Below are 72,089 nucleotides of genomic sequence, written 5' to 3'. Positions count from 1 at the left end.
TATACGTGCAACTAAGTTTAGTCAAATCTAGAACCGACTCGAATTTTGACGGTTGTCACAGTTACGTCCCGGAATCATCAACGAAACAGGGTTGTATAATGACTCGGTACGTTATCTCTTTATCCTAGGTAATAATCGTAACTTCTATGTTCCTTCGAATGAGTATCTAATTCTTGGACTTCTCGACTGGAGGCGATGCTCGATCTTGCACTTGCTCCCTATCTCACGTTAGACTCCAAATTATGACCTTCAAGTCACAATCTCGATCCTCACTGGATACGAACTTAAGATAAGTGTTTTTTATTACTACAATGGAACGATGTGTCATATTCTAATGACCTATCATCGTATGTTGCAACGCTTAGACTCAGGTCTCTTAGAGTCTTCCAGAATAGACTATACTTTCGTTCATATCTAATCTCATCTTAAAAGGAAGCATTTCTAGATACAAGCAACTTTTCGCGATACCTCTACTGATCGCCTTTTATTTCAATCTTCCGTCTTAAGTCAGATGTGTTGGATTAGGTGTCTAAGCTCATAACTATAATTGGTATGTACTTGAACTGATAGTAGCACAATCCTTTTGGGTTGCCCTCAAACCTAGCAACTGGACAAGGAGATTGTGAAAGGAGAGAAATTGATTTATTATAAGATTAATAAATTAATATAAATGATTTATTAATATGTTAAAAGATTTAATATATAAATTAGAAATCATAAGGTTTAATTAATAATTAGCCAGAAATTAATTAGAATTAATTTTGGGGTTAATTGTATTAATTATAAAGTGCAGGGACTAGTTTGTAATTATCTAAAAGTTGAGTGGAAGGCTCCAGAACCTCCTTGGAAGGGGGTGGACGAAATCTATAGGGGAAACCCTAATGATTTCGTCCAAGGGTGCTTGGATAAGGCCTTGGGTTAACTTAGGCCCCAAGCAAAGGAGTGTTAGGGTTTTCCCTAAACCCTAGATCCCTCAGCTATATAAGGAGCCTCCCGACTCCCAAAATTTGCGACTCTTACTTTGGTGAAACCCTAGGGCCGAAAATTACATACCCTACTCTCTCTCTCCTCACAAGTTTCCTTCTTGCTAGCTCTTGGGTGTGATTCCATTAGAGGCATTACAATTGTGGTGCTAGGCTTCCAAGAAGATCAAGATCAAAGGATTGTCAATTGTTTGCTATAACAATTGAAAGGTATGTAACTGTTAAACCTTAATTGGTATTTTCGAAAAATAGCCTCTCTCCTTAGGGTTCTTGTTTTGCAATTCAAAGTTATATGTTCAATAGTTAAAACATAGAGCCAAAGTAGGTTGCATGTGAACTTAGGAATTGTTTTCTAGTTTATTTGTTTTACCCAAAACCCATCAGTGGTATCAGAGTCATTGGTTTTGTTTTAAATTGAATAGCTATAATAGTTGAATTGCAAATTAGGATTTATAGCTATTAAACCCTAAAAGGCCAATTTTTGTTTTTAGGGTTTTTGGTTCAAAGGATTTTTCGAAAAACCCTAGCCTCCATGAACCCTAATCGAAATTAGGGTTAGGGTTTTGAAAACCCTAGCCTCCTCCCTTGATTTTCGAAATATGCATGGCATTTTTAGGGTTTCTTGTTTTGGATAATTATTGCCTAATTGAATAATAGAAAAATAAGGAAACTATCATATACCCTTAATTTCGAAATCTAGAAGGGATATGGATTAGGATTAAATTAATTGTTTAATTTAATTAGATAATCCTTACAAGATTTAATAAATTAATTAAAAGTTAATTAATAGATAATTATTAAATCTAGTTATTTGGTTTATTTTAAATTTAAAAGTTTAATTTTTCGAAATTTTTATAAACCTTAAAGTTTTAAAAAGTTTAAAACACACCTTATATATGTATTATAACTAAAAGTTAAATATTATATATGTATAAGAATATGGTCAGTCAAATCGCTAGTATGCCTCATTCACGAAGCTAGTCTATAAGGGGGGTATAAGGAAACTACCTATAAAATGGTAGTTGAATGGGTGTCCACTCTCACCCACCGCTTCCTTGATTAGTGGAGGGTCGTTAGCAGAACTGATTTGATAGGACAACTACATCTCATTAAAAGTATAATGTTATTAAAGAAAGTACTAGAACATTATTTTACAAAAATCCCAACTCTAGTTACTTTAGGAAAAATGTGAAATGTATGCTAATCCATGAAATTGCACATTATGCTTTATTGGTTGTTAGTGGAGCGTGTGTGGATTACCAGAACACTAATAGGCACTAATAAAGAGTAGTAATGGGTATCTCATAATTATCATTTTGGTGGAGCGTGTGTGGTTTACCGGCACATCAATAGTTAATGATAAAGACAATGAGGTTACCAAGCACATTTGCATGGTTATTCACATCTTGTTTCTGATCCTCGTTATCCCAGTCACAAATAGAAGAGCACAATCCGAGATTAAAACGTGCCATTGAATAGTTTCAATGTATCTCAAAAGGAATTAGGAATTTCACTTCGTTTATTTCGTCTAATGGTGGAATTGGTGAATCGTCATTCACATACCTTTATGAAATTTACACTTGGATCTCGGCATCCCATTTCTAAGTTGTGAATCTTCATAGTTGGATCCTAACCTTGATATTATATCTTTGGGTTATTATATTGAGGTATCTTGAAATCTAACAAAAACTATCTTTCTTTTCAGATGTCTACTCCTACAAACAATTCTGATTCATCATCCTCCAACCACAACTTCTCTTTGCTCAACATTTGCTCCAAAATCGTTATGGATGGCTCTAACTATAACGATTGGATGCGAAACATCAAGATGGCGCTTCGTTTTGAGGACAAAGAATATGTCCTTGAAAAGGAGCTCAAAGAAATTGATCATTCTAAAGCTACTCCTGAAGAATATGCTGCCTACAAGAAGCACTATGATGATGCCACCAAAGTGGCATGCATCATGGTCGCAACCATGTCCCCAGAACTGTAGAGGTACTATGAGGGCTACTAGCCCTTTGAGATGAACAAGGACCTTATGGATAAATACCATAAGCGAGCTCGTTAAGAAAAGTTTGAGGTAGTCAAGTCACTCATGGCTTGCAAGATGAAGGAAGGGGAGTCGGTTGTTAGTCATGTGCAAAGAATGCAACGCTACATAGAGCGTTTGGTCAACCTCAACATTCAATTTGATAAGGAATTGGCCATTGACATGGTTTTGAACTCATTACCCGATTGTTATGGTCAGTTTATCCTAACTTACCATTTGAACAACACTGAGCAGACATTGGCCCAATTGCACAACTTGTTGCAGACAGCTGAAGTAGGGATGAAGGGTAAAAGTATAGCCTCCACTCCTGCAAGTGCTCATGTCTTGGTTATTGGACAAGGAAAGGGGAAAAAGAGGAAAGGTCCTCCTAAGCAAAATTGGAAGGGCAAGGCCCAAGCTGGGTCATCTAGTAATGGCCCAAAGGCTAAGCCCAATGCTACCATTCCCCATGTTTCTGATCCAAAGGATGCTGATTGCTTTTATTGCAATGACAAAGGGCACTGGAATAGAAGCTGCCCAATATATCTGCAAGATATCAAAGATGGCAAAGTGATACCATCTTCAGCAGGTATTTACACTATTTCTTCTAATAACTCATTATCTTCTCGTTCATGGGTCCTTAATATAGGATGTGGTTTTCACATCTGTTCTGATTTGCAGGGGCTAAAAGAAAGTGAGGAGGTAGAGCGAGGGAGGATAAACTTGATCATGGGGAACAGAAAGTCTTCACCGGTAACCAAGATCGAAGTTTATCAACTTTTGCTTAATAATGATGTTAGATTAGACTTACTCAATTGTTGCTATTCATCTGAGATGACGAGAAACATTATTTCATTTCATGCATTGTTCAGACAAGGTTTTAAGTATTCTTTTAATGATTTGAATGGTTCAACTTCTATTTATAAGAATGGTGTCTTTGTGTTTGAAGCTTTACCTTGTGACGGTGTGTATGAAACAGTGACTTGTGTTGATAGCTTAGGTAATAGTGTGTTTAATATTGACTTGTCTAATAGTGTAGACAAGGCATGCTTGTGGCATTGTCGTCTTGGACACATTAACAAGAAACACATAGCCCAACTCCAAAAGGATGGAGTATTGGAATCATTTGACCTAAAATCGGATGATATGTGTGAATCTTGTCTTTTGGGAAAGATGACGAAATCACCATTCACAGGGTCTTGTGAAAGAGGTGAAGGTCTGTTGGACCTCATACATACAGATGTATGTGGGCCCTTGAGATCAACTACAAGGGATGCTAATCGATTCTATGTGACTTTCACTGATGATTATAGCAGATATGGCTATATCTACTTAATCAAACATAAGTCAGAAACCTTTGAAAAGTTCAAAGAGTTTAAGCATGAGGTCGAAAATCAATTGGGCAGGAAAATAAAGGTACTTAGATCCGATAGAGGTAGAGAGTATCTTAGTATCGAGTTCAACGACTATCTAAAAGAATGTGGGATAGTCTCACAATTTACTCCTCCTAGGACACCACAGTTAAATGGTGTAGCTGAGAGGCGTAATCGAACCTTGTTAGACATGGTTCGTTCTATGATGAGTCGTGCTTCACTTCCTATTCACTTCTGGGGGTATGCCTTAGACACAGCCGCCCACATCCTCAATCTTGTCCCTACAAAGAAGGTTGCCAAAACACCTCACGAAAAGTGGACGGGGAAAGTTCCCTCGTTAGCACATATTAAGTTTTGGGGTTGTAAAGCTTTCATAAGACGAGAGACTCACGAAAAGCTAGCAGCTAGAAGTGAGAAATGTGTTTTCCTTGGTTACCCAAAACAGTCTTTTGGATATTTGTTCTACAGACCTAGTGAAAACGTGGTCTTTGTAGCACGAAGAGGAGTCTTTCTAGAAAGAGAGCTCATATTCAAAGAGGACAGTGGGAGCACCATTGACCTTGAAGAAATTCAAGAGTTAGCCAATGAAGGAACCTTAGATGACACTAGCACTCAACCAGAGGAAACAGTTCCTATTGAACCAGTTGATTACTCATTACCTCTTCGAAGATCCACTAGGGTGAGTGTGCCACCTGAGTTGTATGGTTTTCATATTACTTCGGATGGTGACGCCTTCATCAGTGATAGGACACTGGTAAATTTAGATGAACCAGTTACTTACAAGGAAGCAATGGCAGGCCCAGAGGCTTGCAAGTGGAAAGAGGCAATGGACAGCGAGATTAAGTCCATGTATGACAACCAAGTTTGGAATTTGGTTGATAGTGCCCCAGGTCGTAAGACAGTTGGGTGCAAATGGATCTTCAAAAAGAAGACAGATATGGATGGAAACGTGAACACATTTAAGGCTCGACTGGTAGCAAAAGGTTTCACTCAAACCCCAGGGGTTGATTATGATGAGACCTTCTCGCCAGTAGCTAAGATTAAATCTATTAGGATATTGCTCGCCATAGCTGCCTTTCATGACTATGAAATCTGGCAGATGGATGTCAAGACTGCCTTCCTTAACGGGAAGTTAGCTGAGGATGTTTACATGAATCAGCCAGAGGGTTTTGTTGATGAAAAGTTTCCCAATATAGTGTGCAAGCTTGAGAAATCCATTTATGGATTGAAACAAGCATCTCGCAGCTAGAATCTTTGCTTCCATGAGAAAGTCAAAGAGTTTGGTTTCTCTAGAAGTGAAGATGAGTTTAGTGTGTATATCAAGGCTAGTGGGAGTATAGTAACTTTTATGGTATTATATGTCGATGACATATTACTCATTGGTAATGACGTTCCAACCTTGAAAGATGTTAAGTCTTGGCTTGGAAAGTGTTTTGCCCTGAAAGACCTTGGAGAAGCTGCCTATATTCTTGGGATTAGAATATTGAGAGATAGAAAGAAGAGACTAACTGGACTTAGTCAGAGCACATACATGGATAAGGTAATAAAGAGGTTTAGTATGGAAAATTCCAAGAAAGGAGAGCTACCTATCCAGAGCAATACCAAATTGAGTAAGACTCAATGCCTGAGTACAAATGAGGAAATAGCTGACATGAGTCGTGTACCTTATGCTTCCGCTGTCGGATCGATCATGTACGTTATGACATTTACTCGCCTTGATGTGGCATTTGCTTTGAGCATGGTCAGTCGCTATCAGGGAAACCCGGGTAGAGCTCATTGGATAGCGGTTAAGAATATACTCAAGTATTTGCGAAGGACAAAGGACTGGGCCCTTCTACTTGGTGGCAAAGATACTTTGAGAATAAATGGTTACAGTAATGCCAGCTTTCAAACGGATAGAGATAACTTTCGTTCTCAATCAGGCTGGGTATTTTTATTGAATGGAGGAGCAGTTACTTGGAAAAGTTCCAAGCAAGATACGGTGGCTGATTCTACTTGTGAATCAGAGTACATATCAGCGAGTGAAGTGTCGAAAGAAGCAGCTTGGTTGAGGAATTTCATCGGAGATCTCGGAGTTGTTCCAACCATCCAGGAGCCTATGGAACTGTTCTGCGATAATGAAGGAGCGGTTGCCTTAACAAAGGAACCCAGAGATCATGGTAAAACCAGACATATCGACAGAAAGTACCATTTCATAAGACATAGAGTAGAAGAAGGCCATCTTGTGGTACAGAGGGTATCATCTGAAGACAACCCAACAGACCCCCTCATAAAGGGTATGAGTAGGGTTAACCATATTCAGCATGCTCGGAGTATTGGACTGAGAGATGATATTAGTTTTAGTAGTTAGATTAGTTTTTGTTCTGAAACTTGTAACAAAGTAAATGTAATTGACTTTTGGTGATTAAATAATAAAGTATTATTTATGAGTTTGGTTACTGCCTTTTGTCAATTGTTTATTATTGTGTTTCATATTTTGCATGTTTTACTTCCTGAATAATATGATTATTCAAACTCCACAGTCGCTCGTACTTTTGGAAGTAAGTAGTGAATTAAGAGTGTCATGAATTGGATTGCAGATTGTCTATCTGGTGAACACTTAGTTCTAAAATACCTAGTGAACATACTCAGTTCAAAATATCTAGTGAACACACTCAGTTCAAAAACGCCTAGTGAACACACTCAGTTCAAAATACCTGGTGAACACTTAGTTCAAAAATACCTAGTGAACACACTCAGTTCAAAATACCTGGTGAACACTTAGTTCAAAAATACCTAGTGAACACACTCAGTTCAAAATACCTGGTGAACACACTCAGTTCAAAAATACCTAATGAGCACCTAATTCAAGAACACCTACAGGTTACGAGCCTGCTAGCGTTCCACTGAACTGTCTAGTATTGTCCGTGGTCGTCATCTATACTCCACTAGATGACTGGATCACTGTCAACCTTGAGGTCTTTCATCGTGTTGTCACACAACAACTATTTCATCTACCCATATTTTACCCAACACATTTTGTATATATAAAATACATATACAGTTTAAAATATTTAAAACATGTATAAAAAAATATGTCACCCAGCATAGACAACAAATATTCAGACAATATGCACATATAACACGTAATTTATATTAAATACTTCATATCTATATGTAAGATGAAAGGGACTATGCACTCACTTGATAAGGTGGTGACTCGGTACTCGGACAACGCTTCGTTTACTTTAAAATAATTTCCTTCGATGAAACCTAGTATTATTACCACTAGATTTTAGTCTAATATTTGCCGTGACTAATTATTAGTCTTATTATTACTATTATTATATAAGCGTTTAAACAATACTTTCCAACCACTATGTACAGACAGGGGCCACACATAAAACACCGGAGGGCAGGACCATTTTGGCATATAGCACTTCTGAAATCCAACAACCCTATGCGGCCCATTAAACCAGATTCCCCGTACCGCGAGTAGTTAAAAAGATATTACAACGACACTTATATAAGTCATAATAATAGCTCAAATATTTATTATAAGTTCATAATAACAGTACCAATTTTAAATATAAGCTATATTAAAAGAGGGTACACATAACTTACATACAAGGGGGTTTTAGCTAGGAGTCAGGCTCTGCAGGGGCAGAACTTCGTCTCTGAATCTTTCTAAGAAAGATCCGTGCAGCGCTTCAGCGCTCACCTTACTATATTAAAACTACAGAAAGAGAAGTCGAATCACGGGGGACCGAAATGCCCGGGGGTTAAGAAGAGAAAGACTATTGAATCAAGAGAATGGTGCAAGAAATATGAGAGCCCAAGCCTCTTATTTATAGTAATTGAATTTACAAAAACTACCCTCCATAATTACTTAATGACCTTATAGTTATATAACCGACTAAACACCCCTTCATAATACTATTTTAAATAGATTTAACGATATTTGTACTAAACTAATGTCGAAAGTACTCAACACTAGTCTTATAATAACCGCATCGTCGATACCTTTCTAATGATATATACATTTGTATATATATGTGTACGTATACGTGATTTATACTTTATTTTAATAAGTAAATATGCTATTATAATTTGTAACTCGTTCATACGAACTCCATTTTTGACGTTCTTTATATCCACGCGTTCGTATTTACGAGTACTACAACTTTCATTTAGATGCCGTCAACTAATTCTCATTCTATCTCAGATTTACAAAATTGTATCGAATTTATCGCGCTCGAAGAGTAGGGACCAAGTTTCGTCGATATCTTTAACATACGAGCGCTAATATCGACATTCTTTATAACCACACGTAGGTAAAAACAAGATCTAAAGCTTTCATTTAGACTCCGCCGGCTAATTCTCGACTGATCTTAAATTTAATAGTAGGAGGAGATTATACTGTTAAATGTCCGCGTAAAATTCATAACTTATACATACGGACTCCGTTTTCATCTGTCTTTTTATCGTTGAGTTCCCATTAATGAGATCTTTAACTCTCATTTAGGTCGCGTAGGCCAAAAACCGCTCGAACTAAAATTCGAGTTTCGGGCCGTGCACTGCTATGCTAAATCTTAGAAAATTCATAACTTCCTCATACGAAGTCAGATTTGGGCGTTCGTTTTTTGTATGTTCTCGGTTTAACGTATACTACAAATTTTGTTTAGATTAATAAGGCTAAAAAGTCTTCTACCGTAAATTCACTATTTACGTCTCCCGGTGCCGTGCTGGTTTTGCCGTAAAACTTCGATGGGCCATAACTTCTTCGTTATAGCTCGGATTTCGGCGTTCTTTATATGTACGGATCCCTTGTAACATATACTACAACTTGGTTAAGATGAATCCTTCTAAATAATCTTCCATCAAAAAACTCATTTTTGATGCTCATCGTTTCTAAATTGACTAGCCCGGATCTGCGGGCGTTACACTTCACCACGTCTAACCACCTCCTCTGCCGCATATTCAAGTTCGACTGATCCATAAAATACTTCAGACTCTTATGATCGGTGAAGATGGTACATCGGATCCCATGTAAATAATGCCTCCAAATCTTGAGGGTAAATACCACTGCCCCTAATTCTAAGTCATGAGTGGGGTAATTCACCTCGTGAGGCTTCAGCTGCCTCGAGACGTAAGTAATCACGTGTCCCCTCTGCATAAGGATAACCTCCAAACCCGAAATAGAAGCGTCACAATATTCCACAAAATCATCCAATCTCTCTGGTAACGCCAGAAACGGGCCTCACACAATTTATGTCTCAAAGTCTCGAAGGCCAGCTGTGTTGGATAAGGTGTCTAAGTCCATAACTATTTCTGGTATGTACCTGACCCGGTTGGCATGGTCCATTTGGGTTGCATGACATCATGGTAATTGGATAGACAAAATGAGAAGAAGGACACTTATGATTTGTTAATATATTATAAGTTATAATATTTTAATATGAAATCATATTATCTAATTAGTATTGATCAAGAATTAATTTGGAATTAATTTTGTGATAAAAAAGAGACTAATTAAATATGTGGGGATTGATTGTGTAAATCATCCATTCTTATATAGTGGGCTAATGATCCATGGTTTATTGGATTGGGCTAAAACCCATTGGGTGCTCCATGGATGCTCCATGGAGGTTAAAACCCATGGATCATGGAGGAAATGAAAAGCCATGTCAATTAGGGTTTACATGGTGTAACCCTACTGGTGACACACTATATAAAGACCCCATAGGCTAGCAAAATCGGCACATAGATAAGAACAAGGAGGGCTAGCCGATTTTGAGTGATAATGTGCTTCTCTCAAGTTATTTCAAGAGTTGTGGTGTTGTGTGAAACTTTTGAGGCATCACATTTGTGGTTCTAGGCTCAAAAAGTTCTTAAGGAATCCAAGGAACAAGAAAGGTATGTTATTCATCTAGCTTTATATTACAAGGCCCCCCATGCCATCCTAGTTAGGATAAGAACCTTGGAAAAATCAAATTTTCATGTATCTTAGTAAAACATAGAACCAAGGTTTCTAGGGTTGCTTGTACACCATAGGAGTGTTAGAATGCTCAAAACCCATCAGTGGTATCAAAGCCTAGGCTTGTTTTCTTGATACTTGATGCAAATGCTTGAAAAATTCGATTTTTCTGTTCACTGTACAGTGGACTCACCAAGCCCATGGGGGGACTCGACGAGTCCAAGTGTAAAAGCATCCTACCCGTCGAGTAGGTTCTTGCACTCGACGAGTAGAAGGCCCTGTGTGCAGATTTTGGAGTTTTGCTGCTGGAAATGGACTAGAATCATTACCCTAAACTGTTTAGGACTTGTAAAACCTGTTTTTGGTGTGATAATGATTATGTTAATCCATTTTCAGTGGTTATTATCAAAATTTCAAGTTTTATATGTGCTTATATGATTCTTGAAATTGTTGATATGAATGTTCATACACTTATGAGTTTGGTAGATCATAGAAATTATTTGCAAATTGTTTGTTAGTTTTATTCTTGATCTAAATGTGTTAATGGAGTCCATAATTTTTCCTCAAGTTATGGATTACCAAAAGTCTTTTCTTTTAAAGTCCATTAAAGAACACATAGGTTACATAAAATGAAGAGTCTTCATTTTAATAAACCATTAACTCATAAGTTATGAAGTTGAAAAGTTTTGAATAGTTACAAAACTTGCCCTCAAGTTTTGGAACATGTAAAGTCACTTTAGAAAACTTTAGTTCCAACCCCTAGTCCAACCCTTATACTTTATAGTATTATAAGTTAATAATATATATACGTATAAGAACAAGTTGTTTTACCGTTAGTAGGCCTCATTCACGAAGCCGGACTATAAGGGGGTATAAGGTTGTTGCCTATAAAATGACAGTTTAATGGGTGTCCACTCTCACCCACCGCTTCCTTGACTGGTGGAGGGTCGTTAGCCGAACGGGTAGGATAATGAATTTATTTCTCATTAAAAGTATAATGATTATTATAAAGTAAATAAATGTTTTATAAATTCCCAATCTTAGTTACTTTAGGAAAATGTGAATTTGGTGCTAACCCATGAAATTACACTTTGCACCTTGCTTATGTCGTTAGTGGAGCGTGTGTGGTTAACCGGAACACTAACTGGGATTAACAAGGTTGGCAAGGGGTCGCTTAAAGTTTATCATAGATCGGTGGAGCGTGTGTGGTTAACCGGCACATCGATTAGGTGATAAACATTAAGAGTACCAAGTTAATTTGCATGGTTATTCACACCTTGTTTTGTGATCCTTGGCATCCCAGTCACAAAACTTGAAGGGCATAATCGAGATTGAAACATACCATTGAAAAGTTCAATGAATCTCAAAAGAATCTAGGAGTTTCAAAAAACCAATTAAAACCTAATAATACATTTCGTTTTCATGGTGGAAATTGGTGAATCGTCATTCACCTACCTTCAAATATTTTATAGCTTGGATTATGGCATCCCTCTTCTAAGTTATAAAATATTGTGTTGGATCCTAGCCTTAATATTACATTTGGGTGTCTTATTAAGGACTAAATATATATCTAATCTAAACTTGTCTTTCTTCTTTTTCAGATGTCTTCCAACATTGCTGCTTCTGGCTTAAACCCTACCGGCTCCTTCTCTCTCATGAACCTTTGTGGGAGAGTCATCTTTGATGGGACGAATTCAATGATTGGAATAGGAACATAATAATGGTCAGTCACTATGAGGACAAGGAATATGTCCTCGACAAGGAGCTGAACGAACTTGATGAGTCTTCTGCTACTCTAGAGGAGATCGCTGACTTCAGAACTCATGAGAGAGATGCCACTAAAGTGGCATGTATCATGATGGCCACGATGACAGCCGAGCTCCAAAAGTCCTATGATGACTTTTATCCTTTTGAGATGCACCAGGATTTGATGGAAAGATACCATCAGAGTGCTCGTCAAGAGCGATATGAAATAATCTGCTCCATGATAACAACCCGAATGAAGGATGGTGAACCCATCACGGGCCACATGCAGAAAATGCAAAGGTTTGTGGACCGTCTGATGAAGTTGAATGTGAACTTCCCCAAGGAGTTGGCAATTGACATCATATTGCACTCCTTACCTTCTTCTTATGATCAGTTCTGAATGACCAATCATATGAACAAGGAGGAGGTCACACTCAGCAAACTTCAAGGACTTTTGAAGACCGCCGCAAGTGGTCTTAAAGGTAAATCAGTTGTTACCACTCCTACTCCTACCACCGCCCTGTTCTGGCCATCAGGCAAGGTAAAGGGAATAAGAGGAAAACCCCTTCGAAGGGTACCAAGGGAAAGTCTCTTGATGGCTCCTCTTCAAGTAGAACCAAAGGTGGTTCTGTCACTCCTTCTGCCAACCCTAAAGATGCTGAATGCTTCTATTGCCATGACAAGATGTTAAGGATGGGAAAGTGAAACCCAACCATGCAGGTATTTACACTATATTGTCTAATAACTCACCATATTCTAATTCTTGGGTCCTTGATACAGGTTGTGGTATTCACATATGTTCTGATTTGCAGGGACTAAGAAGAAATGAGAATGTGGAGCACGGGATGATAAACTTGATCATGGGGAATATGAAAGCTTCACCTGTCACCAAGATTGGAGTTTATTCTTTTTTGCTAAGTAGTGGGTTAAGATTAGATTTGAATAAATGTTGTTACTCGTCTGAAATGGCGAGAAATATTATTTCCTATCACGGTTTGTACAAACAAGGATTTACCTTTTCATTTGATAATGAATGTGGTGGTATTAATGCTTTTTATAACAATGTTCTTTATTTTAAAGCATTACCTTGTGATGGTGTATATGAAACTGTGTCGGTTGTAGATAACCTAGGAAATAATGTGTTGTGTATTGATTCTTCCACTAACTTGGATAAAGCATCATTATGGCATTGTCGTCTTGGACATGTTAGCAAGAAACGCATATGCCAACTCCAAAGGATGGAGTCTTGGAGTCATTTGACCTAAATTCGAATGATAGTTATGAATCTTGTTTACTTGGAAAAATGACAAAGTCACCCTTCACTGGTACTTGTGCTAGGGGTGAAGGTTTTTTTGATCTCATACACACAAATGTGTGTGGACCCTTTAGAACCGCCACAAGGGGTGCTAACCGCTTCTATGTGACTTTTACTAATGATTATAGTAGATATGGGTATGTCTACTTAATCAAGCATAAGTCAGAAACCTTTGAAAAGTTCAAAGAGTTTAAACAGGAAGTGGAGAATCAGCTGGGCAGGAACATTAAGATGCTTCGATCCGATCGAGGTGGTGAGTATCTTAGTACAGATTTCCTTGACTATCTTAAGGAATGTAGGATTGTCTCACAATTGACACCTCCCAGAACACCACATCTTAATGGTGTGGCTGAGAGGCGTAATCAAACCTTGTTGGACATGGTTCGTTCCATGATGAGTCGAGCTTCGCTACCAATCTCATTTTGGGGTATGCCTTAGAGACTGCCGCCCATATCCTTAATCTAGTCCTTACCAAAAAGGTTGCCAAAACACCTCACGAGATGTGGACTGGGAAAGTTCCCAATTTGGACCACATCAAGATTTGGGGTTGCAAGGCTTTCGTGAGGCGCGAGACTCAGGATAAGCTCGAACCTCGAAGTGAGAGGTGTATTTTCATCGGCTACCCACAAAAATCCTTTGGTTACCTCTTCTGTAGACCTAGTGATAATGTGGTCTTTGTGGCAAGGAGAGGAGTCTTTCGCGAGAGAGAGGTCATAATCCAAGGAAAAAGTAGGAGGCAAATTGACCTTGAAGAAATTCAAGAGTCAAGTGGTGAAGGAACCTCAAACCCTAGCAATCAACCTTAGGAGGAAACTCTCGTTGATCCAACTGACGATTCTGTACCTCTGAGGCGTTCCACTAGAGTTAGGAATGCACCTGTGCATTACTATGGTTTCCATATTACTGTGGAAGGTGATACACGTATCAGTGATAGTACCCTGGTAAGTTTGGATGAACCTAACAGCTACACGGAAGCCATGGTAGGCCTCGAGTCTGCTAAATGGAAAGAGGCAATGGACAGCGAGATACAGTCCATGTATGACAATCAAGTTTGGAACTTGGTTGACAATGTACCAGGTCGTAAGACAGTCGGGTGCAAATGGATCTTCAAGAAGAAGATCGACATGGATGGGAATGTACACACTTATAAGGCGCGACTGGTTGTAAAGGGCTTTTCTCAAACTCTGGGAGTTGACTATGATGAGACCTTTTCACTAGTGGCGAAGATTAAGTCTATTAGGCATATGCCTACCATTGCTGCATTTCATGATTATGAAATATGGGAAATGGATGTCAAAACCGCTTTCTTTAATGGAAAGTTGGATGAGGATGTTTACATGACTCAGCCAGAGGGTTTCGTCAGTACAGAGTACCCTAATAGAGTGTGTAAGCTTGAGAAATCCATTTATGGATTAAAACAAGCACCTCGCAGATGAAATCTTTGTTTCAATGAGAAAGTCAAAGAGTTTGGTTTTTCGAGGCGCGAAAATGAGTCTTGTGTATATGTCAAGGCTAATGGGAGTATAGTTAGCTTTTTGGTATTGTATCTGGATGATATACTACTCATAGGAAATGACATCCAAACTCTGCAGGAGGTGAAGTCCTGGCTTGGGAAGTGTTTCGCTATGAAGGACCTTGGAGAAGCTATCTATATCCTAGGAATAAGGATTTTGAGAGACGGGAGTAAGAGACTAATTGGACTTAGCCAAAGTAGCTACTTGGATAAGGTGTTGAATAGGTTCAGCATGCAGGATTCCAAGAAAGGGGAGTTACCGATCCAGAGTAACGCCAGACTAAGTAAGACTCAGAGCCACAGTACCGATGCTGATATAGCTGAGAGGAGTCGAGTACCGTATGCTTCCGTTGTAGGCTCGATCATGTACTCTATGACTTGTACTCGTCCTGATGTGGCCTTTTCCTTGAGCATGGTCATCAGATATCAGGGGAACCCTGGCAAGGCTCACTGGACAATGGTAAAGAACATTCTCAAGTACCTGCGGAGGACTAAGGACTGGGTCCTTACCCTCGGTGGGAGTGATGACTTGAGAGTAGTGGGGTATAGTGATGCTAGCTTCCAGACTGATAGGGATAATTTCCGCTCTCAGTCAGGCTGGGTATTTACCTTAAATGGAGGAGCAATTGCTTGGAAAAGTTCCAAGCAGGAGACAGTGGCTGATTCAACTTGCAAATCAGAGTACATAGCAGCCAAGCGAGGCAGCGAAGGAGGCGATATGGCTGAAGAAATTCATTGGAGACCTTGGAGTTGTACCATCTATTAAGGAGCCAATGGAGATTTTCTATGATAGTGAAAGTGCAGTTGCCTTAGCCAAGGAACCAAGGGATCACGGGAGGTGCAGACACATCGACACAATAAACCATTTCATTAGACATTGAATAGAAGAAGGACTCCTCGTGGCAAAGAGGGTATCATCAGATGAGAACCTAGCAGATCCTCTCACGAAGGGACTGAGTAGGGCTAAGCATCTTCAGCATGCGAGGCACATTGGGCTAAAGGATGATATTAGTTTTGGAAATTAGATAGCTTTTGAAATTTGTAAAGTGTAATTGACATTTGATGATTAAATAAAAGTTGTTATTTATTTATAAGTAAAGTGTTATTATTTTCTTTTAATCGTTTACTATCATTTCAATTTTTGCATGTTTTGACTTCCAGAATAATTATGTTATGGTATATCATTTTATTCAAACCATCCACAGTGAATCATACTTTGGAAGTAGATAATGAGGCAAGACTGTCATGAATGGGTCTGTAGTTTGTCTGGGACAAAGGGGCTGCAGTGTTCATGAGAACTCCCGGAATAGTGATTCGAATATTGGATTCAACCCACACTCACTTGTATCACTTCATGGAATTTATCTTGAGTGATCGTGAGACGGTAATATCATATAAGTGTTCAAACCTAGAGATATGAGTTGTTGACTATAAGTTGGTTATACATTGATTGTACGAAAACGCATTGGTAACTCGATGTTATAAAACGTGCTTTTATGTATAATTCAACAAGTCGTTAGTACAAGCATATGAGTCGAAGTTTATCTGTTCCTTCTAGTCCTTGGAGGATTAGAAGCAATATCTGGGCCCCTCGATGATTTTTTTTGACCTATGTACCGGGCCCGGTCAAAACCAAATTGATGTGTTCAGTTTAGTTCTATGTCAAACAAATCGGAAATTGGGAAACAAACTGCTGGACAATAAGTACGACATTGTTCCATGTATTTGTTCGGCTGATATCTTGAGAGCAGAGGATTATATGATAACTTATCTTAAATGGAAGGTCATCTTAGTTCCGCAAGACTTTGAAAGAGCTACTGATGTGTATAAAAATGCATTAGTTTTATCCTACTTTTAATTATGAATTTGATACACAAAAGGCAGTGGACCTGTCAATTGGTGGTATAAATTAGCAAGCAGGGTATCAAACTCGGGGAACGAAAATTAATCTAACTACTAGAATTATCTAAAACAATTAGTAAAATGGAAGGGTTTTCTCTAGTTTTGCAAGACTAGAAACTTAACTGAAACTTAACTAACACTTAACTAACAGCTAAAAGCAAGTAAAAATCAACTAAATTCAATAATCAAAAGGGTTTCTGTTTAGGTTCGATTCATTTTCTCCTATGGTTAATTTTATGGTAATGCAATGGATTAATTGTTATTGGTTACCGACTAAAGTGATTAGATTCACATCCGCTATTACCAATCCTTAGGAAACGAATTAATTTAAGCATTGATCAAGTGACTAAACTAATGAATTTCCTAGTTTAATTAATTCGGGTTAAGTAAGACTTGTAATGTTTAATTAAATTAATAATTCACTTAACCTCTTGTTGATGGTTTATCACACAAGCTCACACATTAATTTACCTATTTTCTAATTAATTCTAGTTTCACATTCGCTATTCCTAGGCACATAACAATGTGCTCACATAAATCACATGAGTTAAGCAATTAAGAGATGTTCATGCAGCTTAATTACTTAGTAATTAACAGAAAATAGTTGGGGTTAATGCAAAAGGGTCTTTAACAAGCTTAATTTAACAAAACTTCACCAAATAACAATCAATCCAAACATAAATTAATCCATAGGAGCAAACTTATCTACCCTAAACAGAAACTAATGAAATTAGTTCATAATTACATCAGATAAAAACCTAAAAACGAATTCAATCAATCCCAACATGGTTCTATTCAAAGATAAAGTGGAAAAGTAAACTTATGTTGCCTTAATATTCTTAGAATTGAGTATTAGGGTTCTTCTCACGTTTCTCAGATCTCCAGCAATCTCCTTAGTCGCCAAGTAATCTTCCCAAAAGCCAAAGAGAGTTTTGGACTCGGAATTCACCTCTATTTATAGTTTTCAGAAAACAGAGGCTTCTCATCGAGTAGCAAACCGACTCGCCGAGTCCCTTCGTAGAATCCGTATGCGGCAAGGACTTTGCGTGTTGCTTCGCGAACATTCGTGCCTACTCGTCGAGTAGACGTCCCTACTCACCGAGTACTTTAGGATTTTGGCTCTTTTTCTTCTTTCTTCAATTCCCGAGCTTCCAAATGCATCTCTTGCGTCCTTTTGCTTCCGAGCATATCTTTTGGACTGAAAATACAATTTAAACACAGTTAAGCACCATTTGTCCATAAATTGCAAATAATTAGCCAATAAATAATAAATATCTATATAAATATATAGCTAAATATGCACATATCAAAATACCCCACACTTGACTTTTGGTTGCCACCAAGAAAAACAGAATTTTAACATACTAATACTACATAAGACAATCCAAATTAAACCCCGCCATTATGCCAAGACCGCAACGCATGCATTTGTGTCTAAAGTTTTTCCTAAGGACCCCCCTCAATTCTAAATACTCACAATCCTCATAAATACTCGCCCACTTCTTTTGAACAATGCTTATTTTATGCATCCCTCCGAATCCATCCTCAGAAAACCTCCTAGCCTCAAGGTATTTTTGGTTGAGCAACCCAAGCATACATAATCTAGACAATTACAACTTTTTTGATACCACTATGGAGCTCTTTTTGGAATTCTTTACTTCTTGGATATTTGATCTTGATTTCTTTGAATTCACCACTTTTTGATTTTTGGTATTTCAACTTTTGAACTTTGGAATTTTTAATCTTCAAATTTACATTTTAATAGCTCCAAAACTCTTTCAACTTTTCCTTGTAATTCTCTCTCTTTTTTAATTTTTTTACATGTATCTCACTTTTTTCTCTCAAAACCTACATGCTTAAGCAAGGGCGCTCGACTTCAACCTTTATTGGTTAAAGTATTAGTCTAAGTGCAATCACTACCTAAGCCTTCCTGGATACATTTCTGGTACACGATGCTAAACATGTTGCGATCCTCAAACTAAGTGAGGTTGTGTTTTTGTCCCATGATTTCCTAATTGCTTTTACCAATATTTTCTAAATTAGTCCTAGCAATTTTCATTTATGCAAAAATTTCAAAAATTTAACTAAAATTATGTAACCAACCCCCTACCCCACACTTAATGTATGCAATGTCCCTATTGCATACTATGCATGATAAAGAACAATAAAATTTCGAGGGAATTGGAACAAACTCCCCTGGGATAGTAGTGGCGAGGTTGATCTTCTTCATGTTAAGCTCCATCTTCAATTGACTTTAGACATGGGAACAGCTCATCCATGCCTTGGGTGTCAAATCTCGTGTAGCTAAGCTCAAAAATGTAGGAAAAGCTTACGGAAATCTTCAGGAATTAATTTTCAAGAGAATATCATGAAATCATCAACTTTAGAGGTGAAATGGAAGTCAGCTGTAGTGCAAAACTGGCAAAAGTCATGAGATTGTGTTGCGACTCGTCGAGTCCGTGATGTGCACTCGACGAGTACGTCGCTGTATGGAAAAATTGCCTTATGCTTTGAGTCCGTTTTTTGGTGTACTGAAGTAACATCAAAATGACACTTATGCTCATTTTTCTTAAATAATTAGACACTCTTTAACCATCTTCATACCCGGACTCGATATTTGATCTCAAAACTTGATTTCCTCTCTTGCCTAGACTCGATTATTCCCACTGCTCTTTCACTCTCTCGACCCTTTGCATGCATACCCTTATCCTAATTCTGAAAGGAATCAGCAAACACACGTAATAAAAAGGAAAAACAAATAATAAATATCCTACTTAATATTTTGAACAAACCAAACAAATAAAAATTGTTTTGACACAACCCAACAAATAAAAATGATAGATCTCAATCCTCATCTTCTTCCTCAATTCCTCCCGCTCCACTTGCACTAGCTTGATTTCTTCTTTGAGTTTCCTGCTCTTCCCAACTCGCAACATAGAGATATCCGGGCCCAGGTCTATTGGTAACTCTTCTTCCACCGGAATGACTGGTGGGTCTTCACGGACGTGTTCCCTTCTTGGCCTTACCCTCCTTTCCGGTTCCTCGGGCATCAACACTTCATCCGCATTTGGGATCCCACAATGTCCCCCACCATAGTCTTCAACGATCCTTGCCCTCCTATATAAAGTGGTGCTAAACGGAGGAGAAGGGATCATTGTCAATGCATGTGCTGCCCCTTGGTCTAAAATCCCATATGATCTAGCCAGCTTCGTGACAAACATACCACCATTGATTTTTGAATTGATCCGCTCCTTGACCGCTCCATCTGCTAAATATTTTGCCAAGCAATATAGCAAATTGCAGAAAACATTGGGAGTGATAATGTTCCACATATAGAAAATATCAAGAGTGGGCACCTTATCATCATCCTTTCGCAAATGAATAGTGCTTGCGATAAGACGATGAACCAGGCGATGAATTGGGGAACGGATACTCCCCTCTTGAGCTGACGATGGAATGTAAACCCGGTTGGCAATTGTGTTCCACCAAGTGGATGCAACCACCTCTTCGGGCAAGTCCTTATGGCACTGCTCCAGGAATGCTTCAAAGTTTTCGGACATGATCACATTTTGATCATAAATTCCTAATCTCCATGCGAGCTCCGCGATGCTGCATTGGTGCAGCTCCCCTCCAAGATAGAAATTGATGATGCTCGGACTATAATAATCACTACCACCTCGGAAGGAGATGGTAGAAAAGAACTCCCAGCATAGTTCTTGGTAAACTGGCTCTTGAATCTTGAATAATCGACTCCAGCCGTCACAAACAATTGTCACCCCATCATTTTGGAAAGACTTGACCAAATAAGGAGTCAACTCTTCCTCCAACCCGGTTTGACCCATCCAATACCATTCGATTGCGTTGGGGACATATATTTCCTTTTTTCTGAGTGTTTCCAGCTTGTTTTTCGCGCGAGCAAGTGAAGATTTGGAGGTTATTCGTGGAAAATTTAACCATGGGAGGTCCCCATAGCCACCTCCCCTTGAACTCTGTCCCCTCCTAGACATATTTCATGCAAAACCAAACCAAGAAAACCACAACAAAACACATAAAAATTAAAAATGTCAAAATACTGGGAATCTGCAATATGGACTCGCCGAGTAGAAGTCCTGCTCGACGAGCAGGATGAACTATGCGAGTCGGTCCGTGTTTTAATTCTGATTCGAGCAAAATCAACTATCCAAACACGCAAATTAGTTCATGGGTTTTTCTTGGTATATCTATTAAGCATAAATTTGCAATAAATTTCGTCTAAAACAACCTAATTCGTCCTAAAAATCAAAACCCTAGGATTAGAGTAAACCCCAAAATCGGATTTTTCATGGATTACAGCCACAAATCTACCCAAGACATGACCTTTAACAAGATTAAGCGGGAAAAACGTTACCTTTTTTGTTGAAGATGCAAGAACTAGCAAGAATTGAAGATGAAAGCTTGAGAGAAAAAGAATGCTCGACGAGCGGCTGGTGGCTGCAAATGATCTTGTGTTTACCAATTAGGGTTAAAACCCCTTTTTTACAGAATGTGAATAATAATTTTTTTTCTTTCGGGTAAATACGTGGACTCGCCGAGTAGGAGCGCCTACTCGCCGAGTAGATACGCAAATCCGCGAATTTTTGTGATTTTCAAAATAGACTCGTCGAGCAGATATATAGACTCGACGAGTTTTTCGATCTGTTTGACAAAAATTTGAGTTCTTAATTTTTATGTCACCAACCCCACACTTGAGCATTGCTTGCCCTTAAGTAATCATTTTAAGCACAGAAGAAGATTGATAAAAACAGATTCTAACAAAAATGAAAATAAAAAAGAAAAGTAAAAGAAATCAAAATCTAAACTCGGGTTTCCTCCCAGAAGCGCTTCTTTTTAAGGAGTCATTAGCTGGACTCCGTCCCGCTTTAAGTTTCTATAGTTCCTCCCAGAAGCAGCCCTTCTTCAAGTCCTTCATCTTTTGGGATTCCTTCTTCGTATCTCTTCACTTGATGACCATTAACCTTAAAAGGGATTCCATCTTTTGATATAAGCTCAATAGCTCCATGTGGAAAAACTTGCTTCACTACAAATGGACCATCCCATCGTGTCATTAGCTTTCCCGAAAAAAGTTTTAACCTTGAATTGAAAAGTAACACCTTTTTTCCTTCATGAAAGTCCTTATTACTCTTTAATATTTTGTCATGTCAATTCCTGGTCTTCTCTTTGTATATCAAGGAACTAGTGTAGGCCTCATTTCTAAGCTCTTCAAGGGAATTAATTTGCATTAACCGGTTGGTTCGAAGTTCAGCCAACTCAAAATTGCACATCTTTAAGGCCCAAAAAGCTTTATGCTCTATTTCAACCGGTAAGTGACAATTCTTTCCATAAACTAGCCTATATGGTGTAGTACCAATAGGTGTTTTGAAATCCGTTCGAAAGGCCCAAAGTGCATCATCAAGTTTATCTGACCACTCCTTCCGATTTCCTCCAACCGATCTCTCCAAAATCCTTTTCAACGCTCGATTCGTCACTTCAGTTTGGCCACTCGTTTGTGGATGTTAAGATGTCGATAACCTATGATGTACCCCATATCTTTTCAACACTTTGGCTAATTGATCATTTGCAAAGTGAGTTCCTCGGTCACTAATGAGAGCTTTAGGGACTCTAAACCTTGAAAATAACTTCTTAAGAAACCGCACCACCACTCGAGCATCATTAGTTGGTAATGCTTGTGCCTCCGCCCATTTCGATACGTAGTCGACTGCCACCAATATGTATTTGTTCCCTGTGACATCCCTATTTTCACAGCCAGAAAAAACCGATTTTGTTTATGCTTTATAGAAATCAGAGTACTTCTTTTAATAAAAATGTTGCGGAATTTGTTCCCAGAAAAACATGATAAATACGTTATCAACGCATTTCCTAAGAAATGTATTTTATTCATTTTAAAACATTTGGGATGTCATCGTCAATACAGAAACATAAGCATAAACAGAACTTATATTTATTTACACTAGTGATCTACATCCCTTTAATCTCTCAGTGTAAAGTAGCTTCATATCGACACCTGTGATACAAATAAGCTTGAGTGGGTCAGGTTAGGAAACCTGGTGAGTGCATAGGGTTTTCAACCCACAATAATATAGTTAATTTGTTTCTTCACATAATACATGTCAAACAATTAACCCGATTGCCCATCCCCATTTTCTTCATTTAATATTCCCTAAAGAATTATGTTAAGGGTCATCTCCTATATCGTATTTACCTCTCATCTCTTTACATCACATTTCCTTATATGTTCGTTCGTAAGGACTTTTCCTAAGGATCATTGCCTACATCACATAATCAGTAATGATTCGGGGATTACCCCCTCAATACGTGCCTAGTAAGGGTTGGAGTATCATCACATGAATACGTAGTTACAACATCGCCTGAACTCGTAATTCATAGTAAGGGTTAGAGTATCATCACATGAATACGTAGTTACAACATCGCCTGAACTCGTAATTCATCACCTATAGGTTATGAGCCTGCTGGTGTTTCCACGGGGTTGTCTAGAATAGTCCGTGGTCGCCATCTATACTCTGGTAGATGACTACATCTCCACATTGTCGGACAAGGTTATGGTATCTTTCATCCTACATCCCCAATTCATCATCACCTATCTATCCTCAACTAATTATCATCACCTTCCTATCATCACCTATCTCTCCTCATTTTATTTCATTACATACCAACTATTTCATCTACCCATGTCATACCCAACATATTTGTAGATATTACATACATATACAGTTTAAATCATTTTAAAACATGTATAAAATCATTGATCCAGCATAGACAGCAAGTATTCAGATAGTATGCACACATAGCACGTAATTTATATAAAATACTTCATATCTATGTGTAAGATGAAAGAAACTATGCGCTCACTTGTTAAGGTGGTGATTCCGAACTCAGACAGCGCTTCGCTTCTTAAAAATAATTTCGTTCGACGAAACCTAGTATTATTACCACTAGATTTTAGTCTAATATTTACCGTGACTAATTATTAGTCTTATTATTATTGATATTATTATTATTATTATATAAGCGTTTAAACAATATTTTCCAACCACTATATACAGACAGGGGCCAGACATAAAACACCGAAGGGCAGGACCATTTTGGCATATAGCACTTCTGAAATCCAACAACCCTATGCAGCCCTTTAAACCAGATTCCCCGTACCGTGAGTAGTTAAAAAGATATTATAATGACACTTATATAAGTCATAATAATAGCCCAAATATTTATTATAAGTTCATAATAACAATACTAATTTTAAATATAAGCTATATTAAAATAGGGTAAGCATAACTTAATTACAAGGGTGTTTTAGCTAGGAGTCGGACTCTACAGGGGCAGAACTTCGTCGCTGAATCTTTCTAAAAAAGATTCGTGCAGCGCTTCAGCGCTCACCTTACTATACTAAAACTACAGAAAGAGAAGTCGAATCACGAGGGACCAAAATGCTCGGGGGATAAAAAGAGAAAGACTCTTGAATCAAGAGAATGGTGCAAGAAATATGAGAGCCCAAAGCTCTTATTTATAGTAATTGAATTTACAAAAACTACCCTCCATAATTACTTAATGACCTTATAGTTATATAAACGACTAAACACCCCTTTATAATACTATTTTAAATAGATTTAATAATATTTGTACTAAACTAATGTCGAAAGTACTCAAAACTAGTCTTATAATGACCACATCGTCGATACCTTTCTAATGATATATACATATGTATATATATGTGTACGTATATATGATTTATACTTTATTTTAATACGTAAATATGCTATTATAATTTGTAATTTGTTCATACGAACTCCGTTTTTGACGCTCTTTATATCCACGCGTAGGTGGGGACGTACTCTACAACTTTCATTAGACTCCGTCGGCTAATTTTGAATTTATTTTAAAGTTATATTTTTAACCGGCCGGGACAGGAAAACTCCGTTAAAAATTCATAACTTCTTCATCCGACGTCCGTTTTCGTCTGTCTTTTTACCATTGTGCTACTATTAATGAGATCCTCAATTCTCATTTAGGTTGCGTTGGCCAAAAATCGATCGATCTAAAATTCGAATTTCGGGCTGTACACTGCTATGCCAAATCTTAGAAAAATCATAACTTCCTCATACGAAGTCAGATTTTGACGTTCTTTTTATGCCCACTCTTGGTTTAAAGTATATTACAACTTTCATTTAGATATCTAAGGCTAAAATTAGTTTATCAAAAATTCACTTTTTACGTTACACGGTGTCGTATCGGTTTCGCCGTAAAACTTCGACAGACCATAACTTCTTCGTTATAACTTGGATTTCAGCGTTCTTTATATGTACGGATCCCTTGTGACATATACTATAACTTGGTTAAAATTAATCCTTCTAAATAATCTTCCATCAAAAACTCATTTTTTAACACTCATTGTCTCTAAATCGACTAGCCCAAATCTGCGGGCGTTACATTCCCTTTTGACATTTGGAAAGGTCCCATAAAGTCAATCCCCCACACATCAAATACCTCACATACTTGAATACTATGTTGGAGCATTTCATTTCGGGATGATATGTTCCCCGCTCGTTGGCAGGAATCGCATTCTTTGACATGTTGAGCCGCATCTTTGAAAATTGTAGGCCAATAAAACCCAATATCAAAAATCTTCTTAGCCGTGTAATGCGCTCCATGATGTCCCCTAGCGGGCCCGCTATGGCAGTGTTCCAAGATTTCACGACTTTCTTTCCCGAATACACATCTTCGTATCATTCCGTCCGCGCAGCTTCGGAAAAGGTGTGGCTCGTCCCAAAAGTAGTATTTGATTTCTAAAAATAATTTATTCTTTTGTTGGCGAGTTAAATCTTTTGGAATATATTCAGTAGCTAAGTAATTAGCTATATCCGCAAACCATGGCACCTCCCCTGCTATTACTAAAATATACTCATCGGGAAAATCATCTCCAATTTTGTCTTCTTCCAACTCCTCCAAAAGCGGGTTCTCTAGTCTTGACAAATGGTCGGCAGCTACGTTTTCCATTCCCTTTTTATCTTTTATTTCAATATAAAACTCTTGTAAAAGTAAGACCCAATGTATCAATCGGGGTTTAGCATCTTGTTTAGCAAAAAGATACTTTAGGGCAGAATGGTCGGTAAAAACTATCGTCTTGGATAAGATTAAGTATGGCCGGAACTTGTCAAATACATATACCACTGCTAGCAACTCCTTCTCGGTAGTAGTGTAGTTCTCTTAAGTTGGGTTCAAAGTCTTGCTTGCATAGTAGATAGGTTGAAACTGTTTATCAACCCTTTGCCCTAAAACAGCTCCCACAGCATAATCACTAGCATCACACATTAGCTCGAAAGAAAGGTCCCAATTTGGTGCTATCATGATAGGAGTAGTGTTCAATCTTTCCTTCAACAAACGAAATGCTTCATGAGATTCTCTAGAGAAATTGAATGGAGCATCCTTCAAAAGTAGTTGAGTCAAGGGCCTAGTGATCTTTGAGAAGTCTTTAATGAAGCGACGATAAAATCCCACATGGCCAAGAAAACTCCTTACCCCTTTTACGTTTGTTGGAGGGGGTAACTTAGCTATTGTGTCCACTTTTGCTCTATCCACTTCTATCCCATTCTTTGAAACTTTGTGACCCAATACAATTCCTACCTTCACCATGAAACGACACTTTTCCCAATTAAGGACAAGGTTTGTCTTCTCACATGTAGCTAGCATCAAGTCCAAATTAGATAAGAAATCGTCAAAAGATGACCCAAACACCAAGAAATCATCCATAAAAACCTCCATAAACTTCTCAATCATATCGTGGAAAATGGCCATCATGCACCTTTGGAAAGTAGCCGGTGCATTGCATAACCCAAAAGGCATGCGTCTATATGCGAATGTTCCACTCGGGCACATAAAACTGGTCTTCACTTCTTGGATATTTGATCTTGATTTCTTTGAATTCACCACTTTTTGATTTTTGGTATTTCAACTTTTGAACTTTGGAATTTTTGATCTTGAAATTTACACTTTGATAGCTCCAAAACTCTTTCAACTTTTTCTTGTAATTCTCTCTCTTTTGTAATTTTTTTTACATGTACCTCACTTTTTTCTCTCAAAACCTACATGCTTAAGCAAGGGCGCTCAACTTCAACCTTTATTGGTTAAAGTATTAGTCTAAGTGTAATGACTACCTAAGCTTTCCTGGATACATTTTTGGTACACGATGCTAAATATGTTGCGATCCTCAAACTAAGCGAGGTTGTGTTTTTGTCCAATGATTTCACTAGAATAAAGGGGGCCACAAATTCATTATAACATTTATTGGCTCAACTAAACATTTGGGTCTTCATGCAATCATCAAACATAACACTTAGCATGATTTCCTAATTGCTTTTACCAATATTTTCTAAATTACTCCTAGCAATTTTCATTTATGCAAAATTTTCAAAAAGTTACCTAAAATTATGTAACCAACCCCTTACCCCACACTTAATTTATGCAATGTCCGCATTGCATACTATGCATGATAAAGAACAATAAAATAAAGAGGGAATTGGAACAAACTCCCCTGGGATAGTAGTGGCGAGGTTGATCTTCTTCATGTTAAGCTCCATCTTCAATTGACTTTAGACATGGGAACAGCTCATCCATGCCTTGGGTGTCAAATCTCGTGTAGCTAAGCTAAAAAATGTAGGAAAAGCTTACGGAAATCTCCAGGAATTAATTTTCAAGAGAATATCAGCAAATCATCAACTTTAGAGGTGAAATGGAAGTAAATTGTAGCGCAAAACTGGAAAAAGTCGTGAGATTGTGTTGCGACTCGTCGAGTCCGAGATGTGCACTCGGCGAGTACGTCGCTGTATGGAAAAATTGCCTTCTGCTTTGAGTCTATTTTTTGGTGTACTGAAGTAACATCAAAATGACACTTATGCTCATTTTTCTTCAATAATTAGACACTCTTTAACCATCTTCATACCCGGACTCGATATTTGAACTCAAAACTTTATTTCCTCTCTTGCCTAGAGTCGATTCTTCCCACTACTCTTTCACTCTCTAGACCCTTTGCATGCATACCCTTATCCTAATTCTGAAAGGAATTAGCAAACACAAGTAATAAAAAGGAAAAACAAATAATAAACATCCTACTTAAAAGTTTGAACAAACCAAACAAAAACAACCAAACAAATAAAAATTATTTTAACACAACCCAACAAATAAAAAGGATAGATCTCAATCCTCATCTTCTTCCTCAATTCCTCCCGCTCCACTTGCACTAGCTTGATCTCTTCTTTGAGTTTCCCGCTCTTCCCAACTCGCAACATAGGGATATCCGGGCTCGGGTCTAGGCGCAATGTTCATTTGTTCAAATAAATAAAAAATGATTCGTTGTGGTAGTTCATGCTTCGTCCAAGGTCGTCTGCGTACCTTCTCATTTCCATGTTGTACCAGTCCATTGGTAACTCTTCTTCCACCGGAATGACCGGTGGGTCTTCACGGACGTGTTCCCTTCTTGGCCTTACCCTCCTTCCTGGTTCCTCGGGCATCAACACTTCATCCGCATTTGCGATCCTAAAATGTCCCCCACCATAGTCTTCAACGATCCTTGCCCTCCTATATAAAGTGGTGCTAAACGGAGGAGAAGGGATCATTATCAATGCATGTGCTGCCCTTTGGTCTAAAATCCCATATGATCTAGCCAACTTCTTGACAAACATACCACCATTGATTTTTGAAGTGATCCACTCCTTGACCGCTCCATCTGCTAAATATTTTGCCAAGCAATATGGGAAATTGCAGAAAACATTGGGAGTGATAATGCTCCACATATAGAAAATCTCAAGAGTGGGCACCTTATCATCATCCTTTCACATATTAATAGTGCTTGCGATAAAATGATGAACCAGGCGATGAATTGGGGATCGGATACTCCCCTCTTGAGCAGACAATGGAATGTAAACCCGATTGGCAATTGTGTTCCACCAAGTGGATGCAACCACCTCTTCGGGCAAGTCCTTATGGCACTGCTCCAGGAATGCTTCAAAGTTTTCGGACATGATCACATTTTGATTATAAATTCCCAATCTCCTTGCGAGCTCCGCGATGCTGCATTGGTGCAGCTCCCCTCCAAGATAGAAAGTGATGATGCTCGGACTATAATAATCACTACCACCTCGGAAGGAGATGGTAGAAAAGAACTCCCAGCACAGTTCTTGGTAAACTGGCTCCTTAATCTTGAACAATCGACTCCAGCCGTCACAAACAATTGTCACCCCATCATTTTGGAAAGACTTGACCAAATAATGAGTCAACTCTTACTCCAACCCGGTTTGACCCATCCAACACCAGTCGATTGCGTTGGGGACATATATTTCTTTTTTTCTGAGTGTTTCCAGCTTGTTTTTCGCTTGAGCAAATGAAGAACATTAATTTACCTATTTTTTAATTAATCCTAGTTTCACATTCGCTATTCCTAAGGATTGGTAATAGCGGATTTGAATCTAATCACTTTAGTCGGTAAGCAATAACAATTAATCCATTGCATTGCCATAAAATTAACCATAGGAGTAAATGAATCGAACCTAAACAAAAACCCTTTTTATTATTGAATTTAGTTGATTTTTACTTGCTTTTAGTTGTTAGTTAAGTGTTTGTTAAGTTTTAGTTAAGTTTCTAGTCTTGCAAAACTAGAGAAAACCCTTCCATTTTACTAATTGTTTTAGATAATTCTAGTAGTCAGATTAATTTCCGTTCCCTGAGTTCGATACCCTTCTTGCTAATTTATACCACCAATTGACAGGTCCACTGACTTTTGTGTATCAAATTCCATTATGGATCGCGCTTCAGTCGTTCTAGTAGTTAGATTAATTTCCGTTGCCTGAGTTTGATACCCTGTTGCTAATTTATACCACCAATTGACAGGTCCACTGCATTTTGTGTATCAAATTCATAATGAAAAGTAGGATAAAACCAGTTCATTTTTATACACATCAAGTTTTTGGCACCATTGCCGGGGAACGGTTCTAAATAGTTAATTTTATTTGCTAATTGTTATCGTTTTTATTTTATTGATTAATTTTTTTTTATTTATTTATTATGTATTTTCCAAATCTCGATGCTCTTGATGCTTTTCTTGAGGAAGTAGTACAGGAAATTGAGCAAGAAGATGAGGAGTATGACTTAGATGAGGATTTGAAGAAATTTGGAAGATAGTTAGATAATATCTTACCTAACGAACAAGAACAATCTGAGTTACAAGAGCTAGAGTTAAAAGATGAAGAATTTAATCCAGAAAGAGATTTGGAGGAGCTGGAAAGGTTGCTAGCAGAGAGGTCAGACGAAGAACAAGAACAAGCTGAGTTGCAGGAACCAAGTCGTGGATTGACCATTACCACGACGTGGCCCCCTGTATTTCCGGTTTGTGTTTCGAAGAATGGGGTGACGATTCCAACTTTGGAGAAAGTTCTGAAGCGTGATCCATTTCAGATTAGTATCCGACCGGTTCCAACCCTTGTCAAGATTCTTGGGTTACATGAATTAAAGCTCGTTTGGCTAATTTTTGAAGCAAAGAGCCAAATTTTACAAATTGATCCAAAGAAGATATTCAATGCAACAGATGGATTGGCATTGAGTTTATTGGAAGTTTATTAAGTTGAGAGTCCAGCTCAAGACTCGCACAAAAAGAAGCGCTTGCGGGAGGCAACCCGTCATTAGAGTTTTCTTTTCTTTTTCTTTCTAAACTTCTAGTATTTAGGGATAATTTAGGATTTTTATGTTTTTTTTATTACTTGGTATTTGTTTTTGATCTTTTCAGAATATAGGGTGAGGGATAGAATGAACGAATAAAGCGTGAGGAATAAAACGTGAGATCGAGTCTAAAACGAGAAGAATTGGAGAATTGAGTCTAATTACGAGTCTGATAATTAAACTTCTTCAACCAAAAAGGTAACCTTTTGTGCATTTTGATATGTGCATATTTAGCTATATATTTAGTATAGATTTTTATTATTTATTGGCTAATTATTTGCAATTTGAGGACAAAAGGTGCTTAATTGTGTTTAAATTGTATTTTCAGTCCAAAAGATATGCTTGGAAGCAAAAGGACGCATGAGATGCATTCGGAAGCTCGGGAATTGAAGAAAGAAGAAAAAGAGCCAAAATCTTGAACTACTCGGCGAGTAGGGACGTCTACTCGACGAGTAGGCACGAATGTTCGCGAAGCAATATGCAAAGTCCTTGCCGCATACGGATTCTACGAAGGGACTCGGCGAGTCGGTTTGCTACTCGACGAGTAGCCTCTGTTTTCTGAAAACTATAAATAGAGGTGAATTCCGAGTCCAAAACTCTCTTTGGCTTTTGGGGAAGATTACTTGGCGACTAAGGAGACTGCTGGAGACCTGAGAAACGTGAGAAGAACCCTAATCCTCAATTCTAAGAAGATCAAGGCAACATACGTTATTTTTCCACTTTATCTTTGAATAGAACCATGTTTGGATTGATTGAATTTGTTTTTAGGTTTTTATCTTCTGTAATTATGAACTAATTTCGTTAGTTTCTGTTTAGGGTAGATAAGTTTGCTCCTATGGATTAATTTACGTTTGTATTGATTTTTATTTGGTGAATTTTTGTTAAATTAAGATTGTTAAAGACCCTTATGCATTAACCACAACTATTTTCTGTTAATTGCTAAGTAATTAAGCTGGATGAACATCTCTTAATTGCTTAACTCATGTGATTTATGTGAACACATTGTTATGTGCCTAGGAATAGAGAATGTGAAACTACGATTAATTATAAAATAGGTAAATTAATGTGTGAGCTTGTGTGATAAACCATCAACAAGAGGTTAAGTGAATTATTAATTTAATTAACCATTACAAGTCTTACTTAACCCGAATTAATTAAACTAGGAAATTCATTAGATTAGTCACTTGATCACTGCTTAAATTAATTCGTTTCCTAAGGATTGGTAATAGCGGATGTGAATCTAATCACTTTAGGTGGTAACCAAAAGCAGTTAATCCATTGCATTGCCATAAAATTAACCATTAGAGTAAATGAATCGAACCTAAACAGAAACCCTTTTGATTATTGAATTTATTTGATTTTTACTTGCTTTTAGTTGTTAGTTAAGTGTTAGTTAAGTTTCAGTTAAGTTTCTAGTCTTTCCAAACTAGAGATAACCCTTCCATTTTACTAATTGTTTTAGATAATTCTAGTAGTTAGATTAATTTCCGTTCCCTGAGTTCGATACCCTGCTTGCTAATTTATAACACCAATTGACAGGTGCACTGCCTTTTGTGTATCAAATTCATAATTAAAAGTAGTATAAAACTAGTGCATTTTTATACACATCAAGTTTTTGGCGTCGTTGCCGGGGATATGTGCATATTCAGCTATATATTTAGTATAGATTTTTATTATTTATTGGCTAATTATTTGCAATTTATGGACAAAAGGTGCTTAATTGTGTTTAAATTGTATTTTCAGTCCAAAAGATATGCTCGGAAGAAAAAGGACGCAGGAGATGCATTCGGAAGCTCGAGAATTGAAGAAAGAAGAAAAAGTGCCAAAATCCTGAAGTACTGGGCGAGTAGGGACGTCTACTCGACGAGTAGGCGCGAATGTTCGCGACGCAATACGCAAAGTCCTTGCCGCATACGGATTCTACGAAACAATACGCAAAGTCCTTGCAGCACGAATGTCCCCAGCAACGGCGCCAAAAACTTGATGTGTGTGGAATGCACTAGTTTTAATCCTACTAACTTAGACACAAAACATACACACGAAAGGCAGTGTACCTATCGATTAATAATATAGTTCAAGCAAGTAGGGTATCGAACACAGGGAACGGTAATATTATCTAAATAAAACAAGTAATAGAAAGGGGATTTTCTCTAGTTTTGCAAGACTAGAAACTTAAACAATTAACTAAAACATAAACTAAGTAACTAAGAGCTAAGCAAATAAAAATCAACTAAATTTAATAATTAAGGAGACTTCTGTTTAGGTTTGAATCATTTATTCCTATGGTTGGTTTTATAACAAGTGCAATGGATTAATTGGGATTAGCTACTGATTAGTGTGATTAGGTTCACGTTCGCTATTACTAATCCTTAGAAAACAAATTAATTCAAGCCGTTATCAGTTGATTAAACCAATGAGTTTCCTAGTTTATTGATTCAGGTTAAATAAGACTTGTAATTAGTTAATCAAATTACTAATTCAATTAACCTCTTGTTGATGGTTTGTCACACAAGCTCGCACATTAATTTACCCACTTTCTAGTTAATCCTTATTTCACATTCGCTAATCCTAGGCACATAACTATGTTTTCACATAAATCACATGAGGTAAGCAATTAAGAGATGTTCATGCAACTTAATTACTTGATAATTAACAGAAAATAGTTATGGTTAATGCATAAGGTTCTTTAATAATCTTAATAAAACAAAACTACCAAATTAAATTAATCTAATCATAAAATCAAACCATATTCATAAAGTCATCTATCCTAAACAGAAGTTATGAGTTTTAGCTCATGATTACAGCAGAAACAAGCTCAAAAACGAAATCAATTGGTAAAAAAATAGTTCAACCAAGAGATTAGGTAAAGAGTAAACTTGATTTTGCCTTGATTCTCCTTAAAATTGAATGCAGGGTTGATTCCTTAGCTTCCCACGCTCCAGCGACACCTTCAGTCGACAACTGGCCTCCAAGGGTTAATCTATATGCTAGGGTATCGGGCAGGAATGCCCTTGATATAGATTTTCACAAAACGGAGGTGACTCGTCGAGTCTAGTGACCGACTCGGCGAGTCCGTCACTTAAAAACCGTGCACGGCAAGTCAGCGTCCAGAATCGCGAAAGTTCGACGTGACTCGTCGAGTTGAGGCCCAACTCGTCGAGTCCGTTTGGAATCAGCACTTTCTCAAAACACGAAAGTTGTCCGAAATTGTGTCTAGTTTTTAGAACATTTTGAATCTTATCAATCGGAGTTACGGTTCATGAGATATGGCCAAGACACTGACGAGGGTTCAAGCTGTCCAACAACATCCTTCTTTCTTCAAAATCCAAGATCCAAACTTCCAATCGCCAATTCCGCTTCCTTTTCCTTCCGAGCATGTCATCATTGCTGAAAATGAAATATTTAAGCTAATTAAGTACCTTTGGTTCATTACTTGATGTGTGTAAAACGAAATAGTTTTAATCCTACTAACTTATACACAGAAACAAACACACGAAAGGCAGTGTACCTATCGATTAGCAGTTTTAATCCCCGCCAACGGCGCCAAAAACTTGATGTGTGTGGAATGAACTAGTTTTAATCCTACTAACTTAGACACAAAATATACACACGAAAGGCAGTGCACCTATCGATTAATAATATAGTTCAAGCAAGTAGGGTGTCGAATACAGGGACCGGTAAACAATTAAAATAAATGCTAATATTATCTAAATAAAACAAGTAATAGAAATGGGGTTTTCTCTTGGTCTTGTGGGTCGATTGGAATTTGAAAATATCCCGAAAAGCCATCGAGAAAACAATAATATAGATGACCGGAGAGCCTTTCGAGCATTTGATCTATGAATGGCAATGGAAAGTGATCCTTAGATGTGGCATCATTTAATTTTCTGTAGTCAATGCAAACATGCCACCCGGTTCATATTCTTGTTGGAATTAACTCGTTATTTTCATTGGCCACCACCGTCATTCCTCCTTTCTTTGGTACCACTTGCACCGGACTCACCCATGAGCTATCGGAGATTGAGTAAATGATTCCGACATATAGTAGTTTAACCACCTCCTTTTTCACAACTTCTTGCATGTTCGGGTTAAGTCTTCGTTGGCATTGTACTACAGCTTTAGCTCCATCTTCTAAGTTAATCTTGTGAGAACAATAAGCTGGGCTAATTCCTTTTATGTCGGTTATTTTCCATGCTATAGCACCTTGCCTCTTCCTTAGTACACCCACAAGACTTTCTTTCTCATGTTTGGCCAAATCAGCGGCTATAATTACAGGTTTTTGCTGGCCATCTTCAAGAAATGCGTACTCCAAGTGATCTGCTAGTGCTTGAAGCTCAACTTGTGTGTTCTTAATGCTGAACATGTCGAGTCCAGTGAGGGGACTCGTCGAGTCCTGGGTAAAATTCACGACAGATCGAGCTTCTTCGAATGGACTCGTCGAGTCGATCGAGACTACTCGGCGAGTCGGGTATTCTGTACTTCTGATCAGATCATTATATTCAGCTTCCTCGGGCAATGTCTCTATTTCCAGCAGGTCTCTTTTAGCATCAAATTATTCTTCACGGATGACGGTGGACTTGTTTGGCTGATCTTCATTCCATTTCTCCATTAACTCTTCCAACATATCAACCGAAAATATTGTGTCATTGCTATTCCTTGAATGCTTCATAGCTTGATCAACCCCAAAAGTGACTGATTTGTCTCCCACCCGAAGAGTAAGTTTAGAATCTCGCATGTCAACTATGGCACTTGCGGTGTTTAGCAAAGGTCTTCCAAGTATGATTAGGACTTGAGGGTCTGATTCCATGTCTAATACTATGAAGTCCGTGTGGAAAATGAACTTATCAACCTTTACCAATAGATCTTCGCATATTCCCCTTGGGAATGTGTCCGTTTTATTTGCTAGGTGAATTGCCATCCGAATGGGCCTTGGCTCCGGAAGATCTAACTTCTTGAAGAATGAGTACGACATGAGATTTATACTTGCCCCCGTATCTGCCAATGCATGAATGGTAGCTAAGTTCCCGAATTGACAAGGCAAGGTTAAGCTTCCTGCATCACCCTTCTTCTTAGGTAGCTTATTCAACATGGCAGCTGAACAGTTCTCATTTAGGACCACTTTCTTCACTTCTTCCATCTTTTTTCTATTCGTTAGAAGCTCCTTGAGAAATTTTTCGTTAGAGCCTTTATGTATTCCAGAAACTTCTGGTAGTCAACTTCATTCTTTTCTTGTCTAGCTCGGGCTGGATATGGCAGTGGAGGCTGATATGGCTTCACAAGAGGGTTTCTGTTCTGTTCAGGTGGGGGACTCGTCGAGTCTGTAAGGGCGACTCGGCGAGTCGCATCGGAAATTTGTGATTCTTCATTTTCTGCATCTTCCTCTTGCACCAGGTTAGGATCTTCTTGTTGAATAAGGGCCAGAGGAGTTATAATCTTCCCACTCCTAGTCGTCACGATATTTATATCTGCACCTTTTGGATTACTTTCGGTATTACTAGGAAGTCCACCCAGTCGTCTCTCGTTCACTTGTTGTGCAAGTTGGCCCAGCTGCTTCTCTATGTTGAGAATGGATGCTTGCTAATTTCTAAGCAGATCTTGTTGATCTTTCATCATAATTTGGTGTTCTCTCAACAAATTTTGTTGATCTTTGATTGCAGCATCGGTATCACTATGTCTTTTCTCGGACGCGACTACGAATCTTGTAAGCATATCTTCCAAATCTGATTTTTTTCCATACACCGGTTCCTCCTTTTGATAAAAGCCTCTATCTTTTTGCTTAAAGTTTTCCTCCCTTGTCTTTTTATACTCTTCATATGGTAGCCATTCTTTCTTGGGTTTTCGCCAATTGTCATCATAGCTATCACCACTTGAATAGCACACTTGCACTTTCCGGTTCCCGTTTTCATCAAGGTCACAATCTTTAGTAAGGTGGGGCCCTCTCCAATTTTCACATCCCACTCTAATGGCATGGATAGATTGGTCCATCTTAGTCATTCTTCAGTCCATACTTTCCAATTTTGCCATCATTGCCGCCATGTCATCGGTAATAGAATTCACCGCCCCACGAGTTAAGTCATTCCTTGGGTTGTGATATTCTCTAGAGTGCTTAGAGAATTCTTCAATTAGGGCCTTTATCAGCGGGGGTGCTTTCTTTGTGAGTGGTCCTTGCAAATCAAGGAGTTGCCTAGTTGTCACATTTACTCCATCATACAAAATGGAGACTTCTTGTTGGCTATTTAGATCATGATGTGGGCAATTCCTTAGTAAGCCTTTGTATCTTTCCCACGCCTCATATAGTGAATCTCCAGCTTGTTGCTCAAAGTTTGCTATGGCCTTCTTCAACTTGGCTATTTTTTAGGGAGGGCAAAATTGGTCTATAAATTCTTCTTTCATATTAGTCCAAGTAGTGATGGATCCGGGAGGGAGTGATTTCAGCCAATCTTTCGCGGCTCCCTTGAATGTGACAGGTAGCATACGAAGCAAGACAGTGTCACGAGCCACATTAGGGACATTGAAGTAGTCGGCTATGTCATTGACCTCGTTAAGATGCTTGTATGCGTCTTCATGATCCTTCCCGTAGAATGGAATCTCCTTAAGTTGAGCAAGTATGTGGCCTTTAAGTTAAAAGGTGGCAGTTGCGGGAATCGCGGGTTGCACGAGTCCCGGGCCGGTGTCGTCACGCATCCTTTTCTTCCATTCACCCATGGGAACTTCATCGATGTTAGCCATGTTGTTAGCTAGTTCGCCCTCTATGTCGCTTCCTTCTCCAAATTTGCTTTCTTCCTTTTCGGATTCATACACGATATCGTCCTTCTTCGGGTCTTTGTCTACTTCTGAAAAGATGCTGGATTCTCCCACTTTCTTGTCCTTTTTCTTACTAAAAACAGATTTGAGATTCTTTAACGGCGAATTCTTCGATGTTGCGGTTTCTCCTACGGTTTTACCTTTGTTTTTCCTCAAAGTTGCTTCCGGGTCTTCAAGTAGTGGAATCAAAGGTGTAACTCCTCTTCTGGTCATAAACGAATGCAATCAAAACAGAAAAAAACGCGTAAAAAGAACAAAAATAAACTAAAAACGAAACTATGTATTCAACGATGGACTCGTCGAGTAGCTTCGTTTGCACTCGGCGAGTTCAAGGCTAAAACATAACAAAAATTAAACAAAAACTATAAAAACAGAAAAACTTAAAACTTATCCTAATAATTAAATTACTAAAGCAGTAACTTTGTGCAAGATAGATCTCACACAAAGGTTGTATAATACTAGAAATTAGGATTAATTTTTGAAACGTTCCTCGGCAACGGTGTCAAAAACTTGATGTGTATAAAATGCACTGGTTTTATCTTACTTTTAATTATGAATTTGATACATAAAAGGCAGTGGACCTGTCAATTGGTGGTATAAATTAGCAAGCAGGGTATCGAACTCATGGAACGGAAATTAATCTAACTACTAGAATTATCTAAAACAATTAGTAAAATGGAAGGGTTTTCTCTAGTTTTGCAAGACTAGAAACTTAACTAAAACTTAACTAACACTTAACTAACAGCTAAAAGCAAGTAAAAATCAACTAAATTCAATAATCAAAAGGGTTTCTGTTTAGGTTCGATTCATTTACTCCTATGGTTAATTTTATGGCAATGCAATGGATTAATTGTTATTGGTTACCGACTAAAGTGATTAGATTCACATCCGCTATTACCAATCCTTAGGAAACGAATTAATTTAAGCAGTGATCAAGTGACTAAACTAATGAATTTCCTAGTTTAATTAATTCAGCTTAAGTAAGACTTGTAATGGTTAATTAAATTAATAATTCACTTAACCTCTTGTTGACGGTTTATCACACAAGCTCACACATTAATTTACCAATTTTCTAATTAATCCTAGTTTCACATTCGCTATTCCTAGGCACATAACAATGTGTTCACATAAATCACATGAGTTAAAATTAAGAGATGTTCATGCAGCTTAATTACTTAGCAATTAACAGAAAATAATTGTGGTTAATGCATAAGGGTCTTTAACTAGATTAATTTAACAAAAAATCACCAAATAACAATCAATCCAAACATAAATTAATCCATAGGAGCAAACGTATCTACCCTAAACAGAAACTCACGAAATTAGTTCATAATTACAACAGATAAAAACCTAAAAACGAATTCAATCAATCCAAATATGGTTCTATTCAAAGATAAAGTGGAAAAGTAAACTTATGTTGCCTTAATCTTTTTAGAAATAAGGATTAGGGTTCTTCTCATGTTTCTCAGGTCTCCAACCGTCTCTGTAGTCGCCAAGTAATCTTCCCCAAAAGCCAGAGAGAGTTTTGGACTCGGAATTCACCTCTATTTATAGTTTTCAGAAAACAGAGGCCACTCGTCGAGTAGCAAACCGACTCGTCGAGTCCCTTCGTAGAATCTGTATACGGCAAGGACTTTGCATATTGCTTCGCGAACATTCGTGCCTACTCGTCGAGTAGACGTCCCTACTCGCCGAGTACTTCAGGATTTTGGCTCTTTTTCTTCTTTCTTCAATTCCCGAGCTTCCGAATGCATCTCCTACGTCCTTTTGCTTCCGAGCATATCTTTTGGACTGAAAATACAATTTCAACACAATTAAGCACCTTTTGTCCATAAATTGCAAATAATTAGCCAATAAATAATAAAAATCAATACTAAATATATAGCTAAATATGCACATATCAGCTACGATTGTTGATTGGTTCCTGAGGTCATACTTGCAGTTATAGTTATGAGACTTATCCAAGTGGGAGACTGTTGGATAAGGTGTCTAAGTCCATAACTATTTCTGGTATGTACTTGACCCGGTTGGCATGGTCCATTTGGGTTGCATGGCATCATGATAATTGGATAGACAAAATGAGAAGAAGGACACTTATGATTTGTTAATATAATATAAGTTATAATATTTTAATATGAAATCATATTAATTAATTAGTATTGATCAAAAATTAATTTGGAATTAATTTTGTGATCAAAAAGAGACTAATTAAATATATGGGGATTGATTGTGTAAATCATCCATTCTTAGATAGTGGGCTAGTGATCCATGGTTTATTGGATTGGGCTAAAGCCCATTGGGTGCTCCATGGAGGTTAAAACCCATTCATCATGGAGGAAATGAAAAGCTATGTCAATTAGGGTTTACATGGTGTAACCCTACTGGTGACACGCTATATAAAGACCCCATAGGCTAGCAAAATCGGCACATAGATAAGAACAAGGAGGGCTAGCCGATTTTGAGTGATAGTGTGCTTCTCCCAAGTTATTCCAAGAGTTGTGGTGTTGTGTGAAACATTTGAGGCATCACATTTGGGGTGCTAGGCTCACAAAGTTCTTAAGGGATCCAAGCAACAAGAAAGGTATGTTATTCTTCTAGCTTTATATTACAAGGCCCCCCATGCCATGCTAGTTAGGATAAGAAACTTGGAAAAATCAAATTTGCATGTATCTTAGTAAAACATAGATCCAAGGTTTCTAGGGTTGCATGTACACCATAGGAGTGTTAGAATGCTCAAAACCCATCAAGATGTTGATCTGGACCCCACCGAAAGGTCACATTCTTCTTGGTCAAACGATTCAAAGGCACGGCAATCTTGGAGAAATCCTGAATAAATCTCTGATAGTACCCCACAAGGCCCAAGAAACTTCAGATCTCGGATGCATTCCTCAGAACCTCCCATCGCATCACCTCCTCAATATTGGCCGGATCCACCAAGATACACTCTTGATTGATGATGTGCCCCAAAAACTTCACCTCACGCAACCAAAACTTGCATTCAGAGAATTTGGCATAAAGCCTCTCCCTCATCAGGGTCTCCAAAACCTCCCTCAAATCCTACTTGTGCTCCTCCTTGGTCTTAGAGGAGACCAGGATGTCATCAATAAAAACAATCACGTACCAATCCAACATCGGTCTGCACACCCGGTTCATGAGATCCATGAACGCTGTTGGAGCATTGGTGAACCCGAATGGCATCACCGCGAACTTGAAATGACCATAATGAGTTCTGAAGGCCGTATTCTGAATATCCTCATCCCTGATCCTCATCTCATGATACCCCGACCGAAGATCAATCTTGGAAAACCAAGATGCACCTTGAAGCTCATCAAATAAGTCATCGATCCTTGGAAGTGGGTAATGGTTCTTCACTGTCAGCTTGTTCAGCTCCCGATAATCAATACACATCATGTGTGTCCCATCATTCTTTTTCACGAACATCATCGGTGCTCCCCACGGGGAACTAGTCAGATTGGATTGTGATTTATCAAATTAGAGATTTTTGCTGAAACTTGTGGTAAGAGATATGAAAATGGGTATATCATTTTTAGGTATTGATGAACTTTTGGACGGGGAACCCAAAGGTTCTACTAATGAATGTGGTGCTTTGATTGACTGTAACTTTTAAAGATTTCTCGTTCAAGTGAAGTTATGAATCTTGAATTTGATTTATTACATGATAGTTTTTGGTGCCTTATATCATTAGAATATTTGAAGATCATAGTGACTTGGAGGCGGAGTTCTTCATGATAAGAAGTGATTTGGTCTCTTAATTCTGAAATGGGTTTCTGTAGCGGGTTTGGCTTTCTTGAGTATTAGAGATGTAGAAACCGATTTGGCATTTCGTGTTGTTTATTGAAGGCTTTTTATTCTTTGTAGTGGGTTTTGTTATTCAGCACATGTTTTATTTTTATCCCATATATATAGCCTATAGCTTAGCTTGTTAGGCAATATTTTCCTCAAAAAGTTTCTCTGTATGTTCTATTTCTGAATCAATAACATACAAAAAGCTTTACAGATTACTTGCAACTTTATGGTGATGGATTCATGATTGTTATTTTAATTCTGCACTTGTCATTTCGTTTTGGGCTTCACATTTATCAATCGGGGATGGCCAATGTGGTGGATGATGCTCTCATCCTCAAGGGGGTCCCGACTCCGATCAGATACATATGTTTGAGGATGACCGTGATCACTCCGCTATTGGAGCGGATTCGTGAGGCTCAGGTAGAGGCTACGAAGGAAGAGCATCGGAAGAGTGAGCGTATTGTGGGTCAAGTGGCTTACTTCGATTATGATTTTCGTGGGGTTTTGACTCTATATCAGTGGGTTTGGGTTCCGTATTGGGGCGGTGTACGACATGTTTTGATGGACGAGACACACAAATCTGGGTTCTCCATTCATCTCGGGGCGACGAAGATGTATAGGGATCTTCGTCCTAATTATTGGTGGCTCTGCATGAAGCGATATGTGGCTTGGTATGTGGAGTGGTGCTTGACTTGCAGGAAAGTCAAGGCCGAGCATCATGTTGGGTTTTGAGCATTCTAACACTCCTATGGTGTACATGCAACCCTAAAAACCTTGGATCTATGTTTTCTCTATTATACATGAAAATATTAACTATTCCAAGGTTTCATCCTAACTAGCATATTATGAAGCACCTATACTACAAAGTTCTAGTTAGATGACATACCTTTTGATGTAGCTTGATGTCTTCAAGCTTTAAGAGCTTAGCCCTAATAGTTTGGAAGCCTCAAATGGAATCACAAATCACCAAAACACCTTGGAAGAACTTGAGAGAATATGTATGCACACTAAAATCGGCCCACTCTTATTTTCACACACTTGTGCCAATTTTGTGAGCCAAGGACCCCTTTATATATTATGGAGGATTAGGGTTACATCCATGTAAACCCTAATACCCATGACCTTTCATTTACATAGGATCCGTGGGTTAAAAGCTCCATGGACCATCCATGAAAGCTTAGCCCAACCTAAATGAACTTGGCCCATTCCATATATATAAGAGTCCATATTTAATTAGTTCTTTTTGATCGCTTAATTAATTCTAAATTAATTCTTGATCAATACTAATTAAATAATATGATTCCATATTAATATATTAGAACTTTTAATATATTAATATAAATCATAAATATACTATTCTCAAAAGACTATCCATATAAATTGTGCCGGTGAACTGCAACCCAAATGGACCATGCCGGGTCGGGTCAAATACATACCATATATAGTTATGGACTTAGACATTAATCCAACAGTCTCCCACTTGGATAAGTCTAAAACTATTATTGAGTATGACTTCAAAACCTAACTGGCAATCGTAGCTCTTAAAGCCGCTGTCGAACTCTGACCTTGTCAATGACTTGTCCATTAGATAAGCGATCATATATTCCTCCATTCTAGATATCATATGGACTGAGACATGGATTATAAATCATTCTCTCTGTCCATTAGTTGTTTCCCGATTTCCGATTCATGATGACTGACTGATTGAACAAATCAAATCAGTCCTGGCTTGGCCAAGCACTCACATGTCTCATCACTAAATCATCGAGGGGCCCACATATATCGCTTTTATCCCGAAGGTAAAAGGAATGGATAAACTTCGACTCATATGGCTTGTTCTACTACTTGTTGAATCATACACAAAGGCACGTTTTATAACATCGAGTTACCAAATGCGTTTTCGTGCAATCAATGTATAACCAACTCATATTAACAACTCATATCTCTAGGTTTGAAGAGTATAAGATATTATCGTCTCATGATCACTCATGATAAAATCCATGAAGTGATTCAAATGAGCGCGGGTTGAATCCAATACTCAGAACTTATGAGCGCGGGTTGAATCCATGACAGTCTTGATTGATATCTACTTCCAACATATGACCGACTGTGGATGGTTTGAATAACTTAATCATTCAGGAAGAGCGACTTGGTTATTCTGGAAGTCAAAACATGCAAAGTGAAACACAAGAATAAATGAATCAAATATGGTATCAAACCCTATGAATATAAATAAACACTTTTATTTATCACCATACTGATTACTCATTATTCATTGTTTCGGTTTTATCAACTTTATACTTGAATTAAAAACACTAGTTGTCCCATGCTCCAAGCATGTACACTATGTTTTTCTTAAACAATAGCTTTTCTATACACCAAGTATGCACTCTATGTTTGTCTATGATCCTTACTTTGTGAAATAAACCAATTGAACATAATTTCAATGATTCTAATTTCACACTCCCAAATCCTTATCGAAAAATGTGAGAATTTCAAATTCCTATCATTTATCGAAATCTGTTTAGATTTTAAACTTATATGCACTGACCCTCCTGTAATGAATATGTACAAAGTCACAAAGACTTGTCAACAGTCATTATAAGGTATTCCAATGGAGATCAACTCCATGGAAACTAAGTCTCATATTCAAAGTACATTGCTTTGGACATGCTTCTTGCATTAAGTTTTCTAATCTTACACAGATAACTTCCACCTATGGAGACAACTCCATATTCTCATTTTGACTATCACTTCTGAATAAGAGATGCCTCTTTTCAGAATATGTCAATATGGTCCTTCCAAAATTAGCACTATACTTCCAACTGTCCCTGAGCAACCAATCTTTGGTAAACCTCAGATTGTCCTCGACAATTGCTTAATCATTTTAGTCATATCCAATTCTAGACCTTTTCCCTTCTTAATGCCTCTGGGCATTTGGAAAAATTTAGAAATGACAAATATTATAGCACATGCAATCGATCCTGTACCCAAAGCAAATGGTACACGATTCATGATGTCTCACATAAAGACATGATTCTAGACCAGTCTTTTGCTACAGTATTTTTATTTGCCATGTTTTCAAAATTTGACTATGAAGAGGGATGTCGTAATCATAATCGAATTTTGAGAACGCAATATATAGAATTTCCTTCAGTTGAACCAATCCAACATGAAATTCATATATATATTCTTGACTAAAGATGATTAAGGTCTCAATCTAAGCCTTTAGAACTGAAATGAAGTATATCCTCTCCCTTAATTATAGCAAAACAACCTTTTCAATCCCTGCAGCCTCACGAATTGAAACTTTTGTTTTCAATAATTAACATTGCTAACTTGCAACACTAACAACAATTATCATGCTCCCACTAACATGATGATTATTAGCATAACACTTATGCTCCCACTAGCTTTGACATGTTCTCAGAAATCAGCTGGACTTCTAGAAATCAATACTTTATTGACTTTCTTACCAAAGTTTAGATTTCTGATACGAGATGCTTTGATAAAACTTTATCAAAATCATACACCTTTCCTTAGATAGCATGCATGTGTGTCTAAACAATTTCAGAACTATGAAAAGGGATGTCGTAATCATAGTCTCAATTGTTTAGACCTTTTGCCATCTGCTTCAAATCTACTTGGTGGAAATGTTTCCTCACCATCATTTTCATGAATCGGAGAGAAACCTTATGACCCTTAGATTTTATGGTGTATGTGTTCTTATCCATGTGAATCGTCAAAACCATAGTCACAAGACAAGGATAATGACAAATCCAAACTCATATGGACTAAACTTATGCAATATTAACTTCTTGCCACCTGGCAGTACAGGGCCTGCCATTGCTTCCAAGTTGTTATGCAACCAATTGAGAACTTTCAGAACTCCTATGCAAAGCCAACTTTAACTGGAATGGGCACAGAATATGTCAACACGATAGGTTGTAAACCTCAAGTCGTGTGCTAGTGAAGAACCTCAGGTTTTATTCTTGATTAGTTCTTGAAATTCTTTCTAGGATCTTTAAGACTCCCACTATCATCTTGACATATAAGACTATCTTGCCAAATATTCAAGAGATAGTGCGGATTCTTTATCAAGACAAACACTTCACACAATTGGCCTTAGTTGGTCTTTGTTTTATCCAAAACATCACAACTTACCAATTTCAAATGTACAAGAGTAGGACACTTTTACTCTTACATTTGACAAGTGTTTTAAACCTTTCTTTAAGATATGTCACTCAAGTTACAATCTTGGAGTATGACTCTAAGAATTGTTTTGGAACGAAGTATGACTCATCTTCCTGATCTAACCATTTCAACAATTCATGACTCCTCTTCTTAGTCATAAGAATGCACTAAGATGACCTTTAGAGGACTAATTGTGATATGATTTCTAAATCATTAAGATGATCACAAACATGATACTAAAGTACCCTCCCATCTTTTCAGATTTGAGAAACTTTTATCTTTCTGCCTAATTTGATTCTTCCCATTCGTTCTGCCATACATTGAGACTTTTCCAATGTTTCAGAATTATATTTAAAGTTGTAAGTATAACCATATTTAGTAAACTTTAGTAAATCAAATAGTCTTAACGAGCTTTGTGGTGGACATGACCAGTGCACAAGAATGTGTACTCGATCCCTTTAGTCCTTCACTTGACTCACACATCCATGTGAACAAGTAATTAGTCTTGATTTTCCAATGCTTGAAAGTTCTCATTCATCATACTATTCAACTTGCATGATTCCAAGTTTCGGTCCAATTGAAACTTGGGTGATGAGGAACTTTCCTGATTTGGTAAATTTAGACACTACCACAAATGAAAGAATCAAATCCATTTTCCAATATTGCTGTCAGTAGAATCATATAAGCAACAGTTTTCCACAAATGCCATTGTAAGGATACTTCAAATAAATAAAATTAAACAATTTTCTTTTATTTTAAAAGTTTGCGGAAAAACTTATCCTTACAATCCACATGGAAAATTGTTGTTATCTATTCCTTAGCAATATATCATAACTTCTTAAGCAACTGCTCAAAATTCTGATGCGATCGAAATCCACCTTCGCGATCAGAATCAGCATATACATCCTTTAAGATTTCTCCCTATTCTTTGATTCTTAAAACATCAACATGTGACCCAGTCACATCATGTAATGAGGATCTCAGAATAGAACTTAACAGAGTTAGATAATGGGCTCTACCTGATGTAGAGTCAAACTTATTGACTTTAACATCCTTAGGTAAATTTGGCAGCTTTGCAATCAACGCCCCTTCCTTTGGCAAAATAAACATATGGACCCTTTGGTAATGGGATTATCTCAGACTTAGCCTTTCTCTTTACCATTTGGTCAACCGGGTTGACTATGGCCAATCCCTTTCCATTGGGAAGAGAATGTTTTTTCTGGATTTCCAGTGTCACCATTGTCACTGTCCATAAAGTTTTTGGTAAGTTGATCTTCTAATCAAATTTGCTTTACTATCGTTCCAAATCATTGCTGATTCAGCAGAACCAAGCAAATAGATATGATCATTAAGGTTCATGTCATAGTCTGTTTCATAGTAGTCCCAAAGGAACTCACTATGTGACTTAGAAAGTGATTGAACATCCAACTTTCTCAAGACTTTGACACCCAACTCTCCCGGCTTGTCAATATGTGACTTCATCTCTAAGATGTGATCACACATAGACCTTGCTTGCCATTAGGGCTTGAGTGACCTTGAACTTGTGGGTTAGGGAGAATAATTGGAGGAGGTGGAGGAAGAGAAGTATGACTTCCATAAGCCAAACTCGGGAAGTCATATTCATTAGGAAAGCTTGGTTTGGGAAGATCATTGTTGTCTAAACCAGACATCAAGAATGGGAGAAATTCACGTAAAGTTGATTTAAGTCCTTAATATAACACCCAATATGATATATTAAGGCTAGGACCCAACAAACTATTTTATAACTTGGAACATGGATGCCGTAATCCAAGCTATAAAATATTTGAAGGTAGGTGAATGACGATTCACCAATTTCTACCAAGATAAACGAAATGTATTATTAGGTTTTAATTGGTTTTGAAACTCCTAGATTCTTTTGAGATTCATTGAACTTTTCAATGGCATGTTTCAATCTCGAGTGTGCCCTTGAGGTTTTGTGACTGGGATGCCGAGGATCACAAAACAAGGTGTGAAGTAACCATGCAAATATACTTGGTACCCTTAATATTTACCCCTCAATCGATGTGCCGGTTAACCACACACGCTCCAACGATACTATGATAAACATTAAGTTACCCTTTGCCTATCTTGTTAAGTCCAGGTTAGTGTGCCGGTTAACCACACACGCTCCACTAACAGCTTAAACAAAGTGCAAAGTGTAATTTCATGGATTAGCACCTTATTCACATTTTCCTAAGTAACTAAGATTGGGAATTTATAAGTGTTTATTTACTTAGTATTTATCATTATACTTATAATGAAGGGAGAATTATAGTCATTGTCCTACCTGTTCTGCTAACGACCCTCCACCGGTCAAGGAAGCGGTGAGTGAGAGTGGACACCCATTAAACTGCCATTTTATAGGCAGTAACCTTATACTCCGCTTATAGACCGGCTTCGTGAATGAGGCCTACTAATGGTAAGACGACTTGCTCTTATACAGATAATATATTAAACTTTTAATATTATAATAATATAAGGGTGTATTTTAGACATTTAAAATACTTGGTGGTTTAATCTATTAATTAAACTAGACTTTTAATTTAATTAAACTCAAACCATATATTTATGGATTAATAATACTCTTTTAATTAAACGCTTTAATTAACTATTAATAAAGTCCATAAGAGTTAATTTGAACTATTCAACAAAACATCATAATTCCAATTATTAAACTCAAAATTAAAACCATTTAATTAATTGTTTAAGTTATGAACCCAAGAGTTTTAGAATTCAATTCATTTTTTTCATAAAAAACTTTTCTCAAATTCCAAAACTTGAGGGCAAGTTTTGTAATTCTTGAAAACCTTTGGATTTCATAACTTATGGAATTAATGGAGTTTTCTGATGAAACTTTCCATGTTCCATAACTTAAGAACAAGTTATGGAATTCTTTAAAACATTAACACCAAATTTTGTAACTCCATAAAAACTTTGAATCAAATTTTTTTTTTTTAAAAAAAACTTTCATATCCATAACTTATGGAAGTTTCAAAAACCCTTAAGATCACAACTTTAAAAAAAAACTTTTGAGTTCCAAAATTTTATGACAAAATATGTAACTCCTTAAAACATTTAGATCAAACTTTTAAAACTAATAAAATAATCATATCATTTTATCTTTTACTAAATTTGACCTAATTCAACCCATATAACAAATGATTCAAATTTTACAAATAATTCGTTTTTCACAACACAAGTAATTATCTTAAAATTTGACAAACGTCATGTTTTGTTTTTCCTTTTTTTTCAACTTGAAAATAAAACATTTGCATCAATATAGCAGAAAACAACCCATGGCTCTGATACCACTGTTGGGTTTTGAGCATTCTTACACTCCTATGGTGTACATGCAACCCTATAAACCTTGGATCTATGTTTTCTCTATTATACATGCAAATATTAACTATTCCAAGGTTTCATCCCAACTAGCATATTATGAAGCACCTATACTACAAAGTTCTAGTTAGATGACATACCTTTTGATGTAGCTTGATGTCTTCAAGCTTTAAGAGCTTAGCCCCAATAGTGTGGAAGCCTGAAATGGAATCACAAATCACCAAAACACCTTGGAAGAACTTGAGAGAATATGTATGCACACTAAAATCGGCCCACTCCTATTTTCACACACTTGTGCCAATTTTGTGAGCCAAGGACCCCTTTATATATTATGGAGGATTAGGGTTACATCCATGTAAACCCTAATACCCATGACCTTTCATTTACATAGGATCCATGGGTTAAAAGCTCCATGGACCATCCATGAATGCTTAGCCCAGCCTAAATGAACTTGGCCCATTCCATATATATAAGAGTCCATATTTAATTAGTTCTTTTTGATCACTTAATTAATTCAAAATTAATTCTTGATCAATACTAATTAAATAATATGATTCCATATTAATATATTAGAACTTATAATATATTAATATAAATCATAAATATACTATTCTCAAAAGACTATCCATATAAATTGTGCCGGTGAAGTGCAACCCAAATGGACCATGTCGGGTCGGGTCAAGTACATACCAAATATTGTTATGGACTTAGACATTAATCCAACACATCAGAGACCTCACAGAAAGATGCAGTCGTTGGAGATTCTCGTATGGAAATGGGAAGATATTAATATGGATTTTAGCACAAAGTTACCCCGAACTATGTGTGGAGTGGATTCGATATGGGTCATTGTGTAACACCCTAAATCTGGTATGACTTGAAACCCTCAAGAATTTACATTTCAGCATAATTGTCCCTTTAAGTACGCCGGGCGTACTTAAATGTACGCTGAGCGTAGTATGCATGGTTGGTCGCGGAGGATCTGGACGTACGCTGGGCATACCAGGAGTACGCTGGCCGTACGTGCCAGTGGTCTAAAATCCTAATTCTCGGACGTGAGACCTATTTAAGTGACCTTATGTCCCTTGGACTTAAACCTAGAGAGCCTCCACAGCCTTAGAACGTCCTTACACTCCAGAGAAACTTGTGAGACCATTTTTGAGCTTTAAAGAGTGCATTTGTGGCCTTTTAGTGTTCATTCCAAGTAGAGGAGGTTGCTAAACAAGCTTGGTTCGAGTTGGTGCTTGGTGATCTCCGCCACAGACTCGGTGGTCTGCTGAAGGTCATGAAACTCCCTCACAAGTCGTTGCACCTCAATAGGTGGTGCAAACTCTGCATTAAAACGTCGACCGAACTCGGCCCATGTCATCTCAGCCACACCGGCTGCTCCCAGCTGGCTAGTCACCTCGCCCAACCAATCCCGGGCTCTGTCTCTCCACATACTTGATGCAAATCCAACATTTGCCGCATCCGGGCAAGAACTCGTGCGTTGGGCGTTATTGATGTCCGCTACCCAGCGTCGGGTGACAATGGGGTCCCTGACCCCGAAAAACTCTGGCGACCCACATGCCTTGAACTCCCGGAACGAGGGAGTTCGGGCCCCAATCTGGCCCGCAACAATCTCAGCCCTGAATGATCTGAGTTTCTCCTCCATGATCTCCATAATGCCCTCCTTGACCGTCCCAAAAATGATTGGGGTAGCGTCAAGGATGCCCTTCGTGACCTCGGCTGCAATGATATCGCGCAGTCTCTCATCAATAGGCTCAATACCACTGCCCGATCCAGACCCAGACCCCGATCCAGACCCTGATCCTGATCCCCCTGTCCCAAATCGTGTCACCACCATGCTGAACTGAAATGTCATAAACCATAATAATCAGGTCATATATATATATATATATATATATATATATATATATATATATATATATATATATATATATATATATATATATATATGGGATCTTCCCACACCGATCGTCCTTAGAGCTGTCAGGTCTAACATTGGTTCGGGTACAGGTCCTGTGCTTTCAGTAGTACGGGCCCAATACTACCTTCCACGCCTACTTGTAGTTTTCCCCAAGGCTCTACCTGATAACTCCAAATTGCCCCAAAATAAATCATAACCCCCAAACCACTTCATAACCCAAATCCCAGGCTGTCCTAGGATTTCCTCTACCCATATCAATAAGACCAATCATAACAGGTTGCCTTTATGCATGCAAATTATACACAGAAAAGGATCGAATAGACTTTCGAAAAAAAGATTGTACCCTACGACCACAACCAAACAAGGAACATGAAAGAATGCCAAATCAATCATTCTGAGGCTATAAGCTCGTAACCGTATACAATTTTAAAAGCATACACATAGCAAGTCTCATACGATCATCAAGTTCAAATATCAGTATAACATGGCTAACACATTGGGAACTACTTACTTGGCTCGGCCGATCGCTCGCGTTGCACTCTCTTCTTTTCGATTCTTAAAATTTTTTATCTTTTATTTTGAAAACAATTTATCATTTCCTTAGTTTGAGTTCTGACACACCCGAGAGTGTGCCCGAATCCCTCAAAACAAAGCTCTGATACCAATTTGTAATGACCCAAATTTTTCAAGAAATTTTCATTTTTAATTAATAAAACGCATTTGCATAAACCGTGTAATCCCAACGTAATTGTTTTCAAATCAATATTCATTACAACTTATTTAAATCATCAGAGTGTCCCGAAAAGCATAACAGTGAAAGAGAGATAGAGTGCACGCCACACCATCAAGCCTTGCCCTTGCCCTTGGGCTCATATGTACCTGAAACAATTCCACAGAATGTAAGCGAATGCTTAGTGAGTTCCCCAGAGCATACCACACATACAATTCCAAATATGACATATCATATTAGCCCTAAGGCTACATACATCACATAAGTCATGCATACAACCGATAAGGATGTCGTGGGCTCATCCCCAGGGTCTTACTCCTGGATGCCAAGGGCTCCCCGCATGGTCTTACACCTAAGTGCCATGGGCTCTCCCATGGTGTTTGATAGGAAAGCAATGGGCTCTCCACATGGTCTTACATTCGAGTGTCATGGGCTCTCCCATGGTCTTCCATACATCATACCACATATATCAAAAGCATATTTCCTAGTTCACACAACATAACATGTCACATAATACAATCTCAGCTAGGATACTACACATCATAAAATGGGCCGGCCTTGGTGCCTTAGACTTATTGGTATGGTGAGGAGACTCACCTCTGTCTGCTGAATACAAAAGTTGTTCTCCTAACAGTCTGTAACCTCCCGTGCTGAATAATAATAATGAAAAATGTTAGGACTTTAATTAATCGAAGGAAACCCAAACTCCGAACCCTTCCATGAGGCCCAGTTATCCATCCCTTGTTAATGGGCCTAAAGTCCAAGTCTAAAATCCTTAATGGGCCTCTTGGCCTAATAAGGCCCAATCAATATGTCCATGGTCCATAACAGATAATGTGACTCATAATTCCCAGAATACTACCATGCCCAATAGTCAAATGAGGCCCACTAGCTCAAAGGCCCAAAACAGATTCGGCCCAACTGTGATGCGTACGCTTGGCGTACCATCCTGGTACATGCAGTGTACTGGGGTCTTGGGGACTACGCGTGGCGTACACTGGGTTACGCCCAACGTACAACTAGGTTAAGCACTTTCTCCATTAAGTGCTTAATACACGATTTCTTTACGTCCAGAAGTCAGATTTAAGCTTGATAATACATCCTAAGGCATAAAGTTGGCAACTTTATGCCTTTGCATGCCCTATATGCACCCAACACCGCCATTAAGACCTTTCCAAGGCTCTTAACCCATGCATGAGGTACAAAACCCCACCAAGACTTTTATGACATTAAGGGACCAAGGTACCTCAGATCTATCATTCCCATCTTCAAGAGTTGCTAAACTCACAAATGGAGGTCCAAATTCCACAAAAGGAACAAATCTAGAAAACCCTAGCTAGATCTAGAGACTTAAGTGGAAAGGTGCAAGATTTTTACCTCCAGGAGCTTTGCAAGATGACCAATATGCAGATTCTTGAAGCACCAACTCGAACATAGCTTGTTTAGCAACCTCCTCTACTTGGAATGAACACTAAAACGCCACAAATGCACTCTTTAAAGCTCAAAAATGGTCTCACAAGTTTCTATGGAGTGTAAGGACGTTCTAAGACTGTGGAGGCTCTCTAGGGTTAAGTCCAAGGGACATAAGGTCGCTTAAATAGGTCTCATGTCCGAGAATTAGGATTTTGGACCACTGGCACGTACGGCCAGCGTACTGCTGGTACGCCCAGCGTACGTCCAGCTCCTCCGCGACCAACCATGCATAGTACGCTAAGCGTACATTTAAGTACGCCCAACGTACTTAAAGGGACAATTATGCTGAAATGTAAATTCTTGAGGGTTTCAAGTCATACCAGATTTAGGGTGTTACACAATGACCCAGATCGAATCCACTCCACACGTAGTTCGGGGTAACTTTGTGCTAAAATCCATATTATTATCTTCCCATTTCCATATGAGAATCTCCAACGGCTGCATCTTTCTGTGAGGTCTCTGATGCTCGGCCTTGACTTTCCTGCAAGTCAAGCACCGCTCCACATACCAAGCCACATATCGCTTCATGCAGAGCCACCAATAATCAGGACGAAGATCCCTATACATCTTCGTCGCCCCAAGATGAATGGAGAACCCAGATTTGTGCGTCTCGTCCATCAAAACATGACGTACACCGCCCCAATACGGAACCCAAACCCACCGATATAGATTCAAAAACCCACGAAAATCATAATCGAAGGAAGCCACTTGACCCACAATACGCTCACTCTTCCGATGCTCTTCCTTCGTAGCCTCAACATGAGCCTCACGAATCCGCTCCAACAGCGGAGTGATCACGGTCATCCTCAAACATATGTATATGATCGGAGTCGGGACCCCCTTGAGGATGAGAGCATTATCCACCACATTGGCCTTCCCCGATTGATAAATGTGAAGCCCAAAACGAAATGAGAAGTGCGGAATTAGAATAACAATCATGAATCCATCACCATAAAGTTGCAAGTAATATGTAAAGCTTTTTGTATGTTATTGATTTAGAAATAGAACATACAGAGAAACTTTTTGAGGAAAATATTGCCTAAGCTATAGGCTATATATATGGGATAAAAATAAAACTTGTGCTGAATAAAAAACCCACTACAAAGAATAAAAAGCCTTCAATAAACAACACGAAATGCCAAATCGGTTTCTACATCTCCAATACTCAAGAAAGCCAAACCCGCCATAGAAACTCATTTCAGAATTAAGAGACCAAATCACTTCTTATCATGAAGAACTCCCCCTCCAAGTCACAATGATCTTCAAATATTCTAATGATATAAGGCAGCAAAAAATATCATGTAATAAATCAAATTCAAGATTCATAACTTCACTTGAACGAGAAATCTTTAAAAGTTACAGTCAATCAAAGCACCACGTTCATTGGTAGAACCTTTGGGTTCCCCGTCCAAAAGTTCATCAATACCTAAAAATGATATACCCATTTTCATATCTCTTACCACAAGCTTCATAAAAAATCTCTAATTTGATAAATCACAATCCAATTTCGAATGGCCATATCAAATTCTCCCCCTTTTCATAATAAAAAAATGTTTATATAACCTTCAGGCGGAGCTAGACAATCCGGCGCCTTGGCTATCGAAGTCGCACCAAGCATCAAATCAATTTGTAATTCTACCTGCCTCTCGGGAGGCACCCCAGGAAACTCCTCTGGAAAAACATTAGGAAAATCTCGCACAATAGGTACCATGGTCAACTCTGTCATGGTGTCTACCCTTGAATTCGAGACATAAGCCAAAAACCCAGAACAACCCTACTAAAGAAGTCTCCTAGCCCTCGCAGCCGAACAGAGAGTTGGCCTATGCGAGGCTCTCTCTCCATGAATAACCAGTTCTCCCCCTCTTGGGGTTCAAATGCTTACCATCTATCACTCGCAATCTATTACGGCCCCATTGGGCACCAACCAGTCCATCCCGATAATTACTTTCAATCCTCTGAAAGGAATCAGTACCAAATTGATAGGAGATCTCTCCTCCGAAATACCCTCGCAGCGCTCACGGTACGGTCATCTGCAATCTCCAGCTCGAGTGGGGAATCCTAAGTCCCTGGAGCATCTCGAAACTTCTTGTCGAGTGCAAGAGATATAAATGATTGAGTAGCCCCCGAATCAAAAAGAACATGAGCCGACAATTCATTGGCCGAAAAGGTCCTTATACAAGATCATAACAACATGAGCATACTAATAAAATAAATAAGACAGAAATAGATCACATACCAGTCACGACGTCCGGCGCTGCTCGGGCCTCCTCTATGGTCAACTGAAATGCACGGCTCTTTACCGCAGGAGTCTCCGTCTTGACTGGGCGGCCATCAGTAATCCTCATTATGGCGAGCGCAGGCGCCGCCACTGCTCCTCTCGAAAACCTTCGACAATGGCCCCCTTTTATGACCGGTCTATTTGCAGTGAAAACAAATCAAGCCATTCTTGGGCAATCCCTGCTCATGTGGCCTGGCTAGCCGCAAGTATAACATGTCGAGTCTGCTGCCCTACAGGCTCCACTATGTGGCTTGCCGCACTTCGCACAGCGGCCCCGACCCTGTTGGCCCCTACTGGGAGGATCGGAGGTATTAGGCTTCTTAACCTGACCCACTACTACCTGAACCTGCTCCGGCTTCTGCTTTGTCCGGAGCTCCAACTCAATTTCCTGTTCTCGGGCCTTCTCCACCATATCATTCAGGGTTTTGCACCCCAAAAAGTTCACGAACTCCTTGATATCATCCCTCAGCATGGAATGATACCTTGTGTTCTTCATCTCCTCATCCACAACGTAGTGTGGAGCCAACAGTTCCCTCTCTCTGAACTTGGTGGTGATCTCCCCTACAATCTCTGTCGTCTTATGATGATCCTGAAACCCCGTCACTACTCGCTCCACCTCGATGGCCGGTGCAAACTCCCAATCAAACCTCCGCACTAACTCCTCCCAATACATCTCAGCCACACCCGCCGATCCTACCTCGTGGGTAACCTCCTCCCACCAATCCCGCGCCCGATCCCTCATCACATATGACGCGAACCCCACCTTTGCTGGCTGGGGGCAAAAGCTCGTGCGCTGGGCATTCTTCATGTTTGCAACCCAACGACGACTAATGATGGGGTCCCTAAACCCAAAGAACTCAGGCACAGCACACGCCTTAAACTCCCGAAGTAAGGGATTTCGAGTCACAATCTGACCCACATCAATCTCGGCTTGAAAATACCTGAGTCGCTCCTCCATAATATCATGATTCCCTCCTTGACGGTAACAAAGATCATCAGGGTAGCATCAAGGATGGCACGAGTAACCTCTGTCGCGATAATCTCACACAGCCTCTCATTAGTTGTCTCTGCACCAGAGCTTGAACCTGATCCTGATCTTGATCCCGAACCTGAACCTCCTCGCGTAATCATCATCATCCTCCACTAAATATACAACATAAAAAAATAATTTATAAGGAAGTTCGAAAGGATTCCTTATAACATCCTGATTTCCGAGGTATAACATTTCTATATGCAAGTATGAGTTTGCTTGGGTGACTCGAAGAGTTGGTTCCTCCACTCGTCGAGCAGGGCTGCAACTTGGTGACGTGTTTAATGAATGGACTCAACGATTCGGGTATCTAACTCGCCGAGTCAGCGCTGCTGAGGAAAACCCTAATTGCCCAGGTTTGTGACCTATTTAAAGGCTCTTATGGCCTTCATTTGCGGCCACACTTTCCCTTGAGAGACCCTAATCGATCCAGAGAGCATAGAGGGAAAGAGGGAGCTAATTTTCTTTATCTTGGTGCATTCTTGCAAGGAAGAAGGAGAGGGTTCAAGTTAAGCTGACTTGAGGGGCTCAGATCTTCTGCTATTTCATTCAAGGTTGCTGTTTAAGGTATGAATCCATACCTGTTTTCGTATGAATAGTAGATCTCATGAATTTAGGGTTTCTTTACCCTCTTTTAAGTTGATTTATGGAATATGTAAAGTCCCTTTGAGGCTTAGACATCAGATCTGGACCATGAGAGGTCCAGAGAGTCCCAAGAACCCAGCTTTATGCAGCCACATAAGATTATTGAGCCTAAGACACCATTATGGAGGTCATTTTATCAAATAGAGCTAGATGTGTGAGGCATGGGCATAAATATCGAACCTTTACGTGATTAATGAGCCTTGTGAGCATATATCTGAAGTTTGGGAAAGTATCTTGCACTAAAATGGTCTGAATGCAAAAGAGTCTGAATAGACTTGCCGAGTTGAGCCGCTGACTCGGCGAGTAGCCAGGGTTTTGTCCCGATAAACTTTGTCAGGTGGTGACGCGACGAGTTAGGGGTTAGCTCGTCGAGTTGGAGCTTGCTGGGGTTGCCATGAATTGACTCGACTCGATGAGTCTCCCGAGTGCACTCGGCGAGTCTGGTCAAAGCTGGAGTTGACTTTTGTTGACCTTAAGGTTTGGTCAAGATGAGTGTAAGAGGTCAGGAGAGGTTGAATGGTCTTTTACCCTTCTGAGAGAGAGCATAGGAAGGGTATAATCTAGCCTTAGAGAGCCATTGTTAACTAGAGGTAATTTCTGTATATGATTAGGCGGAGGCTAGATCAGTGTTTCGAGTTCGAGATCATCCGAGTTTACCCGAGGTGAGTCTTCTCACTTTACATTACCTAGAATGGTATTTATGTATGACCGGAAGGTCTTATATGCTTGCTTGAGTTGTGCATCTTGTCTATGTGATATTATGCTATGAGTTATTTAGACCGGACCGGAAGGTCCAACGATTTGTGAGGTCGGAAGGCACAACCAGACCGGACCGGAAGGTCCAACGATTTGTGAGGCCGGAAGGCTCAACCAGACCGGACCAGAGGGTCCAACGAGCTAGACCGGACCTAAGGTTCCAATGAGCTACGGGACTGGAGGGTCCCGCTGAGACACATGGACCAGAGGGTCCTACAAAGTATAGCCTCGAGTGGCGAATTTGTTGTATGTGGTATTTTAGGGAACTCACTAAGCTTCGTGCTTACCGTGTGATGTGATATTTGTTTCAGGTTGTTCTAAGGATCGCAGGAAGGCACCGGCTTGATTGTACACACCAGTGAGAGAGTTACGTTTTGAGGATCCTGGATTTTAACCGAGCAATTATGATGTTATGAGTTGTAAACTTAATAAAAGTGATTTTTGTGAAATACATCATGAGAGTTACGTGATTTAAAATGAAAAATTTGTTTTGTAAATTTACGTCGTTACAAGTTGGTATCAGAGCCTTGGTTTGAGGGATTCAGATGCACCTTCGGGTAAATCTGGACTCAAACTGAGGATTTGAGAAAAAATTTCAAGGAAATGATTTTTCTAAAACGAGCAAGAGTTTCTAAGAGAATACGCGAAGGAGCAGTGTGTACAATCAGCCAGAGCCCGAACGGTGATTTCCCAAAATACCCTGTTTGTGCTATGAGATATTTTGTGATATTCTGCATGCTAGAGGATAGGCTAGGTATTTCATATTTTAGGACTAGAGTGGCCTGATTTGTGATGCCTTAGCCTAGGAGTTGCTGTTATCTGTGATGTGCTTCCGAGTATGTGCTGAGTAAGAGTATCCATCAGGAATATTACAGAGATAGAGTTTCGAGTAGAAGAGTAATCTAGGAGAGACACCTAGATTAGCATTGGAGGAACCTACTGAGAGAGTAGCTAGATGCTTGCGTAGGGTAGAGTTGCCTGAGTTCGGTGACACCTGTTGAGTATGAGCAGAGCAATAGAGTTGTAACCTAGAGTGGGTTTTATGTGTTTAGTCGATGCCCGAATGCAGCTTGCTTCGTGCTTTGTGGAACTACCGATGATGGGAGTCAGCTACCAAGTGAATGTGACGATATTCAGGAGGTAGATCACTGGCATCACAAGGAGTTTCTCAGCAGCTGATGGTGGAGATATGTGAGAACCTAGGAAGAGCCTAGGGAGTGACCATGGTCAGATGAGTGTGCTGACAGAGTAGAGCATTTTGCTGGGGAGCGAGCACGCACAACGGGATTGGTGATTGAGAAGGTTGAGCAGCTACTTAGGAACTCTGGGATGGTCCGTGTAGAAAGTATGGGTAGATGTGGCAGGTAGTATGGGCCCGTACAACTGAGAGCATAGGACCCATACTCGATGCAGGGAGTATTCCGGAGTATCTAAGTAGCAGATTGAGTAGTGATGTCATGGTTCGAGTACCATGCTAAGTAGCAGTTTGAGAGTGATGTCATGGTTCGAGTACCATGCTAAGTAGCAGTTTGAGAGGTAATGTCATGGTTCGAGTACCATGATAAGTAGCAGATTGAGAAGTGGTGTCATGGTTCGAGTACTATGCTAAGTAGCAGTTTGAGAGGTGATATCATGGTTCGAGTACCATGATAAGTAGCAGATTGAGAAGTGATGTCATGGTTCGTGTACCATGCTAAGTAGTAGTTTGAGAGGTGATGTCATGGTTCGAGTACCATGATAAGTAGCAGATTGAGTAGTGATGTCATGGTTCGAGTACCATGCTAAGTAGCAGTTTGAGAGATGATGTCATGGTTCGGGTACCATGATTTGTGGCAGATCGAGAGGTGATGTCATGGTTCGAGTACCATGCTAAGTAGCAGATTGAGAAGTGATGTCTTGGTTTGAGTACCATGCTTTATAGCAGATTGAGAGGTGGTGTAGTGGTTCGAGTACCATGCTTCGTAGCAGTTAATGCTTGTGTTTTTCAGTTATTCCGTCGTGATTGATTAGGTGGAGATCGGATGCGATAAAGTATGAGGCCAGAGGGCCATGTTGAACGAGTTTCCACGAAGCATCCCTTATGGGGGAAGTCGAGATGATTCCAAGGTATTTTTGAGCGAGATGTCAGACGAAGTCGCGAGACTCAAGGATGAGTAGAGATGACGTTTATGGAGGATTGCGACCTGAGTTGAGCAATCAGCCGATAGTGGAGATGTCACCTTCTGTGACCTGAGTGGTGCTATTTCCGTTCCTGTGGGAAAACATAAGAGGTGTTGAGATTTTGGTTTCTGAGCTTAGGGATAAACTCTGTGGGGTAGCATTGATGGCGATCTTCCACCAGAGTATGTGGGTAGTATGTATGCCGCGGGGTAATGATATGGCATGAGCAGGTTGTCAGTGGGGACTGAGATGGTTAAGGACAAGGATACACCCTATTTGAATATAGTAGGGCATGCATTAGCTGCAGCGTCGGACGATCAAGAGGAGTATATCGGGGCGGTGGCTCTTTTGTCTATGATGGGTATCAGGTGTGGTAATGAGGTATCTGCTCTTATGATAATTCACGTGATGGAACGTTAGTTGAGGAGTCGAGGATGAGAGGTATGATAGTTCATTATTTCCACACTAAGAGCCAGGGTTACCACTGGACAGTTGAGATGTCCGGTAATGGGATGGTATGAGATTCTGAATGACTAGAGACAATCATGATGAGAAGTTCCTTAGGATTTCATCTGAGATTCGGGGTGCTTGAAGTTGCTTGATCTCTAGTGGGGAGATTATCGAGCATTGCGTAGCATCTTCCAAGAGTAGGTGCGATGTTACTGGTAGAAACAGTCTGTAGGATAGATTGTTAATGCGCCAATCGGTGATGGGTCGAACCCTAAGTGGGGGAGAACCGGGTATTTTATTGAGGGGATCAGAAATGTGTTCGAGAAAGGATGAGGGTCTCAACGGCAGGTGGCTGTTGATCGGAGACCTTGTGGTGGTTAGGAAATTTTCAATGTTGTAATGGTGAATTCGAGGGGGTTGGCTCGTAAGGATAGTTTGGCAGTTGAGAATTTATGGTGCAATGTATGGGCTGGTATATGTAGTTGGGAAGGGCAGAAGTTGATTAGGCAACCAACTTCCGGGTCATTATGGGTATGCTTGTATGAGTTCTGAGCATTATAGGAGGGAGTTTCAGATTGTCGTCAACATTTTCTGGGTCAGTGACCATTTCTCCGTGTTCAAATTGAGAATTGGAATATTCCGAGATTTCGTGTTGTGCGATAAGGAGATCAGTGCTAGAGTCAAGACATTGTGAGGCGTTGCGATGGTGTACTGGGGTATCCGACTTTAATGTCCTAAATCTCGTATTATTTTGAGTTTGAGTTCGAGATGGCAAGTGGTGTATTAAGTGTTTATGGTTCCAGTGGGGGCGCTTCGGCCAATTGACGTCAAGCGAGATTATTTGAGAATGTGGATTGCAGCATGGAAAGGTGTTTTGTTATGGCAGATGTCGTCAGAAATAGCAATGGATAATTTGGGTAAGTGTGTATACCTATCTATGGTTGGTCCGCAGGGCATGAGTTAATGATTTCAGTGTGGTGTCGACCTGAGGATGAGATTGTGAAGTGGTAAGAGCAAGTGCGGTAAGACTGCGGGGAGCTGCAGTTTCAATGAGTTAGTGAGAGGGTGTGGTGATGCTACGGGGAGCCGTAGTACTCACTATTCAGTGAGAGGTTGTGGTGATGCTACGGGGAGCCGTAGTAGTCACTATCCAATGAGAGGTTGTGGTGATGCTACGGGGAGCCGTAGTACTCACTATTCAGTGCAAGGTTGTTGTGATGCTACAGGGGGGCCGTAGTACTCACTATTCAGTGAGAGGTTGTTGTGATGCTACGGGGAGCCGTAGTACTCACTATTCAGTGAGAGGTCGTTGTGATACTGTGGGGAGCCATAGTACCCACTAGTCAGCAAGAGAATGTTGTGATGAAGTACTCTCTGATCAGAGCATGAAGCGGAAGAGTTTTAGGCTTGGGTAGCCCTAATATTTGAGTTTGTGGGAGCCTGGTGGTCGAACCAGGGGCGAGACTGGGGTCTCCATATTTGTCGGGAGTTGTTATATTTTGAATTGAGTAGTGGTTGTCGCAACCAAAGGGAAGTGGATCAGTGAGGTACGCATGGGTTGCGGGTCATGAGTCATGAGTTGAGTGCTTCATTCGGACGAGTGGTTCCAACTCTGCGTCAGACCAAACTCTCGAGTTTGAGTTTGGCTCTAGTAGTGCGTCGGGTAGGCGAGATGAGATACCAAATTCAGAGGTGAGTTCCATGTTGAAGGGTATTGGTTGTCATCTGGCGTCCTAGACCAGTATAGGTCAGCGCTTGGTTCGGGAGGTACCGCGGGATGCATGGAACTAATGAGTCGTAGTCGGCAAAGGTCAGGGGTGAGCCGATCTTCAACAGGGATTTTAGTATTCTCTTGGGATAGTGAGAATTCCATGACTGGTGTGTCACAATGGACCGAGATAGTTGTTGAGAGGGGGAAAGCGGCGAGACGTTTTGAGACATGTAGTGGGTAACCTTTGGAGGTCCGACTCTAGGGTCGAGAGTAGACCAGGTGCTAAATGATAAAAGAGATATCTGAGGGAAAGTGAAGGATTACGATTTTTAGATGTTTGAGGACTTCTGAGTGAGCATGATCATTTTGTTCTTGTGTCGAAGAATAGGGTGTTGAAAGTTTATTGTTCAGATGGGTTCGGATGGTAGTTCGGTGGATGAGCCCTGTTGGGAGGCGAACCCTTTCGTTCCTTCGGGCGTGATTCAGATCGTTTTGTACGTTTGGTATGAGTAATCGGTAGTCGATTATCGGATTTTGTCTTATGAGAATTAGAGGAGCAGTGAGGTATCATGGTTTGATGATTCGAGGAGCGAATAACATGGTTATAGCTTGAGTGGGCGGTCTGGCAGCGGGCCAGGCCACTAGAGTTCCAGATTTTGGGAAGGTCAGAAAGGGGTATCTTAGCGGCAGAAGGCTTAGTTCTGTTTCGGACATGGGAATTTCTGTGTGGATTCAGGTGTCTATGAAAAAAAAAATATTGGTGTGGTATGAGATCCTTTCGGTAGTGCCTCTCGGGTTGTTGGCTTCAAACTTTGTGTAGTTAAGGAGAGATTTCGAGGGCGAAATCTAATTCTAGTGGGGGAGAATTGTAACATCCTGATTTCCGATGTATAAAATTTCTATATGCAAGTATGAGTTTGCTTGGGTGACTCAACGAGTTCGTTCCTCTACTCGTCGAGTAGGGTCGCGACTTGGTGACGTGTTTAATGAATGGACTCGACGAGTCAGCGCTGCTGAGGAAAACCCTAATTGCCCGGGTTTGTGACCTATTTAAAGGCTCTTATGGCCTTCATTTGCGGCCACACTTTCCCTTGAGAGACGCTAATCGATCCAGAGAGCATAAAGGGAAAGAGGGAGCTAATTTTCTTCATCTTGGTGCATTCTTGCAAGGAAGAAGGAGAGGGTTCAAGCTAAGCTGACTTGAGGGGCTCAGATCTTCTGCTATTTCATTCAAGGCTGCTGTTTAAGGTATGCATCCATACCTGTTTTCGTATGAATAGTAGATCTCATGAATTTAGGGTTTCTTTAATCTCTTTTAAGTTGAGTTATGGAATATGTAAAGTCCCTTTGAGGCTTAGACATCAGATCTGGACCATGAGAGGTCCAGAGAGTCTCAAGAACCCAGCTTTATGCAGCCACATAAGATTATTGGGCCTAAGACACCATTATGGAGGTCTTTTTATCAAATAGAGCTAGATGTGTGAGGCATGGGCATAAAGATCGAACCTTTACGTGATTAATGAGCCTTGTGAGCATAGGTATGAAGTTTGGGAAAGTATCTTGCACTAAAATGGTATGAATGCAAAAGAGTCTGAATAGACTTGCCGAGTTGAGCAGCTGATTCGGCGAGTAGCCAGGGTTTTGTCCCGATGAACTGAGTCAGGTGGTGACCCGACGAGTTAGGGGTTTACTCGTTGAGTTGGAGCTTGTTGGGGTTGCCATGAATTGTCTGGACTCGATGAGTCTCCCGAGTGCACTCGACGAGTCTGGTCAAAGCTGGAGTTGACTTTTGTTGACCTTAAGGTTTGGTCAAGATGAGTGTAAGAGGTCAGGCAGGGTGGAATGGTATTTTACCCTTCTGATAGAGAGCATAGGAAGGGTATAGTCTAGCCTTAGAGAGCCATTGTTAACTAGAGGTAATTTCTGTATGTGATTAGGTGGAGGCTAGATCAGTGTTTCGAGTTCGAGATCATCCGAGTTTACCAAAGGTGAGTCTTCTCACTATACGTTACCTAGAGTGGAATTTATGTGTGACCGAAAGGTCTTATGTGCTTGCTTGACTTGTGCATCTTGTCTATGTGATATTATGCTATGAGTTATTTAGACCGAACCGAAAGGTCCAACGATTTGTGAGGCTGGAAGGCTCAACTAGACCGGACCTGAAGGTCCAACGATTTGTGAGGCCGGAAGGCTTAACCAGACCGGACCGGAAGGTCGAACGATTTGTGAGGCTGGAAGGCTCAACCAGACCGGACCAGAGGGTCCAACGAGCTAGACCGGACCTAAGGGTCCAACGAGCTACGGGACTGGAGGGTCCCGCTGAGACACATGGACCAGAGGGTCCTACAGAGTATAGCCTCGAGTGGCGAATTTGTTGTATGTGGTATTTTGGGGAACTCACTAAGCTTCGTGCTTACCATGTGATGTGTTATGTGTTTCAGGTTGTTCTAAGGATCACGGGAAGGCACCGGCTTGATTGTACACACCAGTGAGAGAGTTACGTTTTGATGATCATGGATTTTAACCGAGCAATTATGATGTTATGAGTTGTAAACTTAATAAAAGAGATTTTTGTGAAATACATCATGAGAGTTACGTGATTTAAAATGAAAAATTTGTTTTGAAAATTTACGTCGTTACATTCCTCCTCACTGGACTCCTGAGAGCTTCCCGGTCAACTATTGTTTTAGGTACTGGTCCCATGCTTTCAGTAGTACGAGTCCAATACTGTCACACCCCCGAACCAGACGGCGGAAACGTCTGGGGGCTTGGGTGACTTCATCTTGTAATATCATCACAATCTATATAATTGAAACAAGACAACACCATCATCATACATATCAAAATAACCCCATCATTGTTTACATCGAGTATAGTATCATAAATTACATGCCAAAATATTCAATGTATGATGAAAACAAAATATGACAAATTCCACATGTTCTTGTTGACCTTTCAGCTTAACGATTCCCTGAGAAAACAAGTTATTTTGAAAATGTCAACATATATAATATTGGTGAGTTCATAAGCATGTTTGAATGAAAAGTTTTGTATTGTTCGTAAAACACCATAAAATCCGATATTTTTTGAAAAATGGTTTAAAAGTGATGTGTCAAAATCAAGTACTAATGCATGTGTGTTTTCTGTTTTTGGAATGTATAAAAAAATGTAATCCGAAAAAAAGATCCTGTATTTTCTGCTGTAAGTAGAAGGTATTTTTAACTGTATATTTCCCCATAAAATCCGATATTTTCTATGTATAAAAGTGTCGTGGTCTCAACCCTAAGACCGAATATCAGTGTATGTATGTTTTCTTATCAACAAGATTCTATATGTATTCCGTAAAATTATGATGGAGAGAATCTCTATGTGAGCCGTTTTAACCATACTTGATTATAACGAATTCGCCTGTCGTGGCGTTTTCAAGCGCCGACTTGATTAAGGTAAGGTTTGTCACCCTAGACTGGCCTAGTCTAACTGTAGCGAACAACTCAGGTGTGGGGTGTCACCGCGTATAGATCAATACACAAACTCTCGCTCTCCCTCCAGCAGACTCTGGTTATAAGTACAGGCTACGATCGTACACTCGAGAGGTGTCAACCGACATGTCTCACTAGAATCCTTAACTGAGTTTACGCGAATATTGTATTATGTTATATATAATGTTTTCGTGTACGTTTTATGTTTGAAAAGTCCAACGAGTATGTACGTGAATGTACGAGGCCCAAAAGACATGTAGAAGGACCACTAAGGCCCAATAAACATGTAATGTATAGTCTAGGCCCAATAAGCATGTAAATGGACCACTAAGGCCCAATTAACAAGTAGTGTATAATCTAGGCCTATTAAGCATGTAAATGGGCCACTAAGGCCCAATAACATGAAATGTAAGAATTAGGCCCAATAAGCATGTAATCGATGTATTTAGTTCGTTTGTTATTATATTGTTTGTTTTAGCTCGATTGTTTTCTAACATGACATAAAAAGGCCCACTTTTTGTAATGATGACATTTTTGGCCCATTAAGCCGAAAATTTCCAATTTAGGCATATTTTTGAAAAAATTGACAGTTTAGGTCCCTTAAGACCAAAAGTTTACATTTATGGGCTTATATCAAATAAAATGACATTTTTAGCCCATTATTGTTAAAAATATCATTTTCGACCGAATATCATGAAAATTTACATCTTCGGCCCAATTATATAAAAATTGACATTTTCGGACCTATTTAATAAAATTGTCATTTTCATCCCTTTTTGACCAAAAACAACATCTTTGGCTCAAATTTGTTTAAAATGACAATTTAATCCACAAAAGTCATAATTTTTCAAAATTTGGCCCATAAAACCGTGAAGGCCCAATTTAAGCCCAGTTTGTGAAAAATTTACTCTTTTGGCCCTTTTTAAAACCATAATATCATAAAAACCCATTTTTATACAAAAATGACTCTTTGGTCCTTGAAAAGCCGTAAGTATCATAAAAGCTTCATCTTTGTGTTTATTTGTCAAAAATACTCCCTTTACAAGATTTTGTTTAGTTTTTCAACATCCTTAACATGTTTAACACTTTCATCCTTATGGTAAGTTGCATGAAGTGTTTTAGTTTACAAATATTGTCAAGACTTGATAGAGTTTTCAAGATCTATGAAGTTTATTCACATAATCACAACATATAACTTAGAAAACACACATAACATGCACAAATACATAGATCTATCACATAAGCAACTCGTATCCTCCCCCAAAACATAGTAAAACCAAAAAACAAGGGGTATGAACTCACCTTGGGTTTTTGTTCACGGTTTGATGAAGAGTTTGAAGAAGATTTTCAGCCCTAGGAATTTCCTTGAGGAGGTTTTCGAAATCTATGAAGTTCAAGAGTATAGATCATGAAATGATGTGAGTTAAGAAGAGATTTTTGATGAAATCTTAAAGTTAAACCATAGGTTTAGGCAAGGACTTACCAAGAGTGATGAACTTGATGAAAAACCTCTTGTAAACACACACCAAAGTCACGAAAATGACAAGGGTAATGAGGGAATTTTCCTTGAGCTTGAGAAGAATTATGAGAGAGTTTGAAAGTGAAAATGTATGTGTTTGTGCGTGCTCTCGGCCGAGAATTAAGAAGAGAGGGGAGGGAGTTGATTTTGGTTATTACATGATGGATTATGAAATCCAAGCCTATATATATATATATATATATATATATATATATATATATATATATATATATCTTTGGGCTGAGATTTTTTGAGAAAGGAAAAGTTTTTGGCCCTACTTGCTTGATTTCGAAATCATGAGGCCCAAATGGATGGTTCTCAGCCCATTGGGCCCTTATGAGGGTTAACGGCCCAATAGGATAAAAGAAAAGGGTTTACGACCCATTAGGGCTTATGAAACTAGTTTTGGCTCATCATGGCCCATTAGGTATAAGATGGATCATTCTAGGCCCATATGACCCAAAATACCTTAATTTCATGGATGTGGGTCCAATTAGAGCCCAAATAGGTTTCCTAGGCCCAAAGTAGTCAAATTGAAAGTTTATTGGTCCATTAGGCCCAATAGGAGAATCCTAGCCCATAATAATCTTGAACCGGGATTTTTAGGGTTTTCAATCCATAGTTGAACCTATGAGATGTATTGTACTAGGTTTTGAACTTAAATCAAGACTTTGGATTCAAATGGATGGTTTCATTTAGCATATGGTATGATATTCACTTAGAGTACAAGTCTTACTGTAGTTGATGTTTACATGAAAACAGAATTTCCTAGCTAAAATGCCAGTTGTGACATCATCCCCCCGTTAGAGGGAATTTCATCCCGAAATTCTTTCGAAAGATAGGATCATGAATGAGAGAATAGGTGACGGTACTTCTTCTTCATCTAGTCTTTTCATTCCCATGTGAAATCCGGTCCACGCTTAGCGTTCCATTGAACCTTCACAATCGGAATGCGGCTCTGCTTCATACGCTTCACTTCCATATCCATTATCTCGACTGGTTCTTCGACGAACAAGAGATTCTTGTTTATTTCGATCACTTCTAAAGGAATGACAAGAGTTTCATCTGATAAGAACTTTTTCAAATTTGAGACGTGAAACACGGGGTGTACGTTGCTGAGCTTTGAAGGTAGCAGCAACTTATAAGCTACCGGACCAATTCGGGAAAGGATCGCGAATGGTCCGATGTATCGCGGGTTCAATTTGCCCCGTTTCCCAAAATGGATCATTCCTTTCCAGGGAGTGACTTTCAATAACACCCAATCTCCGACTTGGAATTCCAGAGGCTTTCGCCGTTTGTCAGCATAGCTCTTTTGTCGGTTTCGCGATCCTTGAAGTCGGGCTTTGATTTGGATTATCTTTTCGGTCGATTCCCGTATGATTTATGGCCCTGTGAGGGTGCTGTCTGGTGATTGTCCTTTTGCTAGTTGGGTGTCACCCACCTCAGCCCATCATAGAGGCGATCTTCATTTGCGACCATATAAAGCCTCAAAAGCAGCAACCTTGATGCTCGTGTGATAACTGTTGTTGTATGATAATTCAACCAAAGGCAAGTGCGTATCCCACGACATTCCGAAATCAATCACACGGGCTCAGAGCATGTCTTCGAGTGTTTGGATGGTTCGTTCGCTTTGGCCATCGGTTTGAGGGTGGTAAGCAGTGCTCATGTCTATTTGTGTTCCCATTGCCTTCTGAACTGACTGCCAAAATCATGAGGTAAATCTACTATCTTGATCCGAGATAATAGACACTTGTACCCCATGAAGTCTTACGATCTCTTTGATGTAGATTCGTGTCAACCTTTCCATCTTGTAAGATTCTTTTATTGGTAGGAAATGAGCGGATTTAGTAAACCTATCGACGATTACCCAAATAGCATCCAATCCGTCTGTCGTCTTAGGTAATTTGGTCACGAAGTCCATAGTAACCGTTTCCCATTTCTACTCGGGTATTACTGGTTGTTGTAATAGTCCCGAGGGCTTTTGGTATTCCACTTTCACCTTGGCGCAAGTGAGACACTTGCCCACATAAGTGGCGATCTCTGCCTTCATATTTGGCCACCAATAATGTTGCTTAATGTCCAGATACATCTTATCCGAACTCGGATGGATGGAATATCGTGTCTTGTGATCTTCATTCATGATTATTTCTCTGAATTCCCCAAGTTTAGGGACCCAGACTCTATTCATGAAGTAGTAAGTTCCGTCCTCCTTGGTTTCAAAATTCTTTTCCATCCCACACAGTGTTTCATGTGCGACGTTCTCCGGCTTTAATGCATCTGTTTGGGCTTCCTTGATCTACGAGGTTAGGTGGGATTGGATGGTTATTGATAGGGTTTTCACCCGGCGACCCGAGTATTCTTTTCTGCTCACGGCATCCGCTACCACGTTAGCCTTGCCTGGGTGGTACTTCATTTTGCACTCGTAATCATTTAGCAGCTCAACCCATCTTCCTTGCCTCATGTTTAACTCCTTTTGGTTTAGAATGTGTTGGTGGCTTTTGTGATCGGTGAAGATGGTGCACTTTGTACCGTAGAGGTAGTGCTTCCAAATCTTTAGGGCGAAGACCACAACTCCCAGCTCGAGATCATGTGTGATATAATTTACTTCATGCGTCTTTAGTTGCCTGGATGCGTAAGATATCACCTTTCCACGCTACATTAGGACACGACCTAACCCTTTATTCGAAGCATCGCAGTAGATTACGAAATCTTCGGTTCCCTCCGGTAAGGATAGCACTGGTGCATTACAGAGGGCTTGCTTCAAGGTTTGGAAGGCGGCTTCTTGCTTTTTCATCCAGTTGAAAGGAACACCCCTTTGTGTCAATGTCGTAAGGGGTTTGGCTATCTTGGAAAAATTCTGGATAAACCTTCGGTAGTAGTCTGCGAGACCCAAGAATTGACCGATTTCCGTTGGTGTTTTCGGAATCGCCCAGCCTTCAATGGCTTTGATCTTGGAAGGATCTACATGAATCCCTTCCTTTCTAACTACATGACCCAAAAAGTTTACACTGCAGAGCCAGAACTCGCATTTGGAGAGTTTCGGATACAATCTTTCATCTCTTAGTGTTCCCAAGATTTGACGGAGGTGTTGACCATGCTCTTCTTTGCTTCGAGAGTAGATAAGAATATCGTCGATGAAGACAATCACGAATTTATCAAGGAATGGGCGGCATACTCGATTCATGAGGTCCATAAATGCAGCGGGGGCATTTGTTAGACTGAAGGGCATCACAACAAATTCGTAATGACCGTATCGAGTTTGAAAGGCAGTTTTTGGAATGTCCTCTTCCCGAACTTGGAGTTGATGATAACCGGATCTCAGATCTATTTTTGAAAAATAACTAACTCCTTGAAGCTGGTCAAATAGATCGTCAATCCGAGGAAGTGGGTATCGGTGTTTGACAGTGAGCTTGTTTAATTCCCTATAATCGATGCACATTCTGAAGGATCCATCCTTTTTCTTGACAAACAAGACCGGAGCTCCCCATGGTAAGAAGCTTGGTCGGATGAATCCCTTGCTCAGCATCTCGCTTAGTTGGCTGGATAACTCCTGCATTTCGGCGGGAGCTAACCTGTAGGGTGATTTGGCAATTGATGTGGCTCCTCGTATTATGTCGATTCGGAATTCGACCTGTCTTTCTGGGGGTATTCCCGGAAGATCTTCTGGAAATACATTCGGGAAGTCACATGCCACTGGACTGTCTTGAATGTTTGATTCTTCTTTGGTCTTATCCACAACATGAGCGAGGAATGCATAGTTCTTCTTGTGTAGGCACTTTTGTGCCATGATGCACGAGATAAGGCGAAGATTGGCGCCAGGTTTATCACCATAGATTATTAGGGTTTCTTGATTGGGGAGATGAAGGCGAACGACCTTCTCGCGACACATAATATCAGCATGGTGGGGGCTTAACCAATCCATGCCGATTATCACATCAAAACTCCTAATATTTACTTGCATCAAAACTATTTGAAAAAGTGATTGTTTAGTGTTAATGTGCACCCTACATAGACATCTTTGGTTGTTTCAGTTTTCCTATTAGCCATTTCCACCATGGAGGATTCGTTGAGCTTTTGGGGTTGTTGATTTAGTAAGTGTTTGAATTTATTACTAACACAACTTCGCTCTGCCCCACTATCGAATAAGATGCATGCGTATGTGGTGTTAAGTAGGAACGTACCAGTAACAACTGTTGGGTCCTGAACTGCTTCACCTTGACCCAATGCCAATACCCTTCCTGATGTTCCTGGCCCCTGGTTATTTGCTTTGGGGCAGTCGCGCTTGAAATGACCGGTTCCTCCACACCCATAAAAGGTGTAACTGGCCCCAGCATTGTTGTTGTTGTTACTGTTGTTGCGATTGTTGTTGTTGTTGTTGTTGTTGTTGTTGTGGTTCGACTGTTGGTTCTGTTGAGGCTGAGTTCTACAGTATCTTGCAGTGTGACCCTTTCGGTTGCAACTTGTGCAATGCAACTCCCTGCATTCTCCGTGATGGTGGAAATTGCATTTGCTGCACTTGGGTAGGGACCCTGAGTATTGTTTAGGAGCATTTGGTGTGGATGAGGCTGGAGCATGTGGTGTTGTGGTAGCTTGAGTAGCAGCATGGAGAGTCACAGTTTGTTGCTTCTTTGATGACTCAGAGTTTTGTCGTCCCTTTCTCTTGTTGTTCTTACCCTTCTTGATCACCTTCCTTTTTAACTTCCGCTTCCCCTGCGTTGGCACCCTTTTTGTTTCCATGGTCGTATAGTTTCTTGGCCAGTCTTTTTGAACTGTCATACATTTCCGGGTTTGCTGCTATCACATTCCCTTGGATTGGTGCGGTCAATCCCCAAATAAATCTTTCGATCTTCTTCCCTTCCGATGTGATCATTCCCGGACACAAGATAGACAGCTCACTAAACCTTGATATGTAAGCATCGATGTCAGAGTTTTGAACTGTGAGGTTCCAAAGCTCTTGCTCCATTTTCTGGATTTCTCCCCTTGGGCAGTACTCGGCCAACTGCATTTCCTTAAGCTCCTCCCATGGCATAGCGTTCACCACCGGGAGTGTCATGGCCTCCACGTGACCATTCTACCAAGAGAGAGCTTGATCGACGAATGTGCAGGCCGCAAGCATGACCTTGCACTCCTCCGGACATCCGCAGATCTGAAACGCTGATTCCACCTTTTCTATCCATCTTTTCAG

General features: G+C 39.4%; 1 protein-coding gene and 1 non-coding gene across 2 annotated transcripts; one reads left to right on the top strand and one right to left on the bottom strand.

Annotated features, from left to right (window-relative positions):
- Nucleotides 1–35,130: 35,130 nt before the first annotated feature.
- Nucleotides 35,131–35,715, bottom strand: LOC145165043 (uncharacterized). Its single transcript, XM_079083681.1, has one exon. The coding sequence runs from the start codon at nucleotides 35,713–35,715 to the stop codon at nucleotides 35,131–35,133; it is 585 nt and encodes a 194-aa protein (XP_078939807.1).
- A 1,101-nt stretch (nucleotides 35,716–36,816) lies between these two features.
- On the top strand, nucleotides 36,817–36,923 carry LOC145168039 (small nucleolar RNA R71). The gene has a single exon (XR_013741634.1). It is a non-coding gene; the product is annotated as a small nucleolar RNA R71 (small nucleolar RNA).
- Nucleotides 36,924–72,089: the final 35,166 nt, after the last annotated feature.

Source organism: Lactuca virosa, chromosome 3 (assembly GCF_052849685.1).
Source record: "Lactuca virosa cultivar CGN04683 chromosome 3, Lactuca_virosa_CGN04683_v6, whole genome shotgun sequence".
Taxonomy (NCBI): domain Eukaryota; kingdom Viridiplantae; phylum Streptophyta; class Magnoliopsida; order Asterales; family Asteraceae; genus Lactuca; species Lactuca virosa.
Note: the sequence above shows the minus strand (reverse complement) of the source record. Positions and strands in the feature narration are given on the sequence as shown.

What these genes read in the sequence shown, in the direction of transcription:
- LOC145165043 (XM_079083681.1), bottom strand. Translation starts at nt 35,715, where the DNA reads ATGGAAGAAGTGAAGAAAGTGGTCCTAAATGAGAACTGTTCAGCTGCC.